General features: G+C 43.6%; 1 long non-coding RNA gene across 1 annotated transcript; it reads left to right on the forward strand.

The window, feature by feature from the left end:
• The first annotated feature begins 20,780 nt into the window (after nucleotides 1-20,780).
• Nucleotides 20,781-48,836, forward strand: LOC130290285 (uncharacterized). The gene is made up of 4 exons (XR_008847553.1): nucleotides 20,781-20,863; nucleotides 22,243-22,307; nucleotides 44,924-44,990; nucleotides 48,767-48,836. It is a non-coding gene; the product is annotated as an uncharacterized LOC130290285 (long non-coding RNA).
• The last annotated feature ends 23,253 nt before the right edge of the window (nucleotides 48,837-72,089 follow it).

The following is a 72,089-nucleotide window of genomic DNA, read 5'->3' on the forward strand; positions in this document are numbered from 1 at the left end:
TCTCCTCACTATAGAGAAGACGTCACCTATAATCACTGATATCATTGTACATTCTCCTCACTATAGAGAAGACGTCACCTGTAGTCACTGATATCATTCTGTATCCTCCTCACTATAGAGAAGACGTCACCTGTAATCACTGATATCATTGTACATTCTCCTCACTATAGAGAAGACGTCACCTGTAGTCACTGATATCATTGTGTATTGGTGGAGCATACACCAGCTTATAAGTACTGTAAGTATTAAGATTTTAAATAGAAGTAATTTAAAAATCTGTTTAACTTTCTGGCACCAGTTGATATAAAAGTAAATGTTTTCCAGTGGAGTACCCCTTTAAGTAATTCTGGGAGCTGTATATTTCAATGGTGAAAACTTCTTTAACACTTTCCTATTCTGTGGCAACTGGTATATCTGATTATTATACTGGAATTTCTCACAATGCGCTACAACAGTGGTGTCTGTCACAACAGGCTAAAAACTTACTGGGGGAGGGGGTAGGTATGGGGGTGACACCATTTTCTACCGCACCGGGTGACACCAACCCTAGCAACGCCACTGGGCACTACCACTTTATAAAGCATTGATGCGAGCTAACCTGGAATATGCTGTTGAGTTTTGGGCACCGGTTCATAAAAGGGACATCCTGGAGCTGGAAAGGGTACAAATGTGGAAGAGTCGTGGAACATCGTAGTTATGTTTAAAGATTAAAATAATTACATTTGGTTTAAGAAGAGACTTTTAAATGGTGGGATATGATCAACTCATTTTAGTATATATAAATTCAACTGGAGAAAAAAACAGACATGGTCGCACATCCACAACATGCACCTTGATCAAATGCTTCTCAGCAACATTAATTAAACGAACAAGTCGTTAGTGCACATTATGATCATGAAGTGCAAGCCCACTAGCCACGTCACGGCCACCTGTAAGTAGCGGGTCCCTAACATCCTCAGCATAAAATGGCGACCAACACCAGTTTCCATAGGGGGGAATGACCCACTGGCAGAGCAGCCCCAAGGCCACCCAAACCAGTCCCTGGGCCACGCCTCCCCACAGACACAGTGCCGGGGCAGCAATAGACGCCACACAGCACTGCACCAGTGTGAACAGATTTAAATATATAAATGTCCCTTCATCTAAAGATAAAATGGTTTAGTCTCCAGGGGTGATAATGCTTCTTTATCATAAGAACTGTGAATTTTTTGGGACAGCCTACCTCAGGAACTGGTCACAGCAGGAACAAATGAAGGTTTCAAAACAAGGTTAGTTACAATCCTAGAACAATATAACATGAATGCATTTGTAGAAATATAGAACCACATCCCCTCCCCTTCATTCACCCATACCCCTTTCGATCATCCACCTGTACCCATTTCCCTTAATCCATCCATACCCCTTCCCTTCACCCACTCATACCCCTTCCATTAATCCACCCATATCCCTTCCATTCCTCCACCCATACCCCTTCCCTTCATCCACCTTTACCCCTTCCCTTCATCCACCCATACCCCTTTCCTTCATCCACCTATACCCCTTCCCTCCATCAACCTGTACCCCTTCCCTCCATCTACCCATACCCCTGCCCTTCATCCACCCATACCCCTTCCCTTCATCCACCATACCCCTTCCCTTCATCCACCCATACCCCTTCCCTTCAACCTGTACCCCTCCCTTCATCCACCCATACCCCTTCCCTTCATCCACCCATACCCCATTCCTTCATCAACCTGTACCCCATCCCTTCATCCACCTATACCCCATCCCTTCATCAAGTTGTACCCCTTCCCTTCATCAACCTGTACCCCATCCCTTCATCCACCCATACCCGATCCCTTCATCAACCTGTACCCCTTCCCTCCCTCCACCCATACCCCTTCCCTTCATCCACCCATACCCCTTCCCTTCATCCACCTATACCCCATCCCTTCATCTGCCCATACCCCTCCCCTTAATCCACCCATAACTCTTCCCTTCATCCACCCATACCCCATCCCTTCATCAACCTGTACCCTTTCCCTCCCTCCACCCATACCCCTTCCCTTCATCCACTCATACCCCTTCCCTTCATCCATCTATACCCCATCCCTTTATCAACCTGTACCCCATCCCTTCATCCACCTATACCCCATTCCCTTCATCAACCTGTACCCCTTCCCTTCATCTACCCATACCCCTCCTCTTAATCCACCCATAACCCTTCCCTTCATCCACCCATACCCTATCCTTTCATCAACCTGTACCCCTTCCCTCCCTCTGCCCATACCCCTTCCCTTCATCCACTCATACCCCTTCACTTCATCCACCTATACCCCATCCCTTCATCAACCTGTACCCCTTCCCTCCCTCCACCCATACCCCATCCCTTCATCAACCTGTACCCCTTCCCTTCATCTACCCATACCCCTCCCCTTAATCCACCCAGAACCCTTCCCTTCATCCACCCATACCCCATCCCTTCATCAACCTGTACCCCTTCCCTTCATCAACCAGTACCACTTCCCTTCATGCATCCATACCCCGTTTCTTCATGCACCCATTATGAAGGGGTATACTCCATCACCTCTTTTGTTGAAGTTGATGGACATGTGTGTTGTTTAACTGTACTAACTACTAGACTTTACTTTCCAACTTTAAAAGAAGGGAAATCCAAACCCCACCCACAAGTTTTCCTCTAATTACACTTAATCCCCTCCTATAAAAAGTTGGGTGAGTATACCCATATAAGAGGTGATGGTAGCGCTCATATATTTTCCATTAGATATGCTGAGATTGTCTGTGCAGCAGAAAAATACAACTCTCTGTAGAAAAATAACCAAAGAACAGTGCCTTACATCAATCACTTCCATGTAATTGTCTAAATAACACCGCTACCATACGTTGCATAAAATAAATACTGAACAATGCCTAAGTAACAATACTACACAAATTAAATACAATACATGCAATGATCATATACTATCACCCTACAGTGATGCCATAACAGCACCATGCATAAAGTAATCTAAACATTTCATAAAAAAGACAACATTCCATTTTTCATTCTCTGTTAGCTGAGTAGTTAGTTGTGTGCAAGAGGGAGAGGAGTAAAAAGAAGTATTCACCGGTAAGGAGAAGTTGTACAAGGGCCTCACAGCTCGAAAATAAGACCCTCAGCCAGGCCTAGTGATGTCATAGCTACAAGGTCAGCATGTAACAGCTGGAAATTGTCCTATATACAGTATGTGCATTTTGCCAATGGAAAATGCACTATAAAAAAGACTGGCACATAAAAAGAAAAATCTGCATGCCATATTCTAAATGCACAAAAAGCACAGCTCAATGACAAATGTAGCCTTGCTATATGTTTACATTTCCTGGGCATTCATGCAGATCATGTATGCTCAATGAGAAGGTGGTCTAGATGACTGAACTGTCTCTTGTGCACACAGTGGGATTTCATTAGGTTTACATGCAGTCCTAACGAAAACCACAGACAGCACAGCGTGGTAAAATGACTAACTCAGCTGTACTGCGTTTAGCAAACTCAGCTTTGCGGCATCCTCATAGACCCAGTGAAGCAAATTTCTGTACAAAAAATTAAAAATCTTGGAGAAAGAGGGGGGTGACCTGGAACATATAGGTGATCCAGTGGATCAAGTGCACTTTTAATGACAGTGACCCTTCCCTGGAGAGGATATTATTTACATGTATGGAGATGACGGCAAAGGAAGACCCTCCCATGAGCATAGTAAAATGTGGATGTATAAATAACCTGATGGACATTCAGGCCCCATAAATCCATTGACAACAATGCAAAGATACTGCTCTATCCCCGTGTCCTGGCTTCCGTGCTGCAGACCGGCAGGGTGGCGTTCCCTTCCACGTGCAAACAGTAGGAAAATGGAAGACGTCCAGCACCGGGAAGGCAGGTAAAACGTATTTATTGAGGTACAAAAATAACAAACAGCATATAGAGGAGCTTAGTGCCTACGCGTTTCAGGCTAAAGAGCCCTTAGTCATGGCATTTATGCCATGACTAATGGCTCTTTAGCCTGAAACGCGTAGGCACTACGCTCCTCTATATGCTGTTTGTTATTTTTGTACCTCAATAAATACGTTTTACCTGCCTTCCTGGTGCTGGACGTCTTCCATTTTCCCATAAATCCCTTCTTCCGTCAGTGAAACAAAGTGATATTTCATTATTCTGCCATGTTCTAGCCTCTTGTTACCAAAGGCTGCGTTGCCTCCACTTGTGCAGATGTAATGGTTCTCATTGTTCAGTCCTGACATGGCATCAGGCAGTGCCTGAAATCTTTGAGGGTATAGTACACCCCATGACTCCCAGCCACCAGCAGATTGTAGTGGCCATAGCAGTGGTTCAGGCCCTGCCTTATTATTCCTACTTCTGGCCTCTAGCTCCCAATGCTGTGTTCCCTCCACTTGTGCAGGTATAGTTCCTCTCTTGTTTTCTGCCTATTGTTATGCCCCTATACCCCTAGCGAGCAGGTATGACAATAGGGCAGGGGAGTAGGGAGTTGGAAAAAGGACAAGAAGGACCATCACCATCTGAATTTCTACATTGGTCAGTCCCAACTTGGCACCACTCTGTGCTAGGTCTGCACCCAGTGGGATAGGACCTGAAATCTTTTACTGTCCCACTGATTCAGGAGAGTTTGAGAGGTATATTTCACCCTCACGACTTTAGCTTAGCACCAAAATGTAGTGGCCATGGTAGTGGCCCATCTGTTAAAGGGATACTCCGCTGGAAAGCATTGTAAAGTAATTAATAAAACAAGTGTGCAGCTCACAACTAGATATCCGAGGTTGAATGTGGCTAATAGATCGATCCCCATGGATCAAAGTGATAAATAATCTAATATAAAAATATAGCCACACCTCAAGAATACCACCCTGCTGGGTACACACTGAAAATATCTGAAAACAGATGGTTTGAAAAAATTTAGAAATTTATTAAAATACAATTTAAAAAAGACTAGACATATAAAACATATTATTCAGAGCAATAATTCCTGTATATTACATTATACTGCCATTGGGCCCTAATGGCAGAATTATAGTAAATGTTGTAAAACAACTACTGATTGGTAGTAAGCCAGCAAAAAATATATTATTAGCATATGCTTTTAGTTCGGAATGAACTGATAATCCAGCACTAAAAAAATGTGTTATAAAGGTCGGTCTTGGTAGTAATTTTAGACTGTGCTGTCCATAGTTAATAGGAATAGATGGTTCTCACCGCGGCATCAGCTGGTCCCGAATTGCTGATTGTGGTTGGTTCTCACCGGGGGAACTGGTCCCGTGCTGCGACTGGCCGAAGATGTTGAGTCCTGCAGTGGCTGTTAAGTTACCGGCAGTAGAGAAACAGAATGATCTTTGTGAGCCTGTTGTGAGGAGAACTCTGGCAGGAGACTCTTATGTGAGCGGTCTACGATGTCGGTATTCACCGTTAGGGTGTCGGACCCTCACACGCTTGCTTGCGCTGGATGCTCGTGATGGAAATAAAGATCTTTGCTGTGCGCTTAGTGGGTGGAACTCTTTGATTCATGCAACAGGTGCAGATGAGCAGTAGGTCCTGGGACCGGAGGAGTGGTGGTTGGAGCACTGAAGATGACGTGCCGCTGGTAACTTACCATGCGCACGTGTCCTCGCTGCTCCACTCCGCTCTGCTCTGCCGTTTCTATGGGTCCCGGGACCGGAGGTGCGGTGGTCGGAGCGCCGAAGATGACGTGCTGCCAGCTGGTGCTGGTAACTTACCATGCCGGCCGACGCGCGTCCTCCTCGATGCTCCACTCCTCCGTTGCTATGGGCGCATGCATGGGACGTCAGTGATGTCCCTGCGTGCGCTACCTTCCGGCGGCCCCTGAGTTTTTAAAGTTAATGCAGGGCCGCAGATGGTAACCGGCACATCCTTGTGTCCCGAAAAGATCTTTCGGGACACAAGGATTTCCTGAATGGGATGGGGGAAATTAATCAAGCACAGGACGCCTGGGGTATGGATAATCCATACCCCAGGTGTCCCGGCCGACTGCAGCACCCGCCCTATGAGACGACTGCCGGCGTATAAGACGACCCCCGACTTTTGAGAACATTTAAAAAAGTTGTGTTATACGCCGGAAAATACGGTGTATATATATGTTTTCCAGCAGAGTACCCCTTTAATCCAACTGTGCCTGGTGCTACAATTTAGCCCCAGTCACTAGATCATCCCAAGATATTTTTCTCTAGAAACACCCTAAAAAATAAATGCACTCCTAAATACAGAGAAAATGTGCCCATATTTTTTGCAATGATATAGAACTGTATTCCAGTACACATGTGACTAAGCGCTGACTTCTACAGTAGGACAGTTTGAGTACAATATTTAGCACACCCATAAATTCCTATCAGAGTGCGTGAAGGTTCCCTTCAATGTTTATAGGAGAAGTAGGACAAAAAACTCCAGACAAGGATAAATTCTCATCAACGCACAGTAAACAAAAGGAAATTAGAAGCACCAGTTGCAGAACACTTTTTACGACTTAGATCACAGTCACACAGACATGAAAGTTCAAGTACTCAAGGGAAATTTCACATTTTAGAGGAAGAAAATGATGTGGAAATATATATTTATTATAGGCTTTGATATACAAAAAAATAAAATAAAACAGGAAGAAATGTAAGCTTTGGATTCATTTTTAAAGAATCTGTTTATACGGAGCTTGTAGGGTCATGACCCTTCTTGACCAATTTCCAATTTCCGTCCACCATTTTGAACAATGTGGTTTACCTCAAAATTTTCTTTTCTGCAATGTGTTAATAATGGAAACAGGGCCAGAGGGATAAAGTGGACCTCCACCTCCCTGTATTGAAATAATGAAGACAGGGCTGGTGCATGGATTTTTGCCACCCTAGGCAACAGCTAAATTTGCCGCCTGTTGCACCCGCCCATTGGCTCTGCCCTTTGATACTCCCCACCTTACTATTGGGGTGACACACTGTAACAAACCTCCTCCTCATGGAGTGGATGTATGGAGGTACATACGATGTCAGGATGTTGGATGGACCTGACCTGCCTGCAGTGCCCCCCAACAAGAGGGCACTTTAGGTGGCTGCCTATTTTGCCTATAGGCAGTACAGGCCCTGAATGATGGTGTCCATCAACAAAAAAGCAAAATTGGCCCTCTGATCTCCTTGGGACCAGATAGTTATGTGTATGAGGATGTGCCGACTCTTCCCTGACAGATGATGTTGGACGAAATAAAGGTTGGCCATGTTGGATTCCACTGTTAAATAGTGTTGAGCGGCAGGGGCCATATTCGAATTTACGATATTTCGCAAATATATGGACGAATATTCATCCTATGTTTGAGAAATGCGCACATTCGCTATGTTTGTTCTCTTTTTTTCATGCGAAAATGTGTAATGAAATTCGCATAATACGCATGTGCGATTATATCTTTTACCTAAAAGAAGGGAGAGATCAGTGTCCTCTTCTGGAAGTGCCGATATTCGCGAATATTTGCATATTCACATGTTTGCATATTCGCAAAAAAAAACAAAAAACGAATATTTGTCATTACGAATATATATCACTATATTATAAATATTTGCAAAATCGCAAAGTGCCGATATTCGCCGTAAAAATTTGCATTTCAAATATTCACGCTCAACACTACTGCTAAATAGTAGATGTCTGATGGCCAAATGCGCACATTTATTGCCCTAGACATCACGATGGTGCAGAGTGACTGTCTGCAGTGGTCAAGTAGTTCTGAAGGGATAAAGATAAAGAGATTGGAAGCAAAGAACTCTTGCGGCTGGAAAAAAGAAAGATAACAGTGCCTAGAATTTTGTGAAACCCTAATACAGATAGTTTGTGTAGTATCCCGAAGGATCCACTAAAATAAATATGGTTAGGTGTTTTGGGGGCCTTATTACTGTTTTGTAGTGTTCTATATTGTTTTATGCTGTAAGATGTTTTAAAAACTTTTGACATGTTATAGAGACATGTCCAAAGTTGTGATTGGTCAGGGTCTGAGTGTTTAGACCACGACTGATAGCTAGAACCAGCTTGGAGAAGAGAATTCTATGCGAGGCAAACTTACAATGTAAGTCTATGGGATTTTCTTGGTCAGCCCTGCTCTTCTCCTGGCCCATTTTAATAATTGGCCGGAGTCTGAACACTTAGACCTCATATCTCTAGGACATGTCAAAAGTTTTTAAAAGCGACAGGTAACCTTTAAAGGGGTACTCCGCCCCTATCCAAAGGATCTTGGCTGCGGCACCCCACCCCAGCGAACTTCACTCCGTGCCGGATGACTGGCGATGCGGGGTGGAGGCTTGTGACATCACGGTCACGGCCCGCTCGTGACGTCATGTCCATGCCCCTCAATGTAAGTCTATGGGAGGGGGCGTGACGGCTGTCACGCCCCCTCCCATAGACTTGCATTGAGGGGGCGTGGCTGTGACATCACGAGGAGGGCGTGGTCATGATGTCACAAGCCTCCGGCGCTGCACTCGACGGTCTTAAAAAATGCCGGATATACCAGGGAGATCATGGGGTTCCCCAGCAGCCAGACCCCCACGATCAGACATCTTATCCAAAGGATAGGGGATAAGATGTCTAGAGGCAGAGTACCCCTTTAATGCTGTGTCTTTAATCTATAATAAGAAAGTGCTGGGGAAAGGAAAGGGTTACTAACTCTGTAGATACCTAGGTAGCTGCTAGCTAAACCTCTTCTTGAGGAAGCCAGAGTCAGTGTCTAGTTAGCTAAAATTGTGTGCAAGAGGAAGAGGAGAAAAGAGAAGTATTTTGCCTATGAGAAGAAGTTGTACAAGAACCTCACAGCTCCAAACTAAGACCCTCAGTCAGACCTAGTCATAGCTACAAGGTCATGTGTATCTTTAGGATTGGCACCGTACAGCTAGAAATTGTCCTTTAAATGTGCACCACACTAATGAAAAATGCACTACTATAGAAAGGACTGAATTAACCCCTTAAGGACCAGGCCATTTTACACCTTAAGGACCAGAGCGTTTTTTGCAAATCTGACCACTGTCACTTTAAACATTAATAACTCTGGAATGCTTTTACTTATCATTCTGATTCCGAGATTGTTTTTTCGTGACATATTCTACTTTAACTTAGTGGTAACATTTTATGGTAACTTGCATCCTTTCTTGGTGAAAAATCCCCAAATTTGATAAAAAAATAAAATTTTGCATTTTTCTAACTTTAAAACTCTCATACCCCACAGGTAATTCACGACATTTGCATATGTAAAAAAAACTAGACCCTTCGGGGAACGTAACAAGGGATAATTTGAACCTTAATACCCTACAGGTGTTTCACGACTTTTGCATATGTAAAAAAATATATATATTTTTTTACCTAAAATGCTTGTTTTCCCAAAAATTTTACATTTTTAAAAAGGGTAATAGCAGAAAATACCCCCCAAAATTTGTAACACAATTTCTCCCGAGTACGGCGATACCCCATATGTGACCCTAAACTGTTGCCTTGAAATACGATAGGGCTCCAAAGTGAGAGCGCCATGCGCATTTGAGGCCTAAATTAGGGACTTGCATAGGGGTGGACATAGGGGTATTCTACGCCAGTGATTCCCAAACAGGGTGCCTCCAGCTGTTGTAAAACTCCCAGCATGCCTAGACAGTCAACGGCTATCTGGCAATACTGGGAGTAGTTGTTTTGCAACAGCTGGAGGCTCCGTTTTGGAAACAGTGGCGTACCAGACGTTTTTCATTTTTATTGGGGAGGGGGGCTGTGTAGGGGTATGTGTATATGTAGTGTTTTTTACTTTTTATTTTATTTTGTGTTAGTGTAGTGTAGTGTTTTTAGGGTACAGTCGCACGGGCGGGGGTTCACAGTAGTTTCTCGCTGGCAGTTTGAGCTGCGGCAGAAAATTTGCCGCAGCTCAAACTTGCAGCCGGATGCTTACTGTAATCCTCCGCCCATGTGAGTGTACCCTGTACATTCACATTGGGGGGGGGGGGGGGGGGGGGACATCCAGCTGTTGCAAAACTACAACTCCCAGTATGTACGGTCTATCAGTGCATGCTGGGAGTTGTAGTTTTGCAACAGCTGGAGGTACACTGGTTGTGAAACACCGAGTTTGGTAACAAACTCAGTGTTTTGCAACCAGTGTGCCTTCAGCTGTTGCAAAAGCTACAACCCCCAGCATGTACGGACAGCGGAAGGGCATGCTGGGTCTTGTAGTTATGCAACAACCGGAGGCATACTACTTTGGCTGGGGATGCTGGGGATTGTAGTTATGCAACAGCTGGAGACACACCGGTTTTCTACTTAACTCAGTGTGCCTTCAGCTGTTGCAAAACTACAACTCTCAGCAGTCACAGACAGCCAACAAGCATGCTGGGAGTTGTAGTTATGCAACCACCAGATGCACCACTACAACTCCCAGCATGCAATTTAGCTGATTGTGCAAGCTGGGAGTTGTAGTTATACAACAGCTGAAGGTACACTTTTCCATAGAAAAAATGTGCCTCCAGCTGTTGCAAAACTACAAGTCCCAGCATGCCCATAAGGGAATGCTGGGAGTTGTGGTGGTCTGCCTCCTGCTGTTGCATAACTACAGCTCCCAGCATGCCCTTTTTGCATGCTGGGAGCTTTTGCTAAGCAACAGCAGGAGGCTGTCACTCACCTCTTACTGCTGCTGCTGCTCCACGCCACGCAGGTAAGTCCCCCCGCCGCCGTCGCTCCTGGGGCCCCGATCCCAACAGGGATGCCGGGGATCGGGGTCCCCAGCACCCGGGGTGCACGTCCCGCACCCGCTCACGTCCTCCGGGAGTGACACCCGCAGCAGGCGCCCTGATTGGTCAGCCGGTAATCCGGCCGACGAATCAGGGCGATCGTGAGGTGGCACCAGTGCCACCTCACCCCTGCTGGCTCTGGCTGTTCGGGGCCGTCTCTGACGGCCCCGATCAGCCAATAATTACGGGTCACCGGGTCACTGGAGACCCGATTGACCCGGAATCCGCCGCAGATCGCTGGACTGAATTGTCCAGCGATCTGCGGCCATCGCCAACAACTGGGTCATCATGACCCCCCTTGGCGATATGCCCCGATGCCTGCTGAATGATTTCAGCAGGCATCGGGCACCGGCTCCGCTCCAGATGGTTGCGGGGGGCCGGTAAAACACATGACGTTCTCATACGTCATGTGTCCTTAAGGACTCAGAAATGGAGACGTATGAGAACGTCATGTGTCCTTAAGGGGTTAAAGGGGTACTCCGGTGGAAAACTTTTTTTTTTTCTTTTTTTTTTTTTAAAGTTTCCACTGGAGTACCCCTTTAAGTAAAAAAAAAAAAAAACTACAAGCCATTAATTTTCTTAGTGCACACACAACACAGCTCAATAACACATTCAGCCCTGACTAAAAGAGAAGGTGGCCTAGAAGATTATACTGTCTCTTGCGCACAGTGGTATTTTATTAGGTTTATATGCGGTCCTAAAGAAAACTGCTTACAGCTCTGTGTAATAAAATAACTAACTCAGCTGTATTGCATTTAGCAAACTCAGCTTTGCGGCATCCTCATACAGACCCCTTAAAACAATTTCTATACAATCAATTAAAGAAACAGGTGGGAGTCCTGAAACATATAGGTGGTCCAGTGGATCAAGTGCCCATGTGATGTCAAGGCCCCTTCCCCGGAGAGGATATTAGGCTGGTTATTTACAAATATGGAGACATCAGAGAAGGAAGACCCTCCCATGAGGACAGAAGAATGTGGATGTATAATTAACCTGACAGAAGTTCAGGTCCTGCGAGGGAATTCTTGTCAGCGAAACCTAATACAGTGAAAATTCATTATTCTGCCTAGTTCTGGCCTCTTGCTTCAGCTGCTGTGTTTTATTCACTTGTGCAGGTATTGTGGCTCTATTGTCCCCTCCCTATTATTATGTCCCTATTCTTCATCACTGCACAAGGCCAAAACGTGTTAAAGATCAGATGGAAGCCAATAAACATCTGAATGATTCAGACATTAATTGGCAAATTTCAGATGGGCCTGTACTTGAGCTTTCTTGAGCAGAGGGACCTTCCAAGTGATGCAGGATTTCAGTGCTTCACGGTGTGTTACCAATTGTTTTCTAGGTGACTATGATGCCATCAGCCTTGAGATCCTTACATTTCTTCCTGTGTAGTATTGGGCTGATTCCTAAAAGTTCTCATGATCATTGAAACTCCACCAGATGAGATCTTGCATGGTGCCTGTAATGTCAATTTCTGTGTTCTTGCATTTTTCTGCTTTGGGTCCAGACATTAGGTTTATGTCTGAACAGATTCTTTGTTTATTCTCCCTGCTCCCTGGTTTGGGAAGAGTTAATGCTTCCAGCCTATGGCATCCCGGGTGTGGTTATTTAGACCCTCGCTTTGCTGAATCTCTCTGCTGTTAATTCGATCTGTATTATGCACCTTCGTTTTTTTCTCTTTGAGCAAATTTCCTGAGTTTTAACCATGGTTATCTGTCCTGTTTGATACATAGATTTTAGCCTGCTTTGTTTTAGTACATTTGTTGGGTTTTAGTATTTATGTATATTCGTCCTGCATTTACTTTGTGTGGCCTCAGTCTGTATTCACGTTGTGCTTTTTGTCAGTCCTGTTTTGACCTTGTTTATTCCTGCTACTCCTAGGTTAGAATCCTGCTCTGAGCCTTGGGCTATTCCGTCTATCTAGGAGGGAGTGAGCCTTGTGTTTGTACCCATGTTAATTTGTATTTAAGATTTTTGTTTCCTTTGAGTGACATGCAAATCAATTCATTCTTATTTGAAATGTGTTTTTCTGGATTTTTTTGTGTTATTTTGTCTCTCACCGTTCATATGAACCGACCATTAAAATGACAAGCTGATCATTTCTTTGTCAGTGGGTATCGGTATCATGTCTGTAGGGGATCAAAAAAGTGTTTTCACTTACTTCACTGTACTCAACCCACCAGCTCTTTGGTTCCTCCTAGGGGTTTACATACAGACTTTGGCAGAACCCGTAGCCAATGCTTTAAGAAAAAGACTTGACTTCCATTAGGCAGAGACTTTGCCCCAGTAGAGTAGGAAGTAAGGGAGTGACAAACAAAAGGGATCCAGGAGCTAGGAATAATTTGATAGCAACTGATGGGGCAGGATTAAAGGGGTACTCCGCCCCTAGACATCTTATCCCCTATCCAAAGGATAGGGGATAAGATGTCAGATGCCGGGCTCCCGCTGCTGGGGACCCCGGGGATCGCTGCTGCGGCACCCCACCATCATTACTGCGCAGAGCGAGATCGCTCTGCACGTAATTATGGGCAATACAGGGGCCGGAGCATCGTTAGGTCATGGCTCCGCCCCTCCTGACATCACGGCCCGCCCCCATCAATACAAGCCTATGGGAAGGGACTGCCACGCCCCCTGCCATAGACTTGCATCAAGGGGACGGGCCGTGACGTCATGAGGGGTGGAGCCATGATGTCACGCTGCTCCGGCCCCTGTATCGCCCGTCATTACGCACAGAGCGAACTTGCTCTGTGCAGTAATGATGGCGGGGTGCCGCAGCGGCCATCCCCGGGGTCCCCAGCAGCGGGACCGCGGCAATCTAACATCTTATCCCCTATCCTTTGGATAGGGGATAAGATGCCAGGGGCAGAGTACCTCTTTAAAGGGATACTCCACTGCAGGGGTCATGACATCACGACCACGCCCCTCGTGATGTCATGCACACCCCCTCAATGTAAGTCTGCCACACCCCCTTCCATAGACTTACATTGAGGGGGCGTGTCATCAAAAGGGGTGTTGTCATGGTATCAAAACCCCCGAAGCCTGCACCCAGCGTTAGGAACAAAATGTTCCCAACACTGGGGCAGTGGAGTACCCCTTTAAGGGGTAACTACCTTAAAAACTTTAAGTACATGTACTATTACATAGTTAATGATCAAACAAAAGAAGATGCCAATGTATCCAAATGTATGTTTGTGCCCAATGTTAACAACCGTTAAATAGCATTCAGCACGACCGATCATGTTTCATACTGACACTATAATAATCATCTGCTAACAGTTCATCCCCCCAAGGAAACAGGGATCATGCTGCCAACCAATGTTTGTCAGTCACGAGAACGATCCTTCAGTCTAAACCCTACCAATAATTGACAAGTGTAGAACAAAAGGAACCAGAATAAAGTAGCTTTTTATATCATCAATAGGCACCATTATAGCATATTATCTGTAATAAAAATTCTCCTTTGCCCTAGAGGATTCACCAGCCTTGATGCAGTCCGGAATGGTAAAATGTATGTCCAGACATATACATCAAGTAAAGAAAAAAAAAAACTTTTCCCGTCACGTAGATCCCAATAGGGGGCATCATGTCTAGTTCTTCAGTAAGCTACTAAATCATATTTATGACACTTCCGATACCGAGTTTCCCAGTCTGAGTGCAATATTCTTCTTGACATTTCTGAATTCATTTGTCAGCCCTTAAAAGTTTCTACCTTAATCCCATGCTGCCTCATTATTAGGGATTCAATAAGCAATAACCATGCCCTCTAGCAAATGTTTGAAGGATCCCTGTAGACCACTGCTACATCCACAACAAAAATATGCAGATGAAAAGCAGGATGTCATGCATGTCCCAGGAACCTCATGCTATTTATCTGAGCAGCCAAAGAGGAACGTCAATCTGACTGAGCCGTACAACAGCGGCTTAATGTAAAAATAAGGTGGGAGCATCACGTCAGGTGAAATTTTCCCAAGACCAGGCCAAGTGATTCATCTCCATACTGCAGTGTTTCCCAACCTTTTTCGGCTCGGGGCACTCTGTGGAAAAAAAAAATCGCAGGGCACCCCTACCGAAGTTGACGAATAACCCCCCCCCCCCCCCCCAAAAAAAAAGGAAAAAGGCCACAATGCACAATATCCAATATCTATTTATCAGTGGGTAGGTAGTTTAAAGTGCTGCTTTATACAGCAACTCACAAGTGACGTCTTCTCTGGTCAGCATCGTTCCCTGTTCTTCTCCGTCTGTTCCGGACCATCCTGACCAATTCTTCCAGCCAAAACTCTTCATCGTTAAACCTGCAAAACAAATCTATTAGGCTCTGCACTTTACCAGCATTAGCCTCCAGATTTCCAATTTGCAAGTGAAGAGGAATGCATGGGAGTATAGGTGTAAAGGGGTAACAGAGGGGTGCAGAAAGGTGTACATGGGAGACAGGTGTGTAGAGGAGTGTTCATGGGTGACAGAGGTCTGTACATGGGTGACAGAGGAAGTAGGGGGTGATAGAGTGGTGTACAGGGGTGATAGAGGGGTGTAGAGGAGTGTACATGGGTGGCAGAGGGGTGTAGAGGAGTGTACATGGAAGACAGAAGGGTGTAGAGGAGTGTACATGGGTGGCAGAGGGGTGTAGAGAAGTGTACATGGATGACAGAGGGATGTACATGGGTGGCAGAGGGGAGTAGGAGTGTACATGGGTGGCAGAGGGGGGTACATGGGTGGCAGAGGGGTGTAGAAGAGTGTACATGGGTGGCAGAGGGGTGTAGGAGTGTACATGGGTGGCAGAGGGGTGTAGAGGAGTGTAGAGGAGTGACATATGGGTGTACAAGAGTGTACATGCGTGGCAGAGGAGTGTAGAGGAGTGTACATGGGTGCCAGAGGGGTGTACATGGGTGACAGAGGGGTGTACATGGGTGACAGAGAGGTGTACATGGGTGGCCGAGGGGTGTAAAAGGGTGTACATGGGTGACAGAGGGGTGTACATGGGTGGCAGAAGGGTGTAGAGGAGTGTACATGGGTGGCAGAGAGGTGTAGAGGGGTGTACATGGGTGAGAGGGGGGGTGGACATGGGTGAGAGGGAGGGATGGACATGGGTGAGGGGGGATGGACATGGGTGGGGGGGTGGACATGGGTGAGGGGGGGTTGGACATGGGAGGGATGGACATGGGTGAGGGGGGATTGACATGGGAAAGGGGGGTATGGACATGGGTGGGGGGGATGGACATGGGTGAGGGGGGAATGGACATGGGTGAGGGGGGATGGACATGGGTGAGGGGGGATGGACATGGGTGAGGGGGGGATGGATATGGGTGAGGGGGATGGACATGCGTGAGGGGGGATGGACATGGGAGAGGGGAGGGCTGGACATGGGTGAGGGGGGGATGGACATGGGTGAGGGGGGGATGGACATGGGTGAGGGGGGGATGGACATGGGTGAGGGGGGGATGGACATGGGTGAGGGGGGGATGGACATGGGTTACAGGAAGGGGGGAGCCTGCGAAGGCCGGGTCGGGAAAGTTAAAAAAAAATTGATGGCAAAATCCTGCAGCACCCCGAGCAGTGCCGAATGGCACCCTGGTTGGGAATCACTGCCATATTGTATATTCAACGTTTAAAGGGGTACTCCCATGCCCCAGCGTTCTGAACATTTTCTTGCTTGGAGAGGGCGTCCGTGATTGTGATGTCATGGCCAAGCAAGTCTAGTTGTCTAGTTGTTAGCCTTGTCCTGTCTGCAGGGCCGGACTGGGGATTAAAACCAGCCCTGGAAATAATTGCAGACCAGCCCCACAGCATCGCGTCAGCCATCGGTAGCCACGCCTAGATTTATCCCTTTACAGTACACTAATATATATATATATATATATATATATATATATATATATATATATATATATTAATCCTCGATATATATTTCGAAGAAATAAATTGCTACTGTATTTCACTATGCTGGAGCAATTTATATATGTGTCAATTTTCCATGCATTATAATACTGAATATGTCTATATAAGTCATACATTTACCAAGTAACAATAGTATGGGAGGAAAGGAAATATTACCATAACACTGTAACTGACCAAGTCCTCTATACTTAGACTGATATTAACAATAATGTAACTATAAAAGGAGGAATATTTTCACCCTACATATTACCATCATACGGTTACTGGCCAAATCCTGTATACTGAGACCAATATTACCAATAATACCAGTATACAAGGAGGAATATTATCACCATTTATATTACCATCATACTGTTACTGACTAAATCCTATATGCCAGTGTTTCCCAACCTTTTTCGGCTCGGGGCACCCCTCCAAAAAAAAAAAATTTCACGGGGCACCCTGACCAAAGTTGACGAGCAAAAAAAAAAAAAAATAATAATAATGTTTAAAAAAAAGCCGCAATGCACACAAATTCCAATATTTATTTATCAGTGGGTATGTAGTTTAAAGTGCTGCTTTATACTGCAACCCATATGTGACGTCTTCTCTGATCAGCGTCGTTCGTCTGGTCTGGACCGTCCTGACCATTTCCTCTAGCCACAACTCTTCACCGTTAAACCTGTAAAACAAATCTATGAGGCTCCGCACTTTACCGGCATTTTACAAGTGAAGAAGAAAACAGGGGCGTATAGGTGTAAAGGGGTAACAGAGGGGGTGTACATGGGAGACAGGTGTGTGGAGGAGTATACGGGGGAGAGGAGACAGAGGGCTGTACATGGGTGACAAAGGGGTGTACATGCGAGACAGAGGGGTGTACATGGGTGACGGGGGTTACATGGGTGACAGAGGGGTGTAGAGGAGTGTACATGGGTGACAGAGGGGTGTACATGGGTGACAGAGGGGTGTAGAGCAGTGTACATGGGTGGCAGAGGGGTGTACATGGGTGGCAGAAGGGTTTAGAGGAGTGTACATGGGTGACAGGGGGGCGCCAGGGATGACAGGGTGGACAGGAGTGACAAGGTGGTAACAGGGGGGACAGAGGGGTGTACATGGTGGCAGAGGGGTGTAAAGGGGTGTACATGGGTGACAGGGGGGTGTAGATGAGTGCACATGGGTGACAGGGGGGTGTACATGCGTGGCAGAGGGGTGTAGAGTGGTGGCAGAGGGGTGTACAGAGTGTGTATAGGTAGCAGAGGGGTGTAGAGGGGTGTACATGGGTTGCAGAGGGGTGTAGAGGGGCGGCAGAGGGGTGTATAGGGGTGTACATGGGTGACAGAGGGGTGTAGAAGACTGTACATGGGTGACATGGGGGCGTCAGGGGTGACAGGGGTGGACAGAAGTGACAAGGTGGTAACAGGGATGACAAAGGGACAGAGGGGTGTACATGGGTGACAAGTATGTGGTCAGAGGGGTGGTGAACATGGGTGACGCGAGGATAGACAGGGATGACAGAGGGGTGGACAAGGGTGACAAGCAGTTAAAAGAGGGGTGGACCGGAGTGACAAAGAAGGGTGGACTGGGGTGACAGAGGGGTGAATGGGGGGTGGACATAAGTGACAGATGTAGACAGGGGGGTGGTCAGAGGGATGGAGAGGGGGGGTGAACATGGGTGACAGGGGGATGGACATGGGTGGGGGAGGGGGATGGACATGGTACAGTACCTTAATAAGGCCATTTTTCTTCTCCGTTCTTCCCTTCTCCGGCAGGGCACTGACTCAGGGCTCCGGCAGGGCAATCATTCACTGCGCCTAAGGGGGGAGGGGAACGCTGGGGCATGGGTCACTACAGCAGCCCGGCGCAGCATCCGCATACTTCACCCTCTCTGGGCCGCAGGGGGGAGGGGGAAGCTAAGGGAGGCTGGGGGGCGTAGGGGTACGCTGAGGCCTAGAACAGCGGCCCCATATCATGTGACTCCGACTACTCCATGTGACTGATCACATGACGGTGACATCATCGCAGGTCCTGTTAGCCTCACAGTGCACACAAACTTCCCTCCCCCTTGCGGCACCGGGGAGGGAAATAAGAAAAAAAAAAATCAGGGTTGGGAATCACTGCGCTCTGGATGCGCAGGTACTGGGTTGAGTGGCGGGGCTGGGAGCCTACAGCTCATAGCTCCGCCTCTCTGTGGCCGCTTCACACAAGGTCCTGACTTAGTGTCAGCACCTTGTGTGAGTGAGCAGCCACTGTGTGGCCGCACACGGGCCAGTGTAGTGCAGAAAACTGGCCCCTGCCGGCCCACTGTGCGGTCCGCCCACCGGGAATTTTCCCGGTATCCCGCTAGGCCAGTCCGGCCCTGCCTGTCTGTCTTGTGATCTGTCTGAACTTATGGTTGTTTTTGTCCCGTCTAGTTTGTATCTGTTACCTGAACCTGTATCCTGACTTGTATTTAGACTTGTTTGTGTTTTGTGCTTCACCTTGGTACAGGTCCTGATCCATTGCCTTTCATGCTTTTCCCCTAGCCTCGAGTGTTATATTTCTGTGTTTAGTCTTGTGTGATCCTGTACTGTGTATAAAGAACTGAACGCAACACATACTCAACTTATTTTTCTTAATTTGCTTTAGTGAATAATTAAAATCCACAATTCCATTTTCATAGTACAAAAAATTGTAGTACAGGAAAATATATCACCCAAGGTGCACCTTCTCGGACACGCTAGACACTCTTCTTATAGCTGGAAATTTTCAGCCCGTATTCAGGGCTTCCTCTGGCCGAAGATCCTTCCTCTCACATAGGGGAACAGAGTGGAGCTTGCATCGACACTAACTGACGACACTAACTGACAAATCCTGTGTTGTGTATTCTAATCTGTATAGTGTCCTGACTTCAGTTATCTGTTCACTTACCTTCCTTCTTGGTAAACCTGCCGCTACATCTTCCTGGAAAGATGTCATTACTCTCAAGTACCCTGCCGTATTACTTTGGTCCTGAACCTGCTAGTCAGTACTCTGTATACCTGCCCTATATCTTCCTGAAGCCTGTTTGTTACCATTTTACATCCCTGCCATTATATATTATCCTGGTTCTCTGTTTCTTCTTGCTTGTTTACCCTTTGGGTCATGACTGGTCTCCCTAACCTCCGTACAGTTCTGTGAATCCCCAGTAGGCAGGGAAAGATACACAAGTAGGCAGGGAAAGTGGTTCTGGTTGAGAGTAGGACTGCACTATTACCTGACCTACCGTGTTTCCTCAGAAATAAGACACTGTATTATATTTATTTTTATTTTTATTCAAAAAGACACACCATGGCTTATTTTTAGGGGATGTCTTATTTTTATTACGGCAAGTATGGTACAACAATGATACAACAATCCCGGGATCCGCCACCACCGCACTGAAGTCACGTCGTGCTGATCAGCTGGGACACATTGCCCTGCATGTCAGCTGCCGTCACGAGATCAGCTGGGACACGGGACCCGCCGCTGCTACAAGTACATCACTGCGGTATGGTACCTGTCAAGAAGGGCTGGCCGTCTTCATTAGGTTCAATAAGCCAAGCCTACCACCATGGCTTATTTTCGGGGGTATGGCTTATATTGAGCTGCTAGTTCCAGTGGGGGGCATGTATCAAAGATTTTACCCCTGTTTTGTGTGTATTTTTTTGCGCAAAATTTTGCGCAAGCCCTTTTTTTGCGCATTTTTTTAGCGCACGTTTTGGTAGAGAATGTCCTCCAGATGTGGCCGAATCAGGGTATCTTGGAGTGCCATATATAGTACACATGGATTTACACCCAAAATTTTGCCAAGGCTATCCGTGCATGCTGGGAGTTGTAGTTTTGCAACAGCTGGAGGCACCCTGGTTGAGAAACACCGACACAGACAATTACTGTTGATTTTTTCTAATTAAAACCAGATTAAATTAATGTCGTTATTGATGTTACAGTTGTTTCAATGCCTGAAATCTTGACGTATTTCAGGGTTATATTTCGCATTGTCATCAAATGCTAAACTGGTCGCAACACATCTGCACTTGCACAAGATAACTGGCTCCGAATTCCCCAGGCAGTCACACGCCGTTTCATGACTCCTTCCTTCCTTAGTCGGTAAACCTCGCCGAGAGAGAGAAGACATTAAAACATCGCCCCTCGCCTTAATTATTCTTCACTATGGAAATTGCGCCAGCAGCGTGTTAATGACTACAGCCAGGGAGATAAGGTAGGACTCTATCCACTGGCACCGGGGACCTGACAGCTTTTGTTTCTGACTCATTTACTATGTGGTTAATTAACAGTCTTTTCAATGCCCGCTAAGAGCTCGTTCCTCAGGTTATTGCAGAGGTTGGTGCGTCCGATTGAGCCTCGTGCCAAGATGTTAATGCCCTGAGCCTACTTCCAGGATCCTTTTTTTTAAAAATGTTTTCCTTGTACTTTTGGAGCGAGATCTTGAGGCCATCTGGAGAGAGAGAGGACTGTGCCACCTGGAGGGAGGGTTGGCTGCAAATGAATTTATAAACTGATGTCTCCGAGGCTTCGGTGAACAAGAAAGTGTGAAGATGAATTTTCGTGAACGCGGAGAACACTCCGGGTTACACCAGTCGGGCCTGCCTCCCAATTATCTCCACATCTGTTACTACCCTTTGAGGTAGCGCGGAAAATCAATGGGAATAGACAACCCTGAGACGGGGGCTAATGATCAGGATCACGTGATCCTCCATCGCTTCGTGCTGTAGTGTGCTTAGCTTGACTGTTACATTCAGGTGCTCTCGAAATTAAAAATTGATATTAATTGGCGGTATTATGCTGTAACAGCTGCTGGGTGACAGTATGTTTTATGTAGTTTATGGAGAAATGGATATGTTTGAAGGCGTTATCCAGCCGTACAAAATTGATGGCTTATACTCAGATAAGGGTCCACGAGAGATGAGAGGATTGATTCAGAACTAACTAGAATAATTCCGAATTTTCATAAAATTACTCCGTGTTGCACAGGTATTACACTGGGAACTGTTCTTTTTCAAAACTATCCTATTGGCCTACCACCCCACAGACCTCCGGCTGTCAATGAGACGATATAGAGAAGAGATTGTTCCTGATCCTCTGCTGCAACAACGAGCAGATTGTGGCCCTTACGGACCCTTGATTATAATTCCAAGCCCCCCCCTTTTTTTTTTTCTTTCCCTACCCCCCCTTCCCTACTCCCTATGTTAATATCCACACCCTGTGTTGTCGTTAGTTTGTCCCCTCACAGAAGTTACTACTAATTCTTGCCCTTCTGCCTCCCTGCCACAGTGGTCCCAAGTGGTCTTTTGACTGTAATACATAGCCTCTATAGTTTTCTAGAGTTTTTTAGATTTCCCTTTCATCGGGCTTTAGGCTGCTGTACCTGTTCTTTTTTTGTACACCTGGTATTACTGCCTGTTGCTGTTTCTTCTTCCACGTTGCTCCACTAGTCTGGCACTTGGACTGGCTTTTTTAGTGCCTTACTTGGCCCTCATGGCTTTATTCTCATGTCCCTGTGTATCCATTCCCTTACGGCTGCTCTTTCTTTCTCTGCTCCTTACTTATGTCCCTCACTTTTCCTTTTTTCCCTTACAGTTGGAGTTACTACCTTCTCAGCGGACCTCGATGGCTGAGTGTTTGGGCTTGGCTCTGGAGTGGTGGTAAGCTAAAACGTATCTATCTTTTTTACCATGGCAGCTGACATTAATATTGCTACACTGAACGTTAAAGGGTTTAAAGGGTAGCTCCCACCAAGTACTATATAATCTAATATGTCCATACCTAGTAGTAATCTAGCCCTAACCCCCTACTTGGCTTCAACATTTTTTTAATCGCTTTAATAGAGCACATTTAGTGCTTCTAAATCTGCTCTATAAAGCAGGGCAGGAAGCAGCGCTTCCCAACAGGCGCGACGTCACTGACACCTTGCTGGGCGCTTGCTTCCGCCCTCACATCGTCTATGAATGAGTGTTATTTATCTAATAGGGTGCCTCCAGCTGTTTCCCAACTACAACTCCCAGCATGCTATGATTGCTATTAGCTGTCAGGCCATGCTGAGAAATGTAGTTGTGAAACAGCTGGAGGCACCCTATTGTCTAATGTCATAGTGTCACAAGAATGCCTCCCGCGAGCGCGATCGCTACCATCACCGCTAGCGGGGTCCCTGTGCCCATTAGCAGTGTCACAAGAATGCCTTCCCGCGAGCGCGATCGCTACCATCACCGCTAGCGGGGTCCTTGTGCCCACTATTGGTGTCAAAAGTGCCCCCCGCGAGCGCTACCATCACCGCTAGCGGGGTCCCTGTGCCCACTAGCGGTGTCACAAGAATGCCGAGCGCAGCTCTGTTCCCCGTCCCTGTCAGCTGTCAGGGTACGGAAACAGATTTAAAAGCCTTGTGCGCAGCTAACATAGAACTGCGCATGCGCAGTACTACGCAAACAGTGTAGGGCTAACGCCAGGCTCCTAGCGCTGCCTACGTTAGCCCTACGCTACTACGCAGTACTACGTTAGCCGTGCACGAGGCTTTTAAATCTATTCCCGTACCCTGAGAGTCTCAGGGTACGGGAATAGATTTAAAAGCCTCGCAGGCGCAGTACTTATTAAGGAAAACTTTTTTATGAACGGGGAAACAAATCTAGTAGACTGTTAGTGAGAGCACTTCAAGAGAAGAGGCCTTCCCTATGGAAATCCCTAATTTAGGGCTCAAATGCACATGGCAGTCTCTTACTCAGGAGCCCTGTCGTATTTCAAGGCAACAGTTTAGGGCCACATATGGGGTATTTCTGTACTCGGGAGAAATTGTGCTATAAGATTTGGGGGGCTTTTTCTCCTTTTACCCCTTATAAAAGGTAAAATTAAATTTTTTACACTAACATGCTGGTGTTGCCCCATACTTTTCATTTTCATAAGAGGTAAAAGGAAAAAAGACCCCAAAATGTGTAACTCAATTTCTCCTGAGTACAGAAATACCCCATATGTGGGTGTAAAGTGATCTGCGGATGCACAACAAGGTTCAGGAGTGAGAGCGGGAAATGTACGTTAGAGGCCTAAATTGGTGGTGTGCACAGGGGATGCTGATAGTTAACCCCTTAAGGACTGAGGGTTTTTACGCTTTTGCACTTTAGTTTCTTCCTCCTTACCTTTAAAAAATCATAATTCTTTCAATTTTGCACCTAAAAATCCACATGATGGCTTATTTTTTGCACCACCAATTCAACTTTGCAATGACATCAGTCATTTTACCCAAAAATCTATGGCGAAACGGAAACAAAAATCATTGTAGAACATTAAAGAAAAAATGCCATTTTGTAAATTTTGGGGGCTTCCGTTTCTACAGAGTACATTTTTCGGTAAAAATGTCACTTTCTCTTTATTCTGTAGGTCCATACGATTAAAATGATACCCTACTTATATAGGTTTGATTTTGTCGTACTTCAGAAAAAAATCATTAAAAAATGCTGGAAAATGTATACGTTTAAAATTGTCATCTTGTGACCCCTATAACTTTACTGAGCCCCCTAGTGCACCCACAGAGCACTTTACATCCACATATGGGGTATTTCCTTACTCGAGAGAAATGGGGTTAAAAATTTTAGCGTACATTTTCTCATATTACCCCTTGTGAAAATAAAAAATTTGGGTTGGCACCAGCTGCTTTCACACTATGAAAAGTACCTGTTATATAACGCCCTATTAATAACGGACGTTATTTTGTGGTTGAAGATAAGTAGTAACGGGAGAAATAGTGCATGCACTGTCTCTTCCGTTCAATCGCCCGTCACAAAATAACAGCCGTTATTAATAACGGGCGATAACGGGTTAAAATGGCTATTAGAAAAATCTCATAGACTATAATGGGATTTTCTAACGTCCGTTAGGGATTTTCTAATGGCCGTTTAACCCCGCGAACGCCCGCTATTTTATAACGGGCATTATACAACGAGTACTTTTCATAGTGTGAAAGCAGCCTTAAAGGAGTACTACCGTGCTGACAACTTATCCCCTATATAAATGATAGGGGATAAGGTGCTTGATCACTCGGGGTGCCGCCGCTGGGGACCCCGTGATCTCCCACGCAGCACCCCGCTCTCATCAGGCTCCGGAGCGAACATCCGCTCCGGGTCTGATGACGGGGCCGGTGATCGTGATGTCACAGCTCCGCCCCCGTGTGACGTCACGCTCCGCCCCTCAATGCAAGTCTATGACAGGGGGCGAGACAACTGTCTCGCCCCCTGCCATAGACTTACATTGAGGGGGCGGAGCGTGGCATCACAAGAGGCAGAGCCGTGATGTCACGATACTCCGGCCCCGTGATCGGCAGTCATCAGACCCGGAGAGATGTTCGCTCCGGGGCCTGATGAGAGCGGGGTGCTGCGTGCGAGATCGTGGGGGTCCCCAGTAGAGGGACCCAGCGCGATCAGGCAACTTATCCCCTATGCTTTAGATAGGGGATAAGTTGTCAGCACTGTAGTACCCCTTTAAATGTCGGATTAAACAATGTGTTTCCAAAGGTGATGCAAAATCTGTTTTCTCAATGATTTTCCAACATATTTGTGGGTGAGGACTAAAAACTGTCACGCCTAAATATGCAATTAAACCATGTGTTAGCAAACACCCTTTTTTGCAGAGCTTTTCCTCATCTATTTGAGTACCAAAAATAAATAAAAAACGGCACGCTTAAACTTTCGCTAAAACAGATGTTTGCACAAAACTCTTGTTTTCCTTCTTTTCTTCCCTCAGCGTGCCACAGATAGAACAATTACAGTGCACTCTGCAGATGCTTTCTGTTCACTGCTTTGGAATGTTGTAATGGTGGAATGGTTCTACTAATTCTGTCGCTCCCCTATTACGTACTCCCGATTAACTGGGAGCTGTATGCAAGTGATTATTGGCTTGTTAGTTACTAGTGTTGGGCGCGAATATTCGTATTTCAAATTTATATTGCGAATATCGCAAATTCGCGAATTCTCAAATATTGCGAATGTATTCGCTATTTAGTCGAAATTACGAATATTGACTTTTTCCCGCATATTCGCATATTTCCTTCTTTTCACTTGTGGGCCAATTAGAATGATGCAAATACACTTGTTAGAGGTTATTAACAACATCCCTAGCAACCAATAGTAAAGTTGCCCACCCACTCACTGTTTTCTTCCTCGAATATGCAATTATGTGAATATTCACATTATGCGAATATGCAAATTCGCGAATATAGGACCAATATTTGTCTATATATTAGCAAAATATCGTGAATTTGAATAGGGCCAATGCCACTCATCACTATTAATTACTACTCGTTGTCAGGCAATTGGCTAACCTGAGGTCATGTGATCCTTCCTCCTACTTGCAAGGTATTCTGGGCTATCCTGAGATCATGTGTTCCTACTTAGCCCTCCTCTTCTAATATGATGGCGACACTTTTTTTTTTACCAGGTTTGATTGAAACAAACAGGCCATTTTTTTTTTTTTTTTTTTTTTTTAAGTAAATGTTTATTCAGGTTTTCACAATGAACAAGTAAACAAACAACCATATATGTCAGCCAACATTTGACAAAACAGGCCATTTTTTGTCTTCATGTCGAACCAAACTTTTCCAAAAGTTTGTGGCAAAACTGGGTTTGCCGATTTCGGTTCGACTCACTCTAGTAGTGAAGATATTTTACAAATATTTTAGGAATCCCATGTCCCTTTACATGGAGGGAAGTTGTATGAAATGACAGTGCCTATTTACATGTGTATTCCAGTAACAACAAGTTATCCCTTATCAACCATTAGTCCGACCTAAACATTCACTAGAAAGATAATGCAATTTCCCCATTGAATATTAGTGGTTGCCGAGCATGCACGGTACGGCCTCAGTCAAGTTTTTTGGGAATGCTGGAGATAGCATAGGACTTTAGCAAGCTACTGTACCCAGGCACTACGTATGCTTAACCACTTTCCCATTAAATAGGGATACCGGACCCTAATATTAGTCCTAAGTAGTCATCCAGCTGCTGAGTCCTCCAGCGCCTAGCAAGTTATCAGCTACCCAGCGGATAGGTCTGTAGACACCCTGGGAGGAATATATTATGGAACGTATGACAGTTTTAGTGAGAAAGAGGTGTGGCCTCCCTCGGCACCAATAGTCACCAATGGACCAAAGTTATTAATAAAATAATAAAATTGATTTCTACTCTGCTAGTGCACTCTCCCTTAGGACCATAATGTAAAATGCCTGCCTTTAATAAATTCCCCGTTCAGTGTACCGCCATATGGTGCATTCATACATCTCCACATTATGGAGGGATTCTCCCCTAGAAGCAATAGCTCTTGAGTCATTTCTTACTTTATTAGAATTCTGGATGTGAAATAATGTGTGCAATGTACCAGATTATAATTACATTCTTCCAGGGGTGGCAGGGGTGACTAGCAGAGGGAATAGCGGGTTTCATATAAAACGGAGTACAAAATGAAAGGTGTTGCCTGAAAATAGAAAGAAAGGATCTGTAGCCTGCCCTGCAAATGTGCCTTTCATATCTAGAACCTGACATGTTTTTTTTTCACTACTGCAACACCAGACAGAGCCATAGGCCAGGGTGGCGCTATTTCTGGATAAAAGTAGACCCTTTTCATTAATCTCAGAATCTGCTCAGCTAAAAATCAAAAACAGCACATTGAGGACAGTGGCGTAAGATGTTTGGGGCCCCTGTTATTCACACTGAGATGTGTGTCAAATCCCTAGAGGCAGAGAGTTCGCTCCCTGCCTCTAGTGACAGGTTTATTCTCATTGGTGGTACATATAAGGACAAAATGGCGGCTGTCACGCCCCCTCCCATAGACTTGCATTGAGGGGGCATGGCTGTGACGTCACGATCCCTGCAGCCCGCACCCAGCGTTCGGAACAAAATGTTCTCAACGATGGGGCAGTGGAGTACCCATTTAAGTGTGTGTATGTTTTTTTCTTTAATTACCCCCTCCCTGAGCATATACACGAAAACTTGCTGCCTGGGCAACTCCTTTACGGTGCATTCACAAATATAATATCCTGCGCATATTTTATGCTGCAGATTTTATGCTGCAGAGTTCAATGTAAACGAAATGATTGAACACTGGACCCCGCAGTACGATCACGAGGGTCCGATGAGTGAAAATGACGGCCAAAGGTTTCTTAACCTCCTCTGACATGCAGGATCTCCAATATTATTGTGCATATGCAGACTGTGTAATAAGATATAAAGTTTATGTTTCTGCACAGTGAACAACGTTACTCTAAAGAAATACAAGAAAAAAATGAATAAAATGCGATCGAAACAAAAAGGGTGCCGATTAAAACTACAGATCAGAGCGTAAAAAAAATGAGCAGCCATACATCCCCCGTTTACAGAAAAATAAAAGTGTTATAGGGGTCAGAATAGGAAATATTTTCTTTTTAAAAGTAGTACAATAATACGTAATATAAAAAAAAACTATGTAAAAATGGGAAATGTTTAATTCATACTACCTCAGTTTTACCATAAAGTGCATTTCATCCCCCCCCCCAAAAAAAGTTGCAAATTTGCTGTTTTCTTTTAAATTACCCGCCCCCCAAATAAAAGGAATATGTATCTTAGAAGGTGAGAGGGAAAACCTACAATGCAAAAATGAAAATTTGCCCTGTCCTTAAAGGGGTATTCCAGGAATTATTTTTATTTGACTATGCTACAGGGGCTGTAAAGTTAGTGTAGTTCATGATATAGTGTCTGTACCTGTGTGTGACGGTTTTCTCATAATTCTTCTGTGATTTTCACCCCAATAATTATTTTTAACAGCATACAAAATGACTGTTGTCTCAGATTTTTCCCAGGTTGCAATGCGGCCGAGACCTGACATCACTAGTCAGCTGATGACAGGGAGCCTGTCTGCTTCAATGGGGGGAGGGATCGATCTGCAGCTAATGCAACAGCTGTAGGCACCCTGATTGAAAACCATACTGATTTGAATGGATGCAGCTCATTTATGTTTCAATGGGTGGGGTGGCTGATGTGTGGAAGGGAGGAAAATGGAATTATGGGATTTGTAGGCCAAAAAGAAAAGTCAAAAAGGAAATACCAGTTCACAAAAAGCTAGCCACAGTATTATGGTAATCTCACAACATAGCCATTTAGCCCCAAGACAAGCGCAGATCCTTCCTAACCTATTACTGCCTGACAGGTATGTACTAAAATCACCTTATGGTGGATAACCCCTTTAAGGCCGAAAGGGGCTGTGACCTTAAGGGGTTAACAAAACTCACACTGTAAAGAAAGTTTGATCCCCGGATGGTGTTGTGTCCATAATACAGATGGTCTGATGAGTTCTGATGTCTTATGATGGAGATGATTGGTAGGGCGTTTAGCTTCCTTCTTCTACCTTTAAATGGGCACTGTCATGAAATCTAAAAATTGATATGATGTAGTACTTAAGTACTACAACATATCTCTAATATACTACAAGTTTAAAATCACTTTTAAATTCGGCCACTAGGGGTCGCCCTCCTAGTGGCCGAATGCATTCTGCAGTGACGTCACTACTGGATTTCGACTCATTTCAGCCTGGCAATGAGTCGAAATCCAGTCACTGCGGTGCTCGCTCGCGCCTGTCAATCAGACAGGCGAGAGCGAGCACGCTGATAGCTGGGGCTGCGCGCATTGGCCAGCTCCACTGGCCTCGCGCGCGGCTCCGCCCCCCCCCCCCCCCCCCGTTACCCTGTCCGGAGGCCGTTACCCTGTCCGGAGGCAGCTCATTGATCCTCCGGTAAGTCTTCACCACTGGAGGAATGGGGTGGGGGAAGCGGGGTTCGGGGGAGCGCCGCCGCTCAGCACTAGAGATATGGGGGTGGGGAGCGGGGTTCGGGAGAGCGCCGCCGCTGCTGCTGTTGCTGCTCCTGAAGTAGCACTGCTGCGCTAATAAAGTTATTGTTTTCACCACAGGGTGCCTCCAACTGTTTCACCACTACAACTCCCAGAATGCCCTGACAGCCAGTAGATGTCAGGACAAGCTGGGAGTTGTAGTGGTGAAACAACTGGAGGCACCCTGTATAGTGAGCTAGCTACCAGGTAGACAAAAAGGGATTTTAATTTAGTTAAAAAAAATGTAAAGGGAGGGAGGGGGTTAGGGAGAGATGGGCAATAGGCAGGGACAGAAAGAAAGAAAAAATGGATGGTAGGAGCTACCCTTTAAGTAATTTTGTAACATTTTGTAATGTTTATCTATAAAGTAAAAGCAAGGCAGAAATAGAAAAAAATGGCACTCACCAAAAAAAATCTTCTCAAGTCTTTATTGTTTTATGTGCATCAAGAAACCTTCCATCGAGGAGCGGGTAAGGCCCCTTTCACACTATCATTATGCTCCTGTAAATACTCCCGTCAGAAAGTCCATAAAACGTCTGTCAAACAATCCCATTTATGCCAATGGGATTTTTTGACCATCCTGTTATGACTAACGCCCATCATTTTTGAAGATACAAATGACGGTGCATGCACTAATTTTAGTCCGGTCAAAAATAACGGTGGAATGAAGGACGCTAAAATTTTAACATTAAAGTCTGTGGCTGACGGATGTTCACAAAGAACATTAGCGCCCGTTATTTCCACCTTCCGTTATGATCCATTATTGCTACTGAGCATGCTCTGTACAGCATCACAACCAGAAGGGGTTAAAATTGACATAAAATAAACTATGGGGCATGATGGACGAAATAACGGGTGATTAGAGAAAGCACATGTTCGTTATTTTGACAAAATGCCCATTAAAATAGCGCACATTGGTCATCCGTTATGTTCAGTTATTTCGTCTATTTTTTCATAAACTCTTTCAATAGAGAAATGCAGGGACATGACGGTAGTGTGAAAGAAGCCTAACAGACCAGCAGGGGAGTAATCAACGCAACAGCTGTTTCGTACGTAATGTACATTACGTACGAAACAGCTGTTGTGTTGATTAATCCCCTGCTGGTCTGTTTGCTGCTCCCATTGGAAGGTTCGTTGATGCACATAAGACAATATTCTGAATATGGGGAAGATTTATTAAAACCTGTCCAGAGGAAAAGTTGCTGAGTTGCCCATAGCAACCAATCAGATCGCTTCTTTCATTTTTCACAGGCCTTTTCAAAAATGAAAGAAGTGATCTGATTGGTTGCTACGGGCAACTCAGCAACTTTTCCTCTGGACAAGTTTTGATAAATTATCTTTTGATGACATAACAGATAGTGTTGAGCACGAATATTCATAATGCCAATTTTTATTGCGAATATCGGAATTTTGTGATTTTGCGAACGTTTAGAATATATTGCTATATATTCGTAAGGGTGCGTTCACACTACGGAATTCCCACGGAATTCCACTCGTGAGCTTTACATTAGTGTGAATGGGTCTCCGCGAGACCCGTTCACACTGCGGAATTTCAGTGGCGGAAATTCCGCCTCTGAAATTGTTCCGCGCAAAGAAAGAACATGTTCATTCTTTGTGCGGATTTCGCGAGCACTGCATAGCCGTCAATGGTGACGGCTCAGTGCCTCGCGCCCCTAGCGCCAAAGCATCAGCGGCGGTGGCCGCCCGGCGGAATCTCCGCTCTCGGAATTCAGCGAGCGGAGATTCCGCAGTGTGAACGCACCCTTATGACGAATATATATATTATGCACATTTTTATGCAAATTTTTTTGTGAATTTTCCATGCGAATTTTGGCATGGAAAAAAAGGGGAACGAACACAGCAAATATGTGAATTTCACAAACATAGGATGAATAATCATCAATATATTCGGAAATATCGCAAATTCGAATATGGCCCCTGCTGCTCATCACTCATAACAGAGCACCACCAATATAGCGGCATTTGTGTGTGTTCATGTGCATGACACAGCCTTCCAACTAATGTGTACTGAGCCCTAATCGCAGCTAGGGTCGCCACCTTTCTTGCAAAAACATACCAGCCATGCTAATTTGCATAATCCATTATATATGCATAACATCACAGGGTACACATAATTGGGGAACATTTTGTCCTATTCTGACTCCTTTAACTTTTTATTTCTCCTTATACAGGGCTGTATGATGGCTCATTTTTTGCACCCCAATCTGTAGTTTTTAACATTTTTTAATCACCTTTTAATCGCTTTGTTTATTAAATTTGGGAGTTGCAGTTAGTTACTAACTACAACTCCCAGAATGCCCTGATACAGCCTGTGGCTCAGCAGCTGCCCCAAACAAAAACTACAACTCCCAGCATGTTGGACTATATAGTAGTATATAGTGTAGGTCAGTGTTTCCCAACCAGGGGTGCCTCCAGCTGTTGCAAAACTACAACTCCCAGCATGTTGGACTATATAGTAGTATATAGTATAGGTCAGAGTTTTCCAACCAGGGGTGCCTCCAGCTGTTGCAAAACTACAACTCCCAGCATGTTGGACTATATAGTAGTATATAGTATAGGTCAGAGTTTCCCAACCAGGGTGCCTCCAGCTGTTGCAAAACTACAACTCCCAGCATGTTGGACTATATAGTAGTATGTAGTATAGGTCAGTGTTTCCCAACCAGGGTGCCTCCAGCTGTTCCAAAACTACAACTCCCAGCATGTTGGACTATATAGTAGTATGTAGTATAGGTCAGTGTTTCCCAACCAGGGTGCCTCCAGCTGTTACAAAACTACAACTCCGAGCATGTTGGACTATATAGTAGTATATAGTGTAGGTCAGAGTTTCCCAACCAGGGGTGCCTCCAGCTTCTGCAAAACTACAATTCCCAGCATGCCCGGACAGCCAACGGCTGTCCGGGCATGCTGGGAGTTGTAGTTTTACAATAGTTTGAGGTGCTCTGGTTGGGAAACAGTGGTGTAGTATATAGTGTAACATTCTGGGAGTTGGAGGATTGGTTGGATAAATACCAACCATTGCATTGCTGACATTTCTAATATAAAAATACCGTCAGGTTGGCCAAAATACCAGCTGCACCGATAACATGGCAGCCCTAATGGCAAGAGTGCCAGACTCTGCCTATCTTTGCATTTATCTACAAAAGTAACAAGACGCTCAAAGGGAAATGAAACGAGAACATGGACGAGGAGCCGTCGCCATCATGACAATATCCGAAATGTATCAATGGTTAATGATGTGAAACGGGAGACGTAATGGTATTCTGTTTATTTTGGTGCCAGCGTCTAATAAAACCTCTAAAACAATAACAAGTAGGGGGCACGTTTTAATTTCTTGCGCCAAACGTCTCTTCTCCTTTTCCGAGTAGATTTCTCTGCGAATTTTGGAAGCTAATCCCGGGCTGTTGTGAATTTGTTTTAATTAAGATGAAACCTAATCCTCTTGTTTTTTTGTACCTTCCACCTCTGATGCATTTCACTTGCTGCTCTATAACATTAATATGAATTTTTCTTCATAATCCCGGAGTAGGTTATGAAAACAATACGGGGAAAATGTTTTTTTTTTTCGATTTTATAATCCTCAGCCGTTCTTGATGAAAATGAAGCTTGGACTGCGGCGACAATGATGCCTCCGGATCTGTGAGCGGGTGAATGGGAATAGAGCTGCCTTAGTTCAGCCCTGTTTATCAATAAATCATGCATTAACCCAATAAAGTCCCATTCGGGAATGTAAAATTGATGGCCAGTCGTAATGCCTAAAGGCCGTCAATGTTTCATTGATGGGGGTTGGATTTCCGGTCTGCAGTGTGTACCCTTCATTGTTTACATAGGCACAGCTGCTTGTCTGTATGAGGGGCTATGTATGATACTCTAGCTTAAAGGGGCAAAATCCATATCAAACAATTATGGCATCTCAACAGACACGAAACCGTGCTAAAAATCCAGTGGGATAAAAAAAATCAATGGGAATTATGTAAACTGTGTAAAACAACCGGCTCATCTAGACAGGGATGGGTGCTCTTGTTCTAGAGATGGGTGCTGTTCCCAGAGGTGGGACCATGTTTATCAGACATTAAAGGGGTACTCCGCTTCTAGACATCCTATCCCCTATCCAAAGGATAGGGAATAAGATGTTAATCGTGGGAGACCCCCGCAATCTCGGCTGTGGCACCCCAGACATCCGGTGCACATAGCGAACTTCTGGGTGGAGGCTCGTGATGTCACGGCCACGCCCACTCAACGCAATGGAAGGGGGCGTGGGCATGACGTCACAAGCGCGGCGTGGACGTGATGTCAAGAGCCTCCGGCGCTAAACCCGATGCTCTAAACAAACACCGGGTGCAGCAGGGAGATTGCAGGGGTCCCCAGTAGCGGGACCCCCCGGAATAAGATGTCTAGGGGCAGAATACCCCTTTAAGGACGTATCCTGTGATGGGAATATCCCTTTAAAGGGGTAGTCCAGTGATGAAAAATGTATCTCCTATACTAAGGATAGGGGATAAGTTTCAGATCACGGGGGGGTCCGACCGCTGGGGCCCCCCGCCATCTCCTGTACGGGGCCCCGGCTCACTGGCCAGATAGCACTTGTTGATCACAGTACGAAGCGGCCGCCGACACGCCCCCTCAATACAACTCTATGGCAGAGCCGGAGATTGTCGAAAGCAGAGCTCCGGCTCTGCCATAGAGTTGTATTGAGGGGTCGTGTCAGCCACCGCTTCGTGCGGTGGTCAACACAGCCCCTTCCCGTGGGCTGTCGGGGCCCCGTACAGGAGATCGCGGGGGGCCCCAATTGTTTGACTCCCCGCGATCTGAAACTTATCCCCTATCTTTAGGATAGGGGATATGTTTTTCACCACTGGATATCTCCTTTAAGTGAATGTAATGATGAGGTCCAGAGGTTGGACACTCACTGATCAAACATTTAATGCCATAGAGCCCATTTATTGAACGTTAACCTGGACTTTATCATGTAAGCAGTGGCTAGGTCCACAGTCTTTGGTATTGAGGAGTTAAGGCCTTGCCAGGGCCTTAGGCCTTGCAATACTAAGGCAGGGGATTTCCGCTAAGAAGAACATACACTCTTTCAGTTGAGGTCTTTGCTTTACAAGTAAATGACAAATCCATGGTAGAAACAAAGTTCTTCATGGGAATGTGTCATCAGGAAATGATGTTGATTGAATCAAGTGCAGTGTCCCAGTACCAGTCTCTAAGCTGCTGAAGCATACAGGTTGTAGTATGGCTCTAGGATGTATCCTGTCAAATCTTGTTCGGGTATTTTGAGTTAAACTTGTCTAACATAGGTCCAGTAGTTTGTCTTCACACCAAAATTGGGATTCTTCTAGGTCATATTATCTTTGCTTTTGGTATGAGATATGGCGGCAGCCTGGCAGGTCCTTTGGAAAATGTTCAAATTTCCCTTTCTTCTTTCTTCTCTTCTGATGCCCAGGCCTACAGCGCTTTCAGTATTGCACTCCAAGAAGGCTGCCGCTTATAGGTGACCAGAGCATCTCCTTCAGTTCATTCTTCGGTAGCACAGTAAAAAACTTGAGTGGCAAAGTGCCGCCCCAGTTAAGGTACCGCCTGGGTCCAATGAACCCACTGGGATGGTAGGGCTGGCCTTGAGGGGTATTCTTCTGTGTAAAAATTGCACTGAACTTAAATACAAGTTGTTCTCCATAAACTCTAACTTTAGAGGTTTTATTTCCTGGGGCCTTGTGTACAGAAAACAGCTTATTTAAAATAGTGATTTGTGGAATCTACATAGTTATAAAGAGTTGCCCCACTACTGCCACATGATACTACAACCCTCATCATTCTCCTCAGTCTACATATATAATCCAATTTCTGACATCACTATCTTGACATTTGTGCAATCTGAATGTTAAAACCATAGTTAAAACCAACTGTCCACCCTGCCATACCAAAAACCCACATATCTCGGCCAGAAAGGTGCATCAAGATACTGTACTGTAAATTGCTCTGTAATCAGGGGACCCTAAGCTAATGACACGGTCTCATTGTTTGGGAGTTTGCCACAGGTCCTCTTAACGGGGTACTCCGCTGCCCCAGCATTCAGAACATTTTGTACCGAACGCTTGGAGCGGGCGGCAGGGGTTGTGACATCACAGATACGCCCCTCGTGACATCACGCCTTACCCCCTCAATGCAAGTCTATGGGAGGGGGTGTGGTGGCTGCCCCTCCCATAGACTTACATTAAGGGGGTGTGGTGTGATGTCACAAGGGGGCGTGGTCATGATGTCACAACCCTGCTGCCTTCACCCAGCATTCTAAACGAACGCTAGGTACTGAACAGAGATTGTGGGGGTACCGTCGCTGGGACCTCCACGATCTCTGTTTGGTACCCGGTGTATCCTTTGGATAGGGGATGAGATGTCTTGGGGCGGACTACCCCTTTAATGGAAGGTCCAGAACTTCAAGCAGGATAGTCTTTAGCACAGAGTTCCCCCACAATAGAAGATGACAGAAGTGCTTGCTTCTCACAGGCACACAGTGTACAGGTAGTCCTCCGCCAAGAAAGCAGTCTAGACATGTCTCTCCTCTAGACAGAAAACTAACCTTCCCCAGAGTCACGACTACTACCTGACACTTGAAAGCCCAGACAATAGTTACAGCAATCGAATAGCATTTCCAGGAAATTCTGTACATGACACAATGTGCGAGAGCAAAAGCAGCAGAAAACACGTATTCCGCATTGAAATGTCTAGAAACAATAACCTTGGCAGAATTTCACTGTTCATGAGTGTAAGGCGCTGTTCTAAAGTACAGGGCCAACCACATAAAGTGACTACTGCACCAATCCTGGAGAGATTTATGAATTACCCTAATGTGGCCTGGAGGGACATGGGGCACAATGTCCTTCTCAGCAGATTCATTGCCTTGGCAAAATACTATAGCCGAAGTCACCTCCTAAATAAGCACAAAAGTAATGGAATTTCCTCTAGCAACTTAGTTACAGTGTCTCCAGGCCTAACAACAATAATGGTCATTACAGTAATTCAGTCCAGGTGACCATTCGTGAATATACAGCATGTCACATTATTGTAAATATTTTCTTCTATCCTTTTATGTGACAACACTAAAGAAATTACCCTCTGTTACAATGTAAATTGAGTGAACAGCGTGTATAAGGCTGCATTCACACTTCGTTTCTACATTATGGGTGACGGATCCGGCAGGGGAGGGGCAAACCGGACTCTCTCGTACCCCAGCCGGACCAGCACTGAACTCCATATACTTTAATGAGCCGACCGGAGTAAAACGGTTACTCCGGTCAGCTCATTTTTGACCTGTATCCGGTTTTGTGATTGGACCTAAAACCAAAGTATACTACGGTTTTATGTCCGGTCAGGAAACCGCATACGGGTCAAAAATGAGCCGACTGGAGTCACTGTTTTACTCCGGTCGGCTCATTAAAGTAAATGGAGTCCAACGCTGGTCTGTCTGGGGTACAGGAGAGGCCGATTTGCCCCTCCCCCAGGGGGATCCGGCACCTGTAATGTAAAACGAAGTGTGAATGCAGTGTTTAACCCCTTAAGGACCGGGGTTTTTTCCGTTTTTGCATTTTCGTTTTTTGCTCCTTGCCTTTAAAAAATCATAACTCTTTCAATTTTGAACCTAAAAATCCATATGATGGCTTATTTTTTGCGCCACCAAATCTACTTTGTAATGACATCAGTCATTTTGGCCAAAAATCTACGGTGAAACGGAAAAAAAAATTATTGTGCGACAACATTGAAAAAAAAACACGCCGTTTTGTAACTTTTGGGGGCTTCCGTTTCTACGTAGTACATTTTTCGGTAAAAATTACACATTATCTTTATTCTGTAGGTCCATACGATTAAAATGATACCCTACTTATATAGGTTTGATTTTGTTGGACTTCTGGAAAAAATCATAACTACATGCAGGAAAATGAATACGTTTAAAATTGTCATCTTCTGACCCCTATAACTTTTTTATTTTTCCGTGTATGGGGCGGTATGAGGGCTAATTTTTTGCGCCGTGATCTGAAGTTTTTAACGGTACAATTTTTGCATTGATAGGACTTATTGATCGCTTTTTATTCATTTTTCAATTATATAAAAAGTGACCAAAAATGCACTATTTTAGACTTTGGAATTTTTTTGCGCGCACGCCATTGACTGAGCGGTTTAATTAATGATTTATTTTTATAATTCGGACATTTCCGCACGCGGTGATACCATATATATTTATTTTTATCTTTATTTACACTGTGTTTTTTTTTTTTATTGGAAAAGGGGGGTGATTCAAACTTTTAATAGGGGAGGAGTTAAATGATCTTTATTCACTTTTTTTTTCACTTTTTTTTTGCAGTGTAATAGGTCCCATAGGGACCTATAACACTGCACACACTGATCTTTGTTATCCCATAGGGACCTATAACACTGCACACACTGATCTTTGTTATCCCATAGGGACCTATAACACTGCACACACTGATCTTTGTTATCCCATAGGGACCTATAACACTGCACACACTGATCTTCATCATTGATCACTGGTTTCTCATAAGAAACCAGTGATCAACGATTCTGCCGCATGACTGCTCATGCCTGGATCTCAGGCACTGAGCAGTCATTCGGCGCTGTCCTGTCAGCTGTTCGGGATGCCGCGATTAGCCGCGGCTATTCCGAACAGCCCGACTGAGCTAGCCGGCAACTTTCACTTTTGCTTTTAGCCACGCGGCTCAGCTCTGAGCGCGCGGCTAAAGGGTTAATAGCGTGCGGCGCCGCGATTGGCGCTGCGCGCTATTAGAGGCGGGTCCCGGCTTCACTATAACGCCGGGCCCGCCGTGATTATATCAGGAGAGCAGGACCAAGGACGTACCGGTACGTCCTTGGTCCTTAAGGGGTTAATGTTGTGCCCCACAATGACACACAACCATTAAACCCTTAAAGGGGTACTACGATGCTCAGCATTTGGAACAAACTGTTCCGAACGCTGGAGCCGATGCCGGGAGCTCGTGACGTCATAGCCCCACCCGCTCATGACGGCTCACATCATGAGGGGGCGGGGCTATGACGTCACGAGCTCCCGGCATTGGCTCCAGCTCCAGACTTAACAACAAGAACATTTTTTGCACCTGAACACTGTCACTTTAAGCATTAATAACTCTGGGATGCCTTTACTTTATTTGATTCCAAGATTGTTTTTTTTTATGTAACATATTGTACTTTAACATAGTGGTTAATTTTCGTCGATACTTGCATCATTTCTTGGTGAAAAATTCCAAAATTTCATGAAAAATTTGAAAATTTTGCATTTTTCTAACTTTGAAGCTCTCTGCTTGTAAGGAAAATAGACATACCAAATAAATTATATATTGATTCACATATACAATATGTCTTATTTATATTTGCATCATAAAGTTGACATGTGTTTACTTTTGGAAGATATCAGAGGGCTTCAAAGTTCAGCAGCAATTTTCCAATTTTTCCCAAATTTTTCAAAATCGGAATTTTAAGGGACCAGTTCAGTTTTGAAGTGGATTTGAGGGGCCTTTATATTAGAAATACCCTATAAATGACCCCATTATAAAAACTTCACCGCTCAAAGTATTCAAAATGACATTCAGAAAGTTTGTTAACCCTTTAGGTGTTTCACAGGAATAGCAGCAAAGTGAAGGAGAAAATTCTAAATCTCCATTTTTTTTTTACCTCAACATGTTCTGGTAGACCAAGTTATTGAATTTTTAAAAGCGGTAAAAGGAGAAAAAGCCCCCAAAATGTGTGACCCAATTTCTTTTGAGTAAGGAAATACCTCATATGTGAACGTTAAGTGCTCTGTGGGTGCACTAGAGGGCTCAGAAGCGAAGGAGCGACAATGGGATTTTGGAGAGTGAATTTTGCTAAAATGGTTTTTGGGGGGCATGTCACATTTGGGAAGCCCTTATGGTGCCACATGGCATAATATTTTGGAAACTACACCCCTCATGGCACGTAAAAAGGGGTACAGTGAGCCTCAACACAGGTGTTTGATGACTTTTTGGTAAAGTCGGATGTGTAAATGCATTTTTTTCCCCTAGATTTACAATTTTTACAAGAGGTAAAAGGAGAAAATGGCTCCCAAAAGTTGTAACCCCATTTCCAGTATGGAAATACACCCATGTGTGGACATAAATTGCTCTGTGGGTGCACTACAATGCTCAGAAGAGAAGGAGCCACATTTGGCTTTTTAAAAGTAAATTTTGCTGAAATTGTTTTTTTTTGGGGGGGGGGGCATGTTATATTTAGGAAGCCCCTATGGTGCCATGGAACACTATATGGGAAACAACACCCCTCAAGGAACATAACAAGGGGTACAGTGAGCCTTTACACTCCACAAGTGTTTGACAAATTTCCGCTTATGTTGAACGTGAAAATGAAAAATGAGATTTTTATTTTTTTCACAAAAATGCTGATGTTACCTCAAATTTTTCTTTTTCACAAGGGGTAATAGGAGAAAAAGCCTCCCAATTTTTTTTTACCCCAATTCTTAAAAAATGGATGTAAAGTGCTCTGCGGGCGAACTACAATGCTCAGGAGAGAAGGAGCGCCATTGGGCTTTTGGAGAGAGAATTTGGTTGGAATGGCAGTTGGGGGCCATGTACATTTACAAAGCCCCCATGGTGATAGAACAGTGGACCTCCCCCCACATGTGACCCTCTTTTGGAAACTACACCCCCCATGGAATGTAATATGGGGTGCAGTGAGTATTTACAACCCACTGGTGTCTTACAGATTTTTTGAACAGTGGTCCATGAAAAAGATTTTTTTTATTTTATTTGCACAGCCCTCTGTTCCAAAGATCTGTCTAACACCAAGGGGGTGTAAATGCTCACTGCACCCCTTATTACATTCCATGAGAGGTGTAGTTTTCTGGTGTAGTTCTGGCACCATGGGGGCTTTATAATTGCTTTATAATTGCTTTATAATTGCACATGGCCTTCAATTCCAGACACATTCTCTCTCCAAAAGCCCAATGGCGCTCCTTCTCTTCTGAGCATTGTAGTGCACCCACAGAGCACTTTACATCCAGGGGTATTTCCATGCTAAGAAGAAATTGTGTTACAAATTTCAGGGGGGGGGGGCTTTTTTCCTATTACCCCTTGGGAAAATGAAAAATTCAGGACAACACCAGCATTTTAGTGAAAAAATTATAATTTCATTGTCATGTCCAAATTTAACGAAAATTCTTCAAACACCTGTGGGGTGTTAAGGCTCACTATACCCCTTGTTACGATCCATGAGAGGTGTAGTTTCCAAAATGTTTTTTTTTTTGCGTTTATGTCAGAACCGCTGTAACCATAAGCCCCCCTGTGCAAATTACTTCAAATGTACATAGTGCACACTCACTCCTGAGCCATGTTGTGCGCCTGCAGAGCATTTTACGCCCACATACAAATTTTGGGGGTCTTTTTTTCTTTTACCTCTTGTGAAAATGAAAAGTATGGGGCAACACCAGCATGTTATTGTAAAAAATAAATTTTGTTTCCAATAACATGTTGGAGTAGACCCCAACTTTATCTTTTCATAAGGGGTAAAAGGAGAAAAAGCCCCTCAAAATTTGTTAGGCAATTTCCCCATATGTGGTCCTAAACTGTTGCCTTGAAATACGGCAGGGCTCCAAAGTGAGAGAGTGCCATGCGCATTGGGACGGACCCGGATGCAAGAATTACACTTGCCTCCGATACCAAAAATTTCAGTGACAGGAGGCAGCGGCTAAGAAAAGCCGCTCCTCCCATTCACCAAAACGTCCCATCCCCCCTGTACAGCAGAAGCCACTGGCCGATGTTAGGAGGCGGGGTCTATTCTGGGAAGGGGCGGGGCCTGTATAGTACTGAAGAATGTAGGAAGTGGTAAGTTGCTGGCTGCTGGGGGTGTGTGATAGTGTAATGAAGAGGGATATTATAGACATGGGACTGTATGTTGGAGGGAGAGAGCGATGTTATTTACATGGGACTGCATATAGGTGGCAGGGTAGTGATGTTATGTACATGGGACTGTATATACGTGGTAGGGTAGTGATGCTATGTACATGTGACTGTATATAGGTGGTAGGGTAGTGATGCTATGTACATGTGACTTTATATAGCTGGTAGGGTAGTGATGCTATTTACAGAGACCAGAGGCAAGTACAAGTGATGAGTGCTGCGGGGCTTCTCCCTGTTTGTGCGGCACTATTGTGCAGGTAGTGACCAAAGTACACCCGGGAGGGCCACAGCATCTTGTATCTCCACCTGCTACCGGAAGCATGTAAGGGAGGTAACCTGCTGCTTCTGGGGTCATGTCTGGGCTTCTGTTTCTTAAAGGGACTTTGCATCTGAAATCAATATTTTATAGAAAACTTTGCCAATATGGATTCCCATACTTTTATAATATCTTCTTTTCCCAAGGTCGATCAGGCTGATAACAGTAGCAGTAGACTATTTCCCATTGAAAATATGTTATGTGCAGTTTCCCATTAAGCTTTTAAAGGACCTGTAGACCCAGCCTGACCTGAAAGGCAAAACTTTACTTTTCTGTAAATTGTGAAAAATTACAGGGAAAGCTATAAGGGAGGATGCGGGTTTTATGATGGACTACAACTTCCAGCACATCCTGACAACCTTAGTGCCTTTGGATTTTGATACGTTGCCTGCAATGTATTATTTGGGGTACAAAGCGGACCCCCCTAAACTGCAGAGAAGTCATGGTGGTGCGCCATGTAGACACTACACTCGGTTTTATAAAACAGTGTTTTGATGCTGTTACAAAACTACAACTCCCATCATGTCCTGGCAGTCTGGATCCTCTATTACAGTTTTTCCTACCACGTGGTCTACAGCTTCTGCAAAAATTCAACTCCCAGCATTTCCTGACAACTAAATCTGTGGCTTTTTGGTTGTTCCAAAACTACATCTCCCTGCATACGAGTTGTAGTTTTAGAACAACCAGACAGACACAGATTGAAAAGCTCAGCTATGAGGTGATGTCACCTTACATGCTTAGATTGGATGTATAAATGGAGAGACTGCTCTGGTGAGCATCCTTGACTTGTACCACTATACGCAGAGTAAGAAGCCTCTGTCCACAGTTGACTTCCATAATAAAAATGTTTTTGTTTGTTTTTTTACCCCCTCAGTGCCAGAAAGAAGTAGTGTAGTGTGTGGAGCATAGCCCATGCTACCCATAGTGGAAGTGCTTAAACTTGCATGCGGGTGTGGTTAGGGGTTTGGCTGGAAATCTCTTTTTCCCAGGACTTGTCCCCTGAGGGTGCCTCCAGCGGTTGCAAAACTCCCAGCATGCCGTGACAGTCTTTTGCAACCGCTGGAGGCTCCGTTTTGGAAACAGTGCATACCAGACGCTTTTCATTTTTATTGGAAGGGGGGAGGTAACTGTGTAGGGGTATGTTTATATGTAGTGTTTTACTTTTTATTTTGTGTAGGTGTAGTATAGTGTTGTGTTTTTAGGGTACATTCACACAGAAGGGGGCTCACAGTGAGTTTTCTGCTGGGAGTTTGAGCTGCAGCGGAAAACCCCCTCCCATGTGTACATTCACATGGGGGGGCAACCTCCAGCTGTTGCAAAACTACAACTGGGAGCTGTTAGTAAGCAGCAGCAGGAGGCGAACAGTGCTTACCTCCTGCTGTTGGATCCCTCCACCACAGACCGCCAGGACCGCTGCCTCAGGAGACCACTGCTGCCACTCGGCACCGTCGCCACATTGAGACTCCCCCCACCGCCGATCACCTGCTGATGCTGCCCAGCAGGATGGGTTATTGGTACCCAGTGCCACCCCACTCCTGCTGGGCAAGGGTGATTGGTGCCGATTCAGACTGCACCAATCACCCTTTTTTACCGGGTCACTGGTGACCCAATTGACCTGGAATCGCCGCAAATCGCTGATCTGAATTGTCTCAGGACCCCTCCAGGGGTTTGCACGGGGTGCCTGCAGGGGGAACAGAGAGGGAACTGTGGTCTGCATTGCAGCAGAAAATGCCGGTGCGTTCAGGCGCTCTCCTCGCAAGTGTAGATCAATCCAAGGTTGGATACAAATCAAATCCAAAATGGGAAATGATATATAGGCAAAAGGATTTTATTTAACATAAAAAAATATAAATAAAATGGGGATAGTAAAAGAAGGCCGTAACATGGGGGGTGGGACAACGCGTTTTGAAGGGCGTGATCCCTTCTTCGTCAGGTCCAATGGTTATGCAGATGGAGATGTCGTCATTTATACTGGTGAGTAAAAGACCGCGAAAATCATACACAGGTGTTGCGGAACAGTAAATCTCTTAAAAATGACATATCCTTAGTTCTAAAACAGTTAAAAATTAATAAAAAAGGATTTTAACAAAACAATTTGATGTTATAAAAGAACAATGAATAAAATATGCGATTACATTTATAAGATTGTGCATAAACTCAATACTACAGTTACTGATAGCTCTCTCTTCGTACAGAACCTCGGTGTACTGGTATGCTAGGAAAAATGCGGACTCTGTTTAGTGCAACAGAATGGGACCTGTCCATTCTTAGTATGGGAGACTCCGGGGGAACAAAAAAATAAAAATAAAAAAAAAAAGCTGTATATCTCTATTGCACACATTCATATTTTTATGTATGATTATTTGTATTTTTGATATTTATATTTTTGATATCGTATCTCCAGGAAATTTAGTATTATCTTAGTTTCATGCGCTGGCCAGATTTAGCGAATCAATTCGATCGCTTCATTAAGCCCGTGAGGTTGTAACGTTTGGAGATGGTAGATCCAATACATTTCCTTTTTTACTAGAGCTTCCAAACAGTTCCCACAATTTTCTGGGATATGGTCTATAGGTAAAATGGTTATGCTGTCTTCGGTTCCTCCATGTTTTGTCGACAGGTGCCTGGAGAGGCTATGGCACATGTAGTTCTTTTTGATATTACATCTATGTTGATTTAATCTAATGTGTAACTGCTGTGATGTCCGGCCCACATACTGTTTTTCACAGATACAGGTAAAAAGATAAATGACACATTTGGTCTGACAGGTCATGTGGAACTTGATAGGAAATTTTTCTTTTGTGTGTGAGCTGAAAAACTCTATACTTCCATCTTCGATTTTCCGACAGCAGAGGCATCTTCTCTTGCCGCATTTATAAACCCCTTTCTTATATGAAGATTCTATTGTATTAACTTTTTTGAAGGTTTGTCTCTTCAATTTGCTTGGAGCGATGATATTTTTTAAAGAAGGCGCTCTCCTGAAGGTAAGTCCCGGATGGGATGGTATAATATCCTCAGGTATGGATCACTTTTCAAAAGGTTCCAATGTTTATTCAGGATGTTTTTTATTTTATGGTGACCCATAGAATAAGTAGTAATAAAATTGATATTATAATTGGCCTTCACTTTTTCTTCTGTAGACTTAACATCTAGAAGTCCGCCAACAACTGGAAGCGAGCCGGACCTGGCGACAGGCACCCCCCCTGGGTAAGTCTCCGTACTTTATTATATGCATGATTTATAAGTGTTTTTGGGTAGCCCTTGGCTATAAAACGATTTTTTAGAATTATGGACTGTTTGGAAAAGGTACTTGAATCTGTGCAATTTTTTCTGACTCGGCGGAACTGGCCGTAAGGAATATTCTCTTTCCACTTTTTGTAATGTCCGCTGAGAAAAGGGACATAACTATTTGAATCTACGGTCTTAAAAAATGTAGCCGTTGTAATTTTATTATTTTCATGGGAAATCGAAAGGTCTAGGAATTCGATGGTCGTGTCTGATATATTAGGGATAAAGTTGATGCCCCAGTTTTTATTCATATCAGAGATAACATTTTCAATTTGTCCTAATGAACCTTTCCTGAGTATGAACAGATAGTCTATATAACATTTATAGACGATGGCGTGTTCCTGGAAAAGGGCATTTTTGGAAAGATGTTCTTCCTCAAATTGGCCCATAAACAAATTAGCATACGATGGGGCGACCCTTGTCCCCATCGCCGTGCCTCGGGTCTGTTGCATGGTTATCCCATCATAGATGAAAAAATTATTGTCTAAAATTAGTTTTAGACAGTCCATAAAAAAGGTCACTTGTTCTGGAGGTATTCTAGAGTCGGCTTCTAAGAAGGATCGTGTACTTTTTAGACCTAGTTCATGTTTAATATTGCTATAGAGAGCAGATACATCCATAGTTACAAATAGCATATTTTTTTCCCATGGTATATCTTTTAATATTGTGATTAACTGGTCCGAGTTCTTTAAATAACTCGGTAAGTTCTGGACATAATCCTGTAAGACTAAATCCAAATATTGGGAGATGTTACTGGTTGCGCAGTTCACGCCAGAAATAATCGGTCTACCTGGAGGACATTTCGGGTCCTTGTGTACCTTCGGCAGATGGTAATAAAAGGGATAAGAGGGATTCCGTATCCATAAGAAGCTTTTTTCTCTTTTGCTAATAATATTTTTTGATAGATTTTTGTCAAGGAGGTCTATGATCTCCCGTTGTAGAGTGGAGAACGGATCTCCTTCAATCTGTTTATAATAATTTGCATCTCCCAGGATTTTCCACGCTTCTGTGTTGTAATCATCATAGTTTTGAACTACAATACCGCCCCCCTTATCGGCGGGGCGTATAACTATGTTTTCATTATTTTTCAAGGATTTCAATGCTTTCTGTTCCTTTAAATAGCCCTCCTTTGTTCTTGATTTAAATTTCTCCGGGAGGCTCTTTAGTTCTTCAGCTACTAGATCATGGAAAGATTTTAGAAAGTGTCCTTGACTCTCCACAGGATAGAATCTTGATTTCGGCTTGACATCTGGATGTATCCCTATTTCTAGTGGAATGTCTATATTTTTTGGGTTTTTTGACCACTCTGATGAATTGTGAGGCGTCTCGTAAAATTGTGTAGATCCAGAAATAAATCGAATTTGTCAGGATTATGTCTAGGGCAATAGGATAAACATTTCTGTAACAGAGATAATTCTCCTGGGTTTAAAACATGATCAGATAAATTAAATATTTTTATTATTGTAGTATTTTAATTGGTTTCTGTACTTGTTCCGCTTTGTGTTAAGGAAGTACATTTTCGTAGTTTTTTCTTGGTATTTTTCCGGTGTTGTCTATTTTTTCCTCCTCTGGTACCTCTTCGAGTTTTCTTTTGATAGTTTTCCGGGTTTGGAAATAATCCGTTATAGTCTTGGTTTTGGTGGGGCATGTCTCTAAAAAAGGAACCGAAGTTGAGCTATTAGAAATCGCTTTGGTTCTAATATCAGGTGGAAGAGCCTCAATTGGAATTACTTGTAACTTGGTAATGTGGTCAGTCCCCATATTAATAGAATTGGATACTGTAGATCCAAAGGGTGACATGGGGAAGAGGTTTTCAGAAGATGGGATGGATGGTTTTGGAGCGTGAATTTCAGCTGTTGTACTAATAGTGTGTTTATTGGCCAAGTTGAGAAAAGGCACCAAGGCTACATTCCCAGTGTCAGAATTGTCCACTATGATTGAAGGTTGAGAACCAGTGGGGGATGTTGCGGGACTAATATCGTGTACAGTGATTAGTGATGCGTTCAGTATAGTGTCATGAGAGCAGGTTGATGGTGGAGATAATTGTATTGTGATGGGTGAGATTTTCTCCGGATTTTGCTTGCTGTCGGTTTCAATGGTGGCTTTGAGTCTTTTTATGGAATCCCTAATATTTTTGATGCGATGTTCAATTTCCGGGTGAGCCATTGTTGGGGTCCCAGTGTTTGGGTAGGTATTTAACACTCTATTCACAGTTGGATTCGTGGGAGTCCCCATGGGTGTGGGGGGATTATAGTGGGCCGTCTGGAATCTAGAGTTTCGCCAGGTATTATGTGTTCTCCTCCTGTTTCCATTGTGATAACGATTGGTAGGTTGTTCCCATGGTTTATGGGGGGGATTATGATTCCAAGGTCTTTCAAAAGTATTATTAGATGGTCTGGTGAACCTGGGGACAAGAGGCAAGGATCCAGGGGTTTGATTTTGTCGAACAGGAGTCGTATTCCCAAGTGTATTCGATGTATCCTTTTTTCCAGTGTTATAGTTAGCAGTAGGATTTTTGTGCCAACTTCTGTATACATTAGATGTTTTATCGATACGATCCCGATTAAGTTTGTTTGCTTTTTTCTCTATTATTTCTCTTTGTGTCTTTTGTATTCTAAGGGAGATCTTGTTATTTAGAGTGCTGAACTGATCATAGGAGGAATATTCCTCTAGGTTTTTTATACAGTCTTTTATTTTACCTGTAAGAGAATTACACAAATTTTCCCTTTTTGTTTTTATGTGATTAATCATCATCTCTGAACATTTTGTTAGAAGGGAATCCCATTCACATTTGTAACATTCATCATCTTTAAAAGTGGGGTCTATAGTCAAACGCAAACCTCTCGGTGCAAGATTTTCATTCAAATATATCTTTAAAAATTCAATGTCTACACTGTGTCTTAATTCATCTACTAATAGATTTTCAAGTTCATTAAACATATCAGTCATTTTTCCCAAACCATCAATGCCCTTTTCCAGGAACACGCCATCGTCTATAAACGTTATATAGACGATCTGTTCATACTCAGGAAAGGTTCATTAGGACAAATTGAAAATGTTATCTCTGATATGAATAAAAACAACTGGGGCATCAACTTTATCCCTAATATATCAGACACGACCATCGAATTCCTAGACCTTTCGATTTCCCATGAAAATAATAAAATTACAACGGCTACATTTTTTAAGACCGTAGATTCAAATAGTTATGTCCCTTTTCTAAGCGGACGTTACAAAAAGTGGAAAGAGAATATTCCTTACGGCCAGTTCCGCCGAGTCAGAAAAAATTGCACAGATTCAAGTACCTTTTCCAAACAGTCCATAATTCTAAAAAATCGTTTTATAGCCAAGGGCTTTTTTTTTTTTTTTTTTTTGTTCCCCCGGAGTCTCCCATACTAAGAATGGACAGGTCCCATTCTGTTGCACTAAACAGAATCTGCATTTTTCCTAGCATACCAGTACACCGAGGTTCTGTACGAAGAGAGAGCTATCAGTAACTGTAGTATTGAGTTTATGCACAATCTTATGAATGTAATCGCATATTTTATTCATTGTTCTTTTATAACATCAAATTGTTTTGTTAAAATCCTTTTTTATAAATTTTTAACTGTTTTAGAACTAAGGATATGTCATTTTTAAGAGATTTACTGTTCCGCAACACCTGTGTATGATTTTCGCGGTCTTTTACTCACCAGTATAAATGACGACATCTCCATCTGCATAACCATTGGACCTGACGAAACGCCCTTCGAAACGCGTTGTCCCACCCCCCATGTTACGGCCTTCTTTTACTATCCCCATTTTATTTATATTTTTTTATGTTAAATAAAATCCTTTTGCCTATATATCATTTCACATTTTGGATTTGATTTGTATCCAACCTTGGATTGATCTACACTTGCGAGGAGAGCGCCTGAACGCACCGGCATTTTCTGCTGCAATGCAGACCACAGTTCCCTCTATTTCCAAGACCGCCTAGGATCATCCTAAGATGGAGAAGGTGACGTGGCAGCACTCCCGGACTTTCTATTCACTACGCTATATGGTGTTGTACCCGTAGTGCAACACCCAAAGGTGAGCAGAACTGCTTCTCTTCTCATTTACCCTCAGTTATTAGGAGTAACGGCACATTGCTGCGCTTTTTTTCTGTTCCCTTTTCTTTCTATAGTTTCTCTGCAGGGGGGACCGGAATTCCTACGGGTGTACAGGTACGCCCTATGTCCGTACAAGGACGCCAGGGCGTACCTGTACGCCCTTGGTCCTTAAGGGGTGTTCCAGTAGAGAACTTTTTTTTTTTTTTTTTTTTTTATAAATCAACTGGTGCCAGAAAGTTTAACAAATTTGTAAAATATTTCTGCTCTGTGCTTCAGAGGAAGTTATTTTCTTTTTGAATGTCTTACCAGTCTGACCACAGTGCTCTTTGCTGACACCTCTGTCCATGTCAGGAACTTTCAGGAGCAGGAGCAAATCCCCATAGCAAACCTATTTTTATACTCTCGACAGTTCCTGACATGGACAGAGGTGTTAGCAGAGAGCACTGTGGTCAGACATAAAAATAGTTCAAAAACAAAAGAAATTCCTGTGGAACATTCAGCAGCAGATAATTACTGGAAGGATTAAGATTTTTTAATAGAAGTCATTTACAAATCTGTTTAACTTTCTGGCACCAGTTGATTAATTTTTTTTTTCCAGTGGAGTACCCCTTTAACCCCTTAAGGACTCAGGGTTTTTCCGTTTTTGCACTTTCGTTTTTTCCTCCTTACCTTTTAAAAATCATAACCCTTTCAATTTTCCACCTAAAAATCCATATTATGGCTTATTTTTTGCGTCGCCAATTCTACTTTGCAGTGACATTAGTCATTTTACCCAAAAATGCACAGCGAAACGGAAAAAAAAATCATTGTGCGACAAAATCGAAAAAAAAAACGCCATTTTGTAACTTTTGGGGGCTTTCGTTTCTACGCAGTGCATATTTCGGTAAAAATTACACCTTATCATTATTCTGTAGGTCCATACGGTTAAAATGATACCCTACTTATATAGGTTTGATTTTGTCGCACTTCTGGAAAAAATCATAACTACATGCAGGAAAATTGATACGTTTAAAAATGTCATCTTCTGACCCCTATAACTTTTTTATTTTTCCACGTATGGGGTGGTATGAGGACTCATTTTTTGCGCCGTGATCTGAAGTTTTTATCGGTATGATTTTTGTTTTGATCGGACTTTTTGATCACTTTTTATTCATTTTTTAATGATATAAAAAGTGACCAAAATACGCTTTTTTGGACTTTGGAATTTTTTTGCGCGTACGCCATTGACCGTACGGCTTAATTAATGATATATTTTTATATTTCGGACATTTACGCACGCGGCGATACCACATATGTTTATTTTTTATTTTTTTTACACTGTTTTATTTTTTTTATGGGAAAAGGGGGGTGATTCAAACTTTTATTAGGGAAGGGGTTAAATGACCTTTATTAACACTTTTTTTTTACATTTTTTTTGCAGTGTCATAGGTCCCATAGGGACCTATAACACTGCACACACTGATCTCTAATGCTGATCACTGGCGTGCATTAACACGCCTGTGATCAGCATTATCGGCGCTTGACTGCTCCTGCCTGGATCTCAGGCACGGAGCAGTCATTCGTCGATCAGACACCGGGGAGGCAGGTAAGAGCCCTCCCGGTGTCCAATCAGCTGTTCGGGACGCCGCGATTTCACCGCGGCGGTCCCGAACAGCCCGACTGAGCAGCCGGGTCACTTTCACTTTCACTTTAGAAGCGGCGGTCAGCTTTGACCGCCGCTTCTAAAGGGTTAATACCGCACATCGCCGCGATCGGCGATGTGTGGTATTAGCCGCGGGTCCCGGCCGTTGATTAGCGCCGGGACCGACGCGATATGATGCGGGATCGCGGCGCGATCCCGCTTCATATCGCGGGAGCCGGCGCAGGATGTAAATATACGTCCTGCGTCGTTAAGGGGTTAATGTCTAAACCTTGGCAACATCCAAATTGGGCTCAATTGGCCATTTTCCCTCCCCAGTATCATGTGACTCATTAGTGTAACAAGGTCTTAGGTGTGAATGGGGAGCAGGTGTCTTAAATTTGGTTTTATTGCACTCACACTCCCTAATACCGTTAACTGGAAGTTCAACATGGCACCTTATGGCAAAAAACTCTTTGAGGATCTGAAAAAAGCAGTTTCACAGGAGAGGTTCTACTCAGAACAGGCCTTGTCAATATCAACCAAAGAGTTGCATGTGCTCAGCATCATATCCAAAGGTTGTCTTTGGGAAATACTGTAGATGTTTGCGTACTGCCAGCATTGCTGCTGAGGTGGAAGGGGTTGAGTACTGTCAGCATTGCTGCTGAGGTTGAAGGGGTTGAGTACTCCCAGCCTTGCTGCTGAGGTTGAATGACATACTTTTTATCACTCAGACCATAAGCCGGACACTGCAACATATTGGTCTGCATAGCTGCTGTCCCAGAAGGAAGCCTCTTCTAAAGATGAAGCGCAAGAAAGCCCCAAACAGTTTGCTGAAGACAAGGAGACAAGGACATGGATTACTGGAACCATGTCCGGTTGTCCCATGATACCAAGATGAATGTATTTGGTTCAGGTGGTGTCAAGTGTGTGTGGTGGCAACAAGGTAAGGAGTACAAAGACAAGTGTGTCCTGTGAAGTCAAGCATGGTGGTGGGGGGTGTCATGGTCTGGGGCTAGAGTTTTAAAGGAAGAGAAAAAAAAATACACAGGGGGTGCTCCCTGATGAGGTATATCAGCTGGTGTGCACCCTCCACCACACCAAATTGATATATCAACCGTATTGGTTGCTACACTTGAGTGTGCAACTATAGTGGTAATGAAGGTGGATACGGATGCTGGCTCCTGTACTCCAACCGGTACCAGGCTTCAAGATCAGAGGCCGATGGAGGATACAGGTAAAAAAAGGAAAAAAAAACGGTTTGGGAGGCGCTGCTCAGAATTTGAACAGAAGAGAAGGACAACAATATTTTTATTTTAGATATGTATATGTATAATAGATTGCACATCTAGCATACATACACACATCTATCATGCATACATCTATCATACATACAGACATCTATCATACAGACATACGCATCTATCATACATACATACACACATACATAGACATTTATCATACATACACACATACATACACATGTGTCATACATACATGCATTCATCATACATACACACATCATACATATATCATACCTATACACATTCTTCATACATACACACATCCATCACACACATACACTCATCTATCATACATAGGTCTATCATGCATACATACATCTATCATACATACACCAGTCATATACAAACCTATCATATATACATATACTGTACATCAATGTGGAGGGGTGGGGAGCCAGAGGATGATTGGGTACTGGTCTTCCTAGGGCAGCAAAAAACTTAAATACATCACTGATGGGTTGGGGAATATTGGTTTAGATTTTTGATTTAGAGCCTGGATAGGGAGGACAGAGGAGTCTGGAGGAGGAGGACAGAGGGGGTCAGCTGAAGAAGAAACAGTGTGTGACAGTAAAATTATGGGCACAGTGTGTGGCAGGGTTATATTCAAAGGGTACAGCGTGTGGCAGTATTATATTCAGGGCGACAGTGTGTGGCAGGGTTATTTTCAGGGGGCACTGTGTTTAGCAGTATTATATTTAGGGGTGCAGTGTGTGGCAGTATTATATTTGGGGAACAGAGTGTGTAGCAGGGTTATATTTAGGTTACAGAGTATTTGGCAGTATTATAATGATTATTGTCTTCATACAGAGGATGAGGATCTACTGACAAAGTGAAGAGATAATGATGTCCGAGTGTCAGACTCTGCAGAGAAGATGAAGCTGGAAGACTTCCTGGTGTCTGAACCAGATGGAGAAGAAAAGAAAAGACAACAGAGAAGACGTCACTTATGTCACTGATATCATTGTGTGTTCTCCTGACTGTCCCATCACAGCTGCAGTCACTTCTAAGTTCTGCAGTGAAGATGTATGAAACTGTGCCCCAATCTGAGACTCTCCAGCTGTGACAAAACTACAACTCCCACCATGCCTGAGGCTCTCCAGACAAGATGGAAGCTGTTGCTGCAACCGCTGGAGAACATTTTGGCATTTTGGCCCTTAAGCCCTTAACCCCTTAAGGACTCAGGATTTTTCAGTTTTTGCACTTTCGTTTTTTCCTCCTTACCTTTTAAAAATCATAACCCTTTCAATTTTCCACCTAAAAATCCATATTATGGCTTATTTTTTGCGTTGCCAATTCTACTTTGCAGTGACAATAGTCATTTTACCCAAAAATGCACGGCGAAACGGGAAAAAAAAAATCATTGTTCGACAAAATCGAAGAAAAAATGCCATTTTGTAACTTTTGGGGGCTTCCGTTTCTACGCAGTGCATATTTCGGTAAAAATTACACCTTATAATTATTCTGTAGGTCCGTACGGTTAAAATCATACCCTACTTATATAGGTTTGATTTTGTCGCACTTCTGGAAAAAATCATAACTACATGCAGGAAAATTTATACGTTTAAAAATGTCATCTTCTGACCCCTATAACTTTTTTATTTTTCCGCGTACAGGGCGGTATGAGGACTCGTTTTTTGCGCCGTGATCTGAAGTTTTTATTGGTATGATTTTTGTTTTGATCGGACTTTTTGATCACTTTTTATTCATTTTTTAATGGTATAAAAAGTGACCAAAAATGCGCTTTTTTTGAATTTGGAATTTTTTTGCGCGTACGCCATTGACCGTACAGTTTAATTAATGATATATTTTTATAGTTCAGACATTTATGCACGCGGCGATACCACATACGTTTATTTTTATATTTTTTTTTACACTGTTTTATTTTTTTTATGGGAAAAGGGGGGTGATTCAAACTTTTATTAGGGAAGGGGTTAAATGACCTTTATTAACACTTTTTTTAAAAAAAATTTTGCAGTGTTATAGGTCCCATAGGGACCTATAACACTGCACACACTGATCTTTTACACAGATCACAGGCGTGTATTAACACGCCTGTGATCAGTGTTATCGGCGCTTGACTGCTCCTGCCTGGATCTCAGGCACGGAGCAGTCATTCGCCGATCGGACACCGAGGAGGCAGGTAAGGGCCCCTTCCGGTGTGTCCTGCCAGCTGTTCGGGACGCCGCGATTTCACCGCGTTGGTCCCGAACAGCCCGACTGAGCAGCCGGGTCACTTTCGCTTTAGAAGCGGCGGTCAGCTGGAGATGCCATGGAGAACGTTCTGCTGCCTGCAGCATCCTCCAGCATGACCGGTTTGGGTCAGTAATGGTGTGGAGTGGCATTTCTTTGGGGGCCGCACGGCCCTCCATGTGCTTGCCAGAGGTAGCCTGACTGCCATTAGGTACTGAGATGAGATCCTCAGACCCCTTGTGAGACCCCTTACTTCAGAAGCTCCACTCTGCATCTCCAGGTGAGTGCCTCAGTCCAGCTTGCAAACCACACCCCTCCTGTAGGTCCTGCCCCTCCAAAAAGTCACACCCCTTCTATTGTCAGCCGGTGTGTCTGGGTCCTCTGTCTTGTCTTCCTCATCACCCTGTAGCTCCTCTAGCTGCTCCTCCTCTCCTTTCAGATGACTATAAAAACCACCCATTTCGCTACACATTGCCTGTGCTCCACTGTCCCCTCCCCCTCCTCTTACAGTTCAGCCCTCACATGGCTCATGTGACCTTGAGATGTAGACGCCACATCTACAGTGCCCTGACCAGCCATTGTTTCCACTATCTGGTGTAGGATATGAAGCAGTGGAATTACATTGTTCATCCCACAAGCCACGGTTCTCCCAGGCCGCTTTATGGTGACGCTGCACTTGTTGACGCATGGCCGTGGTGCCAACATTGGGACCCTGGCCACGCTTCACCTTCTGCCGACACATCTTGCATGTGGCCATGTTAACATCCTCCGGAAGCTTTATAAAAAAAAAAACTGCCGAACCGCTGATTTTCACCCCAACACTTACTGACTGCTACTGCTGCCGACTCCGGGAACCCCTGCTCCACTACCTCTCGGCAGGTAGACTGCCGCGAAGCAGGTGGTACCACTGCTGCCACCATGCTGACTCTCAACAAAAACAAAAACATAGCATTTAGTAATTATAAAACAACCCAGATCAATGAAGATAGGAAAATCTAAAGGACTAGGCAGAAAGAGGCCAAGCAAGTTATAAGAACTTCTGAATTGCAGGCAGAAGATAAACTAGCTCAGTCTGTGAAAAAAGGGATAGGACATTCTTCAGATATATAAATGAAAAAAGGAAATGAAAACAAGGAATAACTAACAGTGTTGCTCGCGAATATTCGCAATGCGAATTTTATTCGCGAATATCGCATATTCGCGAATTCACGAATATTCGCGAATATAGCACTATATATTCGTAATTACGAATATTCGTTTTTTTTTTTGTTTGTTTGTTTTTTCACAGTACACAGTGATCATCCCTCTCTGCATCCAGCTTATGTGGTGTAAAGAAGACTCTAATACTACTGTGTGAGACTGGTGTGCGAATTTTCGCTTATGCTAATTTTGTATATGCTAATTTTTGCATATGTTAATTTTCGTATTCGCGAATTTTCGCTTATGCGAAAATAAAACGAGAATATTACGAATATGCGAATATTCGCGAATATATGACGAATATTCGTCCATATATTCGCGAATATTCGCGAATTCGAATATGGCCTATGCCGCTCAACACTAATAACTAAATTAAAAACAAAAGAAGGAAGGTATGTAGAAGAGAATAAAGGGCTAGCCGACTGCCTTAATGAATACTTCTGCTCAGTTTTTACAGAAGAAAAAGAAGGAAAAGGACCTCCATTAGGGAGGAAGACTGATAAAATTGTTTGATGCATGTGTCTTTACAAAGGAAGAGGTTCTACGTTTGCTGTCTAAAGTGAAGACAAATAAGTCACAGGGGCCTGATGGGATACACCCAAAATTATTAAAAGAGCTTAGTGGTGAGCTAGCAAAACCGTTAACCGATTTATTCAACCAATCACTTGTAACAGGAGTTGTTCCGGAAGATTGGAAATTAGCAAATGTCGTGCCCATTCACAAGAAAGGTAGTAGGGAGGAATCAAGCAACTATAGGCCAGTAAGTCTGACATCAATAGTGGGGAAATTAATGGAAACCCTACTAAAGGATAGGATTGTGGGGCATCTAAAATCCCATGGATTGCAAGATGAAAAACCACATGGGTTTACTTCAGGGAGATCATGTCAAACAAATCTTATTGATTTTTTTTGACTGGGTGACTAAAATAATAGATGGTAGAGGGTCAGTAGATATCGCATATTTAGATTTTAGTAAGGCTTTTGACACTGTCCCACATAGAAGACTTATCAATAAACTACAGTCATTGAGCTTGGACTCCCATATTGTTGAGTGGATTAGGCAGTGGCTGAGTGACTGACAACAGAGGGTTGTAGTCAATAGAGAATATTCAGAGCAAGGTCTTGTTACCAGGGGACCTCAGGGATCTGTACTGGGACCAATTTTGTTTAATATCTTCATTAGTGACATTGCAAAAGATCTTGATGGTAAGGTGTTGGTCTTTTTGCTGATGACACAAAGATATGTAACAGGGTTGATGTTCCTGGAGGGATGCACCAAATGGAAAAGGATTAAAAGTAATATCAGGAAGTTTTACATTACTGAGAGAGTAGTTGATGCATGGAAAAGCATTCCTGCAGAAGTGGTCGCTGTCAATACAGTAAAGGAGTTTAAACATGCATGGGATAGTCATAAGACTATCCTTCATATAAGATAGGGCCAGAGACTATTGATAGGATTCAGATTATTGGGCAGAATAGATGGGCCAAATGGTTCTTATCTGCCGACACATTCTATGTTTCTATGTCACTGATATCCTCCTCAAGTTGCTGAGTGGTGTCTGTTGGAGCCTGAACACTGGCAACACCACCTCCCACATCACTCTCCTTATCACTACTTGTCTGCCTAGAAGAGGAAGCGACGGACGTCTCCTCCACTTCTCCGTTGGGCAGTAGCTGCTGACTGTCCTCTAGTAGATAGTCCTCACTGTGTAGTGGATCTGAGCCCACAGCATTTAATAATTCTGTGGGGGAGGGAACAGCATAGGACAATTGGAGGACAGTGACTGCTGAAGGTTGATTCTGAGGAACCCACCGACTGTTGACTAGGGGTGTAAGATGTCACTTGTGATGACGTGGATGACTGTGTTAACCAATCAATGACGGCTGCTGGGATGCTGGTCGAAACACGACCTCTAGCTGACACCGGGAGCTCAGACCTCTCGCTGAGACTCCTGCGGGCACGCGCCCCTACTCTGCTGCGACCTCTGCCTGCGCCTAATGAATTTAGGCCTCTGCCACTCCTCTATGCACGTCCTGGCACTTCTCTGCCTGACATACTTGTACAACAGCTGAGTATGTTTATATTACACTTATTATAAGAAAATACACCCCAGTACAGTTACAGCTGAATTAGTTGTTAAAAGCAGGTATGTAGGTGTTTCTGGCCTTTAGCGCTAACTGGCCCCTATGAGTTTAACAGGAAAAAACGTACAACAGCTGAGTGCGTAAAACTACTCCCCAGTATGGTTACACCTGAATTAAAGGGGTACTCCGGTGGAAAACTATAGTTTTCAAATCAACTGGTGCAAGAAAGTTAAACAGATTTGTAAATCACTTCTATTTAAAAATCTTAACCCTTCTAATACGCCCCAGTATGGTTACAGCTGAATTAGGCATTAAAAGCAGGTGTCTAGGTTTTTTAGTGCTCACACTAACTGCCCCCTATTAGCTTTGGAGTAATACACCCCAGTACAGTTGCAACATTAAAAAAAAGTGTACTCTCTCTCTTTCTCTACTTTCCCTGTGTGTCTGCCTGCCTGCCTGCAGTGATGTGGGTTTCAGGTGAATTGATTCGCCGCCATAAAGATCTTTTTTCTCAGTAACACACAGACACTGTCTGCTCTCACGGGAAAAAATCCCAGAAATGCCTGTCTGCAGCAATGGCTGCCTAATATATAAGGCTGTGACATCACAGGGCTGGCTAGCTGCTGATAGGCTGCATGCCACATGTGTTTCAGGGTGATCCCGCCTTCCCAGAGTTTCTTGCCTCATGTCCTCACATGTGTAGCCACCATTTTAGATCCCCCTGGATCGCACTAGATGGAGTTTAATGAAGCAATTCATTTTATCGAATCGCAGCGATGTTCGGATTTGTTACAAATCAAATTTTTCAGGAAATTCGTATCAAATTCAGATTCGTCTGATTTACATAGTTACATAGTTACATAGTTAGTACGGTCGAAAAAAGACATATGTCCATCATTTGATTCGCTCATCTCTAGATATGAGGACAAGATATGAGGTCGATAAATGAGTTTGGGATAGGAGAACAGGAATTAAGGATGTATGTATTTATTTATTTCATATCTACCTATCGATTTATCTATTTAATATTTATCTAATCAACTATCTATCTAACTCATATCTGTCCATCTATTTATCTCATATCTATTTATTTATCTTATATCTATCTACCTCATATCTATCTATCTATCTTTTTATCTAATGAATATCTATCTGTGGTAGCCCAGTACAGGAGATGCACCCCTGTAGCCTTGCTTCCCTGTCAGGCAGCCTCCATACAGTGACCCCTGGGCCCCCCTGCACCTGTTCCTTTGTATATCTGCTTCTATGCTTGTTATATAGAGTATTGTATATAAAATGTGTTATGCCTTTAAGACTTGTTGTCATGTGATTGTAACCCAGTGAGGTACCAGTGACCATGTGACCTAAGGGTGACCTATGAGACCCCACCAGAGTCTCCCCCATATAAGCCCTGGGTGGAGCTTCCTCAGTCTTTTTGTTCTTTAAGTCTTTGCTGAGTTGCAGTAAGGTCAAGTCCTAGGTGTGTGTCTGGAGTCCTAAAGAGGCCTAAAGTTTACCACACAGCCACAGATCCTAAAGTCCAGTACCCCACAGGTCAAGTTAAAGACTGGTAAGCTACAGAAGGGGTGAAGTCAGTCACAGTCTGCCATAGTCAATCAGTACAAGTAAATCTGCCTTTAATCAGCGTGGCTCTGCAGAAAATTGTCCCAGTCCACCTGAAGTTCCAGCAAGCCCTGAGGTCTCTAAAGTAACTGGTCACCTCCTTGGGCCTAGCCAAGCTGTATAGACTGTTACACCTGTGACTCAGTAAAGCTGCCATTGTTCCATAACTTTGCGTCAGAGTCATTATTTGCCCCCGTGCCTAGCCCAGGATCCAGCGGTATACCTTCGGGTGGAGTAGAGGAAAAACCATACCCTGGCGTCACGAACACAAGTGGTTAATGCCATCTGTCCCTATGGTAATTCCATCTGCCCTCATCACACCCTCACCACATATCTATCTATCTATCTGTATATCTATCTATCTATCCATCCATCCATCCATCTTTGTATTCAAATATCGACATCTATGTAACAAACACCTTCTAACAAATGAACTATTGTATTGTTCTTAATCATACAGTAATAAGACAAATCACCTATAGATTTGCCTTTCATTCCATGTAATTCTTCTCCTTCAATTTAACGGGAACCAGAGACATATAGTGGTCAGAGGAGGAAGAGAAATATGTGTTATTGTGGGAATTGATAAATGGCACAGAAGGCTAATATTTAATTGTAAACATCTACTATGGTGTATACATTAAGTGCAAATCTCACAAAGGATCAGTCTTCCTTCCATTTGGAATTGGAATGGATCCCGGAGGAGATCAATAGAGAAAAAAATCAAAAGGGAAGAATCAGGGCTGTTTTTCTCTTCTGACGCCTGCTCTTTTGTCTTCACGAAAGCAATAGACAGTAAATTTAAGTTTTCCTTTACATGTTTTAATAGTTTTTTCTTTCAGCTCAAAAATGGCTAAGGCTAAATGTTAGCTGGAAATTAATAGGGAAATATAGATTTCACTACAGACAGTAGTATTTTTTGTTGCTTGTTACTAGTGATGAGCAGCAGGGGCCATATTCAAATTCGAGATATATCGCAAATATATTGACAATTATTCGTCCTATGCTTGCGAAATTCGCATATTCGCTATGTTCATTCACTTTTTTTCATGAGAAAAAGTGAACATAGCGAATATGCGAATTTTGTGAAAATTTTGCATAAAAATTAGCATGTTAAAAAAAACAAAAAAAATGAATATTCATCATATATAGCACTATATTCTAAATATTTGCGAAATCAGGAAGTGACGATATTCGCGATAAAAATTTGCATTACGAATATTCGTACTCAACACTATTTGTTACTACTCTGCTTTCCTGCCGTTATATATTATCTAGGTTCCCTGGTTGTTTGTTCTTGCCTGTTATCCCTTTGTATCCTGACCTGTTTCCCTGACCTCTGTATAGTTGTGTTTATCTTTTTTATTTATGTAGCCCATGCACCTTAAATAGCATAGGGACCGGCACCCAGTTGTGGATCCGCTGTCTTAGGCAGACACGCAAATAGGCAGGGAAAGGGGTTCTGGGTGAACTCAGGGCCGCACTATTCCCTGACCTACATAACACTAAGGGACTGATTTGGTTCCTCTTTTGGTTCCTCTTTATGTGATACCAGTGATTACTCCCAGAATCCCCTTTCTGCAGCCTTGTAGATTATCGATGATGCACATTCCCATGTGCGACTCCCCTGATACAACTGGGCCTGCCAATGACCACATTTTGACTGTTTCAGTTGAAACAGATAAGTATTTTCTGTAACGTGGTGGCGAGGATATAAAACACAGATAGCTGCTGTCATTATAGGGAGATTATTGTAATAATCAGCTCTTATCTGCTGGTGAGCACAGGATTCACTACATGGGCCTCTCTTTTTCTCACATCTCCAGGGTGGATACCAAGGATCTCACTAATGGAGACCTGTACTTAACCTCTTAAGGACCCAGGACATACGGGGACGTCCCCGCACCCTGGGCTTTAAGGACCCAGGACGTCCCCGTACGTCCTGGCGTTTTCCGGTCCCTGCCGCTCGCCGGGCAGAGATCGGAACCGGATGCCTGCTGAAATCCTTCAGCAGGCATCCAGGGCAAATGCCGAGGGGGGCCATGTCGGCCCCCCATGTCGGCGATCGCCGCAAATCGCAAGGGAAATCGCCCTTGCGATCTGCGGCGATACCGGGCTGATCGGGTCTCTGGGACCCGACCACCCGGTAATTTCGCATGATCCCGGCTGTCACAGAAAGCCAGGACCATGCTAAAGAATAGGAGCGAGGTGGCAAGCCTGCCACCTTCTCCTATACCCTGCGATGCGTCGGTTAGTTAACCGACCAATCGCAGGAGGGGGGGCGGTTACTTCCTCCCGTCCTGCCCGGCCCCTTGAAGTCCGGAGAGGACGGGAGGAAGACCGGAGGACGGGGGAGTGCTGGGGACCGGCCCCGGTACTTACCTCGTCCCTGAAGACCCGGATCCAGACGATGAAGACGGCGGCGGCGGCGGGGACAGGTGAGTAGATCTTCAGCCGCGGTCGGGCCCTTTACAGCAATGCACGTCGCCATAAAGCGACATGCATTGCTGTATTGGGACCCTGTAAACTACAACTCCCAGCATGCCCAGACAGCCCTTGGCGTCTGGGCATGCTGGGAGTTGCAGTTTTGCAACTTCTGGAGGTCCACAGTTTTTGGACCACTGTGCCCTTCCAGATGTTGCAAAACTACACATCCTCAGCATGCCCTTACTGTCCAGGCATGCTGGGAGTTGTAGTTCTGTAACATCTGGCCCTTCAGATGTTTCAGAACTACAACTCCCAGCATGCCTGGACAGTTTTGGCATACTGGGAGATGTAGTTTTGCAACATCTGGAAGGGCACAGATTGGGAACCACTGTATTAGTGGTCTGCAAACTGTAGTCCTCCAGATGTTGCAAAACTACAACTCCAAGCATGCTGGGAGTTGTAGTTCGGCAGCATCTGGCTCTAAAGATGTTGCCGAACTACTACTCCCAGCATACCTGAGAATGTTTGGGAGTTGTGGTTTTGCAACAGCTGGAGGCACACTGGCTGGGAAACATTGTCTGTTTCCTAACTCAGTGTTTCCCAACCCGTGTGCCTCCAGCTGTTGCAAAACCACAACTCCCAAACATTCTCAGGCATGCTGGGAGTAGTAGTTTTGCAACAGCTGGAGGTCCCCCCCCTGTGAATGTACAGGGTACATTCACATGGGCAGGGGCTTACAGTGAGTATCGGGCTGCAAGTTTGCGATGCAGCAAATTTTGCGCAGCAGCTCAAACTCGCTGTAACCCCCTGCCCGTGTGACTGTACCCTAAAAACACTACACTACCACAAAATAAAATAAAAAAGTAAAAAACACTACATATACACATACCCCTACACAGCCCCCCTCCCTCCCCAATAAAAATGAAAAACGTCTGGTACGCCACTCTTTCCAAAATGGAGCCTCCATCTGTTGCAAAACAACAACTCCCAGTATTGCCGGACAGCCGTTGACTGTCCAGGCATGCTGGGAGTTTTGCAACAGCTGGAGGCACCCTGTTAGGGGTATTCTACGCCAGTGATTCCCAATGTCCACTCCTATGCAAATCCCTAATTTAGGCCTCAAATGCGCATGGAGCTCTCACTTTGGAGCCCTGTCGTATTTCAAGGCAACAGTTTAGGGTCACATATGGGGTATCGCTGTACTCGGGAGAAATTGCCTAACAAATTTTGTGGGGCTTTTTCTCCTTTCACCCCTTATGAAAAGGTGAAGTTGGGGGTCTACACCAGCATGTTCGTGTAAAAAAATAAACTTTTTACACAAACATGCTGGTGTTGCCCTATACTTTTCATTTTGACAAGAGGTAAAGGGGAAAAAAGCCCCCCAAAATTTGTAACGCAATTTCTCCCAACTACGGAGATACCCCATATGTGGGCGCAAAGTGCTCTGGGGGCGCACAACAAGGCCCTGAAGGGAGAGTGCGCCATGTACATTTGAGGTGATTTGCACAGGGGTGGCTGATTGTTACAGCGGTTTTGACAAACGCAAAAAAAACAAAACCCCACATGTGACCCCATTTCGGAAACTACACCCCTCACAGAATGTAATGAGGGGTGCAGTGAGAATTTACACCTCACAGGTGTCTGACAGATCTTTGGAAGAGTGGGCTGTGCAAATTAAAAATGTTGTACAGCCCACTGTTCCAAAGATATGACAGACACCAGTGGGGGGTAAATTCACTTTACACCTTGTTACATTCCGCAAGGGGTCTAGTTTCCAAAATAGTATGCCATGTGGGGGTTATTTTGCTGTCCTGGCACCATAGGGGCTTCCTAAATGCGACATGCCCCCGAGCAAAATTTGCTCTCAAAAAGCCAAATATGACTCCTTCTCTTCTGAGCATTGTAGTTCACCCATAGTACACCTCAGGTCAACTTATGAGGTACCTTCATACTCATAAGAGATGGGGTTACAATGTTTGGGGGGTATTTTCTGCTATTAACCCTTGCAAAAATGTGAAATTTGGGGGGGAAACACACATTTTAGTGAATTTTTTTTTTTTTTTTTTTTTTTTTTTTTACATATGCAAAAGTCGTGAAACCCCTGTGGGGTATTAAGGCTCACTTTATTCCTTGTTACGTACCTCAAGGGGTCTAGTTTCCAAAATGGTATGCCATGTGGGGGATTTTTGCTGTTCTGGCACCATAGGGGCTTCCTAAATGCAACATGCCCCCCAAAAACCATTTAAAAAAAACGTACTCTCCAAAATCCCCTTGTCGCTCCTTCCCTTCTGAGCCCTCTACTGCGCCCGCCGAACACTTTACATAGACATATGAGGTATGTGCTTACTCGAGAGAAATTGGGCTACAAATATAAGTATACAATTTCTCCTTTTAACCCTTGTAAAAATTCAAAAATTGGGTCTACATGAACATGCGAGTGTAAAAAATGAAGATGGTGAATTTTCTCCTTCACTTTGCTGCTATTCCTGTGAAACACCTAAAGCGTTAAAACGCTGACTGAATGTCATTTTGAATACTTTGGGGGGTGCAGTTTTTATAATGGGGTCCTTTGTGGGGTATTTCTAATATGAAGACCCTTCAAATCCACTTCAAATCTGAACTGGTCCCTGAAAAATAGTGAGTTTGGAAATTTTGTGAAAAACTGGAAAATTGCTGCTGAACTTTGAAGCCCTCTGGTGTCTTCCAAAAGTAAAAACACGTAAATTTTATGATGCAAACATAAAGTAGACATATTGTATATGTGAATTAAAAAAAAATTATTCAGAATATCCATTTTCCTTACAAGCAGAGAGCTTCAAAGTTAGAAAAATGCAAAATTTTCAAATTTTTCATAAAATTTTGGGATTTTTCACCAAGAAAGGATGCAAGTTACCATAACATTTTACCACTATGTTAAAGTAGAATATGTCACGAAAAAACAATCTCGGAATCAGAATGATAACTAAAAGCATTCCAGAGTTATTAATGTTTAAAGTGACAGTGGTCAGATGTGCAAAAAATGTCCGGGTCCTGAGGTGTAAAATGGCTGGGTCCTTAAGGGGTTAAGGAGGTCATATAGTAATTAGCGCTTTCCTTCCGTCACGTCAGATCAGCTGGTTATTAAACTATTTGCATAATTTTCTATTACACAGAAAACTTTCCCTGGCAGCGCTGTGTTATGTTATTTGTGTATGGACAGGCCTGATACTACATACAAAAGAGCTGCAATGACAGATTACATTAGGGGATGTTTCATGCTCTGCAGGGTTGAATCACTTCACATTTTATCTATTCTATGGTTCAACACATTAATCTATTTCTTTTGCAGGTATAATCTTTTGTTTATAATCTAATTTTGTTTTCAAAATACCTTAAAGGGGTTGTGTGTAAAAAAGGTAGGGTCACCATGCTAACCACCATGACCCCCCCCCCCCCCCTAATCATGAGATTGGTCTGATCATTAAGATCCACATTGATTGTGAGAATGGGGATGTCTTGTGACTGCATAGATGGAAAATTACCACATTTTGCAATTTCCACATCTCCCGCTGCCTTTAAAGGAAAAAGATAAATTTTATTTATTAATTTATTTCATTATTCATTTCTAATTAAAATAATTTTATCATAATGAGAATTCAGTCTAATTTTCTGATAATTCTAACACACACACATATATATATATATATATATATATATATATATATTATAATGTCATAGTTCAGTAGAGCTAAATTTGTTCATTTAAGGAGTCCAGTGGGCCTTCTCTACATATGCGTGCAGAGATAAGTTTCAGTCACTAAATTGGACCACCCACTGGAAATCAGATATAAATGAGTTTTTATTTTCTGTTAGTGAAGTGAAATCTGATTGACTAATGAACCAATTAATTGATCGTTTGCTTATGTGGACTGGTGTCTTTTATACAAGTAACAAGCTGAGATTAGGAGCACTCCCTTTAAAGTGAAAATGTCAGTGGAGTCACCCGCACTAACCAGTGGTACTGGCTGGTAGTGCGGGTGACGCTGATTAAAACAATGCCTACCATGCCCGGGTCCTTTGCGGTTTTCCTCTGCGCATGTGCTGATGATCCAAGATGGCCGTGGCCATGATTGCTGCGGCCATCTTGGATCATCATCACATGCGCTGTAGGAGCGAATACAGGATGGGGAAGTGGAGGGGATTGTATGAATATGTATGAGCAAGCCGATCGCTGAACGATCAGCAATGATGTCACAGTTCCTGAGGCCGCCATTGTAACTCTGCTCGTTCCACTGACTGATCATTTAAATAATTGTAATCATGAAGATAATAGAGGAAGGCTGCAACAGATCCAGGCATGATAGGCATTGTTTTAATCCGCATCACCCACACTACCAGCCTGTACCACTAGTTAGTGTGGGTGACTCTGCTGACAGTTTTCCTTTAAGAGAGTGCTCATAATCTCAGCTTATCACCTGTATAAAAGTATAAAAAAGACTCCTGAAAGCCAGAAATCTTGCTGACTAATAAAGGATCACATGGTTATTTCCCTGTACAATAAATGAATAACTTATTTAAAATGAGTTTTTCGGGAAAGTCACTGTTCAAATAAATGGTCCAATAAAATTATAGACTGACTATTTATTTGTCAGTAGGCAAAGGTACAAAATCAGAAGGGGTCAAATACTTTTTTCCTTCACTGAAAATTCTAGACAGTACAAAGGGGGATGCAGCTGAAGTTGCTCTGCTTGTGTAAATTAGACTGCATGCTGTAAGAGGGGGAGTCATTGGGGGGGGGGGGCATGCGATTGTTCAGCACAGATGTGAGTCCGTCCATCATGGCAAGTATGGAAAGAAGAAATGTTCATCTAGTAACCAAGAGAAGGAAAGAAAAAGATGGAAAATCTGCTTTTCTGGCTGCATGACATCTAATACACGTCTACAACTACCTACAGTGGGGCAAAAAAATATCTAGTCAGCCACCTATTTTGCAAGTTCTCCCACTTAAAAAGATGAGAGGCCTGTAATTTTCATCATAGGTATACCTCAACTATGAGAGACATAATGAGAAAAAAAATCCATAAAATCACATTGTCTGATTTTTAAAGAATTTTTTTGCTAATTATGGTGGAAATAAGTATTTGGTAAATAACAAAAGTTCATCTCAATACTTTGTTATATACCCTTTGTTGGCAATGAAAGAGGTCAAACATTTTCTGTAAGTCTTCACAAGGTGTTCACACACTGTTCCTGGCATTTTGGCCCATTCCTCCACAGATCTCCTCTAGAGCAGTGATGTTTTGGTGCTGTCACTGGGCAACATGGGCTTTCAACTCCCTCCAAAGGTTTTCTATGGAGCTGAGATCTGGAGACTGGCTAGGCCACTCCAGGACCTTGAAATTCTTCTTACAAAGCCACTCCTTCGTTGTCCGGGCAGTGTGTTTGGGATCATTGTCATGCTGAAAGACCCAGCCACGTTTCATCTTCAATGCCCTTGCTGATGGAAGTTTTTCACTCAAAATCTCACGATACATGGCCCTATTCATTCTTTCCTTTACATGGATCAGTCGTCCAGGTCCCTTGGCAGAAAAACAGCCCCAAAGCGTGAAGTTTCCACCCCCATGCTTCACAGTAGTTATGGTGTTCTTTGGATGCAACTCAGCATTCTTTCTCCTCCAAACATGAGTTGAGTTTTTACCAAAAAGTTCTACTTTGGTTTCATCTGACCATACGACATTCTCCCAATACTCTTCTGGATCATTCAAATGCTCTCTAGCAAATTTCAGATGGGCTCGGACATGTACTGGCTTAAGCAGGGGGACACGTCTGGCACTGCATGATATGAGTCCCTGGCGGCGTAGTGTGTTAATGATTGTAGCTTTTGTTACTTTGGTCCCAGCTCTCTGCAGGTCATTCACTAGGTTCCCCCGTGTGGTTCTGGGATTTTTGCTCACCGTTCTTGTGATCATTTTGACACCACGGGGTGAGATCTTGAGTGGAGCCTCAGATTGAGGGAAATTATCAGTGGTCTTGTATGTCTTCCATTTTCTAATAATTGCTCCCACAGCTGATTTCTTCACACCAAGCTGCTTGCCTATTGCAGATTCAGTCTTCCCAGCCTTGTGCAGGTCTACAATTTTGTCTCTGGTGTCCTTCGACAGCTCTTTGGTCTTGGCCATAGTGGATTTTGGAGTGTTACTGTTTGAGGTTGTGGACAGGTGTCTTTTATACTGATAATAAGTTCAAACAGGAGCCATTAATACAGGTAACGAATGGAGGACAGAGGAGACTCCTAAAGAAGAAGTTACAGGCCTGTGAGAGCCAAAAATCTTGCTTGTTTGTGGGTAACCAAATACTTATTTTCCACCATGATTTGCAAATAAATTCTTTAAAAATCAGACAATGTGATTTTATGGATTTTTTTTTCTCATTATGTCTCTCATAGTTGAGGTTTAACCATGATGAAAATTACAGGCCTGTCTCATCTATATAAGTGGGAGAACTTGCACAATTGGTGGCTGACTAAATACTTTTTTGCCCCACTATAAAGAGGGATTGGATTTTTTATTTTTTTCCCATAATGATAGTCACACTTTAAAGGAGACTCAAATGACATTGGGACAATAAATCAGGATATAACCAAGGATTTTATAGGACAAGCTAAAATTGCCCATCGCTGTGCTATCACTGGATCTGGTGCTTATTTCCTCAGAATTTATTGTCCTGGGTGTTAGCTCCATTCTTCTTATCAGCAAGGTCAGCATCCTGCTTTATATGTTGCCCATCAAGGCTGCGGTGGGGAGATTTTAAGCAGTTTTTGGACGCTTCTTATGGATGAAAGTTACTGATTTACCCTTTGTCACCCAGTGGTGTGCCTCTCCTGAACTATGACTGGGCCATGGTAGACAAGATTTAGTAAGTAAACTGAGGATCATAGAGAAGACACTGACCAGTCATAATATTAAATCCACTGACAGGTGAATCACATTGACTATCTCAGGACAATGGCGTCTGACGGAGGTTGCGATATAGTAGGCAGTGATTGAGCTGTCAGTTCTCGAAGCAGAGGATTTGGAAACGGGAAGAAGTGTAAAAATTGCAAAGTTTACACAAGTCACCATGTGATGGTTAGATAATTAGGGTCGAAGTATTTTCAAAGCAGCAGGTCTTGTGGGGTGCGACCGGTCTACACTAAGAAGTACCTACCCAAATTAATTTAACCCCTTAAGGACTCAGCCCATTTTGGCCTTAAGGACTCAGACAATTTATTTTTTACGTTTTCATTTTTTCCTCCTCGCCTTCTAAAAATCATAACTCTTTTATATTTTCATCCATAGACTAGTATGAGGGCTTGTTTTTTGCGCGACCAGTTGTCCTTTGTAATGACATAACTCATACAATTTATGGTAAAAATGACATGTGTTCTTTATTCTGAGAGTCAATACGATTAAAATGATACCCATTATTACATACTTTTATATTATTGTTGTGCTTAAAAAAAAATCACAAACTTTTTAACCAAATTAGTACGTTTATAATCCCTTTATTTTGATGACCTCTAACTTTTTTTATTTTTCCGTACAAGCGGCGGTATGAGGGCTCATTTTTTGCGCCATGATCTGTACTTTTTTTTTGATACCACATTTGCATATAAAAAACTTTTAATACATTTTTTATAATTTTTTAAAATAAAATGTATTAAAAAAGTAGCAATTTTGGACTTTTTTTTTCGTTCACGCCGTTCACCGTACGGGATCATTAACATTTCATTTTAATAGTTCGGACATTTACGCACGCGGCGATACCAAATATGTCTATAAAATTTATTTTTTACGCTTTTTGGGGGTAAAATAGGAAAAAACGGACGTTTAACTTTTTTATTGGGGAGGGGATTTTTCCCTTTTTTTTTTTCTTTTACTTTTACATTTTTTTAAATTTTTTTTTACACTTGAATAGTCCCCATAGGGGACTATTCATAGCAATACCATGATTGCTAATACTGATCTGTTCTATGTATAGGACATAGAACAGATCAGTGTTTTCAGTCATCTTCTGCTCTGGTCTGCTCGATCTCAGACCAGAGCAGGAGATGCCGGGAGCCGGAAGGAGGAAGGTGAGGGGACCTCCGTGCGGTGTTCTGAATGATCGGATCCCCGCAGCAGCGCTGCGGGCGATCCGATCATTCAATGAAATCGCGCACTGCTGCAGATGCTGGAATCTATATTGATCCGGGCACCTGAGGGGTTAATGGCGGACGCCCACGAGATCGCGAACGTCGGCCATTGCCGGCGGGTCCCTGGCTGCGATCAGCAGCCGGGATCAGCCGCGCATGACACGGGCATCGCTCCGATGCCCGCGGTTATGCACAGGACGTAAATGTACATCCTGGTGCGTTAAGTACCACCGCACCAGGACATACATTTACGTCCTGCGTCCTTAAGGGGTTAAAGAAGGACAAACAGTAATCCAGCAACAGGTTTGTGGGTGCCCACCTCTTATTGAGCAAGGCTAGCCCATCTAATCACAACTCATAAGACAGCCACTGACAAAGTCACTTTTGGTTATGATAGAAAGATGTCAGAACACAAATGGCATTGGAGCTTGCTGTGTATGGTGTAGCATTGTTGTAGACACATGGGGGATTATCGATCATTGTGTAACAAAATAAAAATAAAAAAGGTGAAAGGTAACAAAAAAAAAAAAAAAAACCTGTTCAACTAAAACTTCCTTTTCTCGATCACTAAAGTTTTCCTGGCCTTCAGAAGGTAAACCACTACTTAAATTTCAGGGAGACTCTCTTTTAGACATTAGTTTGCCTTAACATTAAAACTAAAACAAATAAAGCCAAACATACAGACAAACAAGCTCCTCAGAAGCAGGGTAGACATGATCGGAAAGCGGCGGTAGAAAATGATCTCAGAGTAGATGTGCGGATCTGTGTGAAATTTATCACAACCACTTTGACAATTTGATAAATATGGCTCAACACCGCAAAAAAACAAAACGCATCCAGACAAACAAAAATTATCTAGCCAAGACCATTATTGATAAATAACCCCCTTGCTGTCTAGCTGGGAAAGCATCTACAATGACCATATGAGTATTAGGACTGGACCATGGAGCAATGAAAAAATGGATGAATACAACATTCTTTTACATCAGGTGGACAGCCAGGTAAATCTGGGGTCACTTACTTGGGGAAGGAATTACATAAAGATGTGAGAAAGACAAACCAGGAGAGGCAGTGTGATGTTCTGAGCAACTTTGGAAACCTTGGCTCTGGGCATTTATGTACCAACTTCTTAAAGGAAAACTGTGACATTTTTTCTCCCACACACTAACCACTGACGTATAGTGCGGGGGACGCTGATTCATATAATCCCTACCTTGCCCGGATCCGTCCGTCCGTTCGCCTGTAATCTTAGTTTTTCTATATATGCAAATATGGCTGTAACTGGCACGGGCGGGGTTTTCAGGAGCCTAGTGGCACTGTGACATCAGCACTGCCTTATGAATATTCATCCCCCCTCCCTCCACCGCTTCTAACTGGTCTTCACTGCTCATGTGCCACTTCATGACATGCGCAGTGAAGACCAGTTAGCAGTGGCGGGAGAGCCAGAGGGATGAATATTCATAAGCGGGCGGCGTGCCAGTCGCAGCCACATTTGCATTTATAGAAAAACTAAGATTGCAGGGGAACGGCCGGACGGATCCGGGCAAGGGAGGGATCATATTAATCAGTGTCCCGCCAGTACTTGTGGTTAGTGGGGGAGTGAACATGTGACAGTTTTCCTTTAAACACTGTAAAGACCAAATTCCCTAGTTATGGCAGCGGGGTTTTCATAATGGCAGTCACTTGTTTCAACAGGACAATTCCCTGGCCACACTTAAAAAATTGTTCAGAAATAAGGAACATGACAAAGAGAAAAAGGTGGCAAATTGTCCTATTTCCCCACATCTCAATCCTATAGATCAGTGGCCTCCAAACTGTGTTGCAAAATGACAACTCCGAACATGCCTGGACAGCCAACATGGAGACCACTGAGACCAAGATCTATGGTATGTGCTAAAAAACAAGTCCAGTCCATGAAGGCCCCACCTCACAACTTATCTGTTGATAATACATTTGAGGAAGATACCATAGGACAAGCACAGTAAGGCTATGTTCACACCGTGGAATTTCAGGACATTCTGCAGCAGCAAAGTCTCAATGATTTCTAGTGATGAGCGGCAGGGGCCATATTTGAATTTGCGATATTTTGCGAATATATTGACGATTATTCGTCCTATGTTCGCAAAATTCACATATTCGCTATGTTCATTCACTTTTTCCCCATGATTCACATGAAAAATTTGCATGTAAAAAAAACAAAAAACAATATTCGTCATTATGAATATATAGCACTATTCTAAATATTTGCAAAATCGCGAAGTCCAGATATTCGAGATTAAAATTTGCATTACGAATATTTGTGCTTAACACTATTGATTTCAATGG

Source organism: Hyla sarda, chromosome 9 (assembly GCF_029499605.1).
Source record: "Hyla sarda isolate aHylSar1 chromosome 9, aHylSar1.hap1, whole genome shotgun sequence".
NCBI lineage: Eukaryota > Metazoa > Chordata > Amphibia > Anura > Hylidae > Hyla > Hyla sarda.